The sequence below is a fragment of the Tasmannia lanceolata genome, unplaced genomic scaffold (genome assembly GCF_043159265.1).
Source record: "Tasmannia lanceolata isolate RefF3 unplaced genomic scaffold, GAP_Taslan_0.1 ptg000012l, whole genome shotgun sequence".
In the NCBI taxonomy this organism is placed as follows: domain Eukaryota; kingdom Viridiplantae; phylum Streptophyta; class Magnoliopsida; order Canellales; family Winteraceae; genus Tasmannia; species Tasmannia lanceolata.
The window spans coordinates 1752581-1824669 of NW_027518689.1; the positions used below are offsets into that span (position 1 = coordinate 1752581).

General features: G+C 39.2%; 2 protein-coding genes and 1 pseudogene across 2 annotated transcripts; 1 reads left to right on the forward strand and 2 right to left on the reverse strand.

The window, feature by feature from the left end:
• Positions 1 to 16429: 16429 nt before the first annotated feature.
• On the reverse strand, positions 16430 to 20953 carry LOC143888125 (uncharacterized; annotated as a pseudogene).
• Positions 20954 to 25371: 4418 nt separating this feature from the next.
• Positions 25372 to 34899, forward strand: LOC143887528 (maltase-glucoamylase, intestinal protein). Its single transcript, XM_077391611.1, has 4 exons — positions 25372 to 25578; positions 31726 to 31951; positions 32062 to 32111; positions 34522 to 34899. The coding sequence occupies exons 1-4, from the start codon at positions 25522 to 25524 to the stop codon at positions 34666 to 34668; spliced, it is 480 nt and encodes a 159-aa protein (XP_077247726.1). The 5' UTR covers positions 25372 to 25521; the 3' UTR covers positions 34669 to 34899.
• Positions 34900 to 37133: 2234 nt separating this feature from the next.
• Positions 37134 to 54729, reverse strand: CAT2 (cationic amino acid transporter 2). Its single transcript, XM_077391612.1, has 14 exons — positions 54122 to 54729; positions 50563 to 50764; positions 50191 to 50275; positions 46832 to 46972; positions 46632 to 46750; positions 46412 to 46508; positions 45544 to 45716; positions 45318 to 45384; positions 39569 to 39727; positions 39126 to 39375; positions 38829 to 38937; positions 37918 to 38030; positions 37745 to 37820; positions 37134 to 37567 (listed from the first exon to the last, which is right to left on the reverse strand). Exons 1-14 carry the CDS (start codon positions 54267 to 54269, stop codon positions 37411 to 37413), a joined length of 1896 nt encoding a protein of 631 aa, XP_077247727.1. The 5' UTR covers positions 54270 to 54729; the 3' UTR covers positions 37134 to 37410.
• Between the last annotated feature and the right edge of the window lie 17360 nt (positions 54730 to 72089).

Here is a 72089-nt window from a genome sequence, read left to right on the forward strand (position 1 = left end):
GACAGCATCCTATCATCATAAGGGTAGAACAGACTCCTGATATCCCGCAAAGGTTGGACAGCATCCTATGCTTTGCGGGGAAAATGGAAAGAAACACAACTCTGCAAGGCTTGGACAACATCCTATACCTTGCAGGAGCGGATAAAATGACTTGATGAGAGGTTGAAAAGAATCCTAACCCCTACGATGATAGGACTGACTCCTGAAAGAAAGATTGATTCTCTAGCTAAGGACAGACTCCTAGTGCACAACCCTAAGAGGGGAATGCTGATGAGACTATGTTAGTCTCCTAAAAGAAGAAGAGATAAAAAAGGGTGCTAGTGAGACTGGGCAAGTCTCCTAAACATCGAGGTGGGCTTCATTGCCCTTGCAATGATGCAAGGAGAGGCAACTAGTAGACCGAGTTGGTCTTCTAGTGAGGGCACAACTGCTTGTGAGACTCGGGCAGTCTCCTAATATGTGACTCATTAATGAGACAGAGCTTATCTCTAAAGGGTTTGATTTTCTACCGAGACATAGTTTGTCTCCTAAAAGAGGGGCTCTAGATATCTCTTTCATTGCCCTTGCAATGATAGAGGGAAACCTAATGTCTAGGAGATACGATACACATATAAAAGACTGGTCTAGTCTTTTGAAAAGAATAGGGGAGTATTACTTGGACTGAGCAAGTCCCCTAATGATGGGCTTGGGCTAACGCCTTCATCGCCCCGGCAATGAAAAGGCAAATTTTAAGGGTTTCTAAAGACTAGGCAAGTCTATAGAGAAAGAAGAAGAAAGAAGGGGGACTGAGCAAACAAGACAAATTTATGCATTTACAAAATCGTCGTAACAACCATACAAAAGAGTATTATTTGAAGTTCACTTTGTTTCCCCAAGTTTGATTAAAGTACAGACCCTTCAAAACCTATGATAAGGCAAGCAAAACATATGACAATGATAAGGCATCTCAAATATGGAATTACATTCTTGTATTATCACACTTGCAACTAACAGATACTTATCATATGTGGCAAACTACTTAGAAAATCTGAGAAAGCATATGCGATAATGAGCAACAATCATGTGTAACTGTAGACAGCAGTTATGTGCTTTTGAACTGAACCAATGGGCAGCAATTATATGAAATAATGGACAGCAAGCAGTGGACAACCGCGGATAGCAGTTATGTGTTTGCGAACAAAACCAATGGGCAACAGTTGTATGAAATAATGGACAGCAAAAAGTGGACAGCAGTTATGTGTAATAATGGACAGTAAACAGTGGACAATATTGGACAGCAGTTATGTGTTTGTGAACAGAAACAATGGGCAGCAGTTGTACGAAATAAGGGTCAGCAAGCAGTGGACAGCAGTTATGTGCAATAATGGACAACAAGCAGTGAACAATAATGGACAGCAATTATGTGCTTGTGAACAGAACCAATGGGCAGCAGTTGTATGAAATAATCTAAATGATTATTTTAATATAAAAACTAAACCATGCTGTGTACATATCATTATAGAATGTCCAATGAAGATCAAAAGAAATCATCATTTCCACCACCATTAATAAATAACGAAGATATATAGGACAATTCATTTCTATGCATATGACAAACTATGACAGGCTTTGCTGAACACATAGCATTTTTTTTTTAATGAATTCATGGTCACAGAACATGAAGAAAAATTAAAATCACTAGATATGCTAGAGCATCATCAATTATTTTGCGCACATGAATTACCACCCACACACGATGCTAACATTTCATATTGAGGATATAAAGTTACATCACCTAAAGCTGATTCTCACTTGTCTTTTTATTTCAAACAGTAAGCTATGACAAACACACATGGTGAGCATATAGTGAGATATTCTTCATAGAAACATAATTACCTTGATGAACTATACAGGCCTAAAAATATAACGCCTCGCTTTCATTCTTTAATAGAAATAATATTCTAAGGAGTTATCACACATGATGATGATGTGAATCAATGAGAAAACCTGAGACATAAATTCAAAGAAGAATACAAGGCAAAACCTTTAAACAAATAAATTATTTATATAGACAGAGATCAAGGAATCACTATAGTTTTGAAATCAAAAAGACAAAACATCTTGTATGTAAATCTCCTTCTCGTGGCCAAACATTCCACTAGTTGATAATCCACATAGTATACATCAATAAAACATGACTGATCAAAATAGTACTTTGAAAGAGAGTAAACAAATAATCATGCATATAGTTCCAAGTTTCTTTAGCAACAGTTGATGGCTGATGGTCATACTCTGGGCTGGAAATGGGGTTACTGGCTTGGTTGGAGAAGATTCGGATAGAAAATAAGGCATGAGGGTTATAATAGAGGGTAAGGTCAAATTTGATGAAGGAAAATGGTAATAAGATAAGAAATTGGGACTGCTAGGATGGTGATGATTTATAAAGGAGGTAACAAACCCTCTCATTCTCCAATTAATGCAAACATAAACTCCACCAACTTATTTACAAATTTCAAAAACGAACTGGGTTAACACATTATACAAGGCAATTATCTTTGAAACATTACTCCAAATCATATACACTTATGAATTCCTTAACCAATTTATTGTTCTGACTTGATGGGAATAATAAATTCAAAGTTAAACATAATAAGGATGTCATTTCTGAGAGTAACTGTCTACTCCTGCAATCAACTTTGAGTGGGACCCAAAACATTTTAGAAGCTATAATCAGGGTTGTTAAATAAAACAAATAATAACTAGACTTCAGGACAAGTAGATAATATCTTTTCCTAGCAAATGAGAAATATTTTTATGTAGCCAAGTAGAAACTAAAATGAAGATGATTTTATTATTCAGGTTATCAGCAATGAAAATTTCAGTGGTTTTGATAAAGGTCCCAAACAATTTGAGTTCTTACAGGATATCTTAAGGTTACACATCTGAACATTTAGGTGAGAATGACCTAGCAATTTTCTATAAGCATATGAAGCAACTTGAATTCATACTTGCTATGAAAAGGAAAATCTTACAATCTTATAAGTATATACTAGTGAATTAGATTTCCAAGATGTACGATATAAAATAATCTAAAGTGTCGTTATGGTTTCCAAATGAATTTTACATGACAAATAAGAGAAAAAGAATTGCAAAATTTGATCATGTATTTGAGACTATGAAATACAAACAGTTAGGACTCCCATTCTCAGACCAAAACAGGGAGGGGTATGGGTCTGAGAATTTTGAAAAATATCCACAATACACTCTAGGTGAAACTGTTCTGGAACATCTTAAACAATCACACAGTTCAACCAAAATACCAAAAGAAGCTTAATATTTGAATAATCAATCTCTCAACGAAAATTTAAATCTAAAAAAAAAAAAATCTTTCTACAGCTGGTTAACTCTCGATGTAAAGATTTAAAGAATTCCTTTACAGTTGAACTTCTCTTCTTTAAATTTGGGCATGGGCAAATATGTAAGAGCAATATTAAATTCCAATTGTACAAATTTTACAATGGACAACGGCAAGTTAAACTTATTCACAAGAATGAATAAAAATGAATTTTGTCTGTGTGAAATTCTTATCACATAGCAAGCAGAGTAACCTAGTATATAATCATAAAATTCCTTATAATAGCTAACAATACACATGAAAATAATATCTGCTACTGAAATAAAAATGATTCATACCTTGTTAGTGGAGGATCAGCTTCTGACTTGAATAAAGTTGTTCAATACCTTTCCTTTGTACTAAAATTACCAGATCTTCAATCTATTTGCTAGTAATTAGGTCTGATTTCTCAAATTCCAGTGAACTTGAAAAGTTTCAATTCAAACAAATCTTCTCTTTCTTTGAATTAAGCTTGAACTAATAGAATGAGGCAGTGAGATGCTAACTGAAGGGATAATAGCCAATATCAAAGATAATCGAAGCTAAACTTCATAGCAAATGGATAGATTTGAGCTCAGATCTATCAACTAAAGAAGAAAGATCGGAAAAAATGCCAGAGAATGATCGGAGAAGGCTGAAATCTACTAGAGAAGATGAACGGCTTAAGGTTTGGGTTTATATATGCTTTCTCTCTCTAAAAATTAGGGAAAATCTTAGATCTAAAAGTGAGATGCTTAGATTTGAGTATTAGAACTTCAAACACAAGGTTTCTTAAGCTAAATCTAGGGTTTCTAAAAAAAAAAATACACAGATCGGTGGTTTAGGGCCTTAGATCTAGGTTTTTAAGAGGTACGGCTGAACAAGAAGAGGACGAAGATAGCACAAGGTAGAAAGCTTGACCGGAGGACGATCGGAATACAAGAGGAGCTTGGCCGGAGATCAGCAGGAGAAGGTGATCGGAAAATATGGGTTAGGGAAAAACGAGATCTGTTTTCTCTCTCAAGCTTTCTCGCTCTCTCTCTCTCTCTGAAAATCTCTTCCTTTTTTTTTTAAGAAAATGAGAGAAAATCAATATTTATAGGTATTTTTTAGAATTGATAATGGCACCCAGATTGATAAGGGGCGCGAAAATTTGATATCAACTTTTGTCCTATTCGGCCTAGGTTCGAACCCATCCAGGATAATCCACCCCCCTGTATGGTTTACACTACGGGCACTTTCCTATCTCGTTTGCTAGGCAAACGCGCTTTGAATTCGACGAAATTTTACAGGGACCTTGGTGGGACCCTAAGCTAGCTTGGGGTGAACTTTGGGACCTTAATTGATTGATTTGGTTGGGTTTTGCTCAAACAAGAGAGATTTAGGGCACGGTCAAAATGGGGTGTCTACAGCACCTGAAGAGGCATAAGGATGGAGGTTGGATTTACATCAGCCAACGCCCTGAGGTGAAAATGATTACCGGCATTCCATCCTCCATACACCTATGGAAGAACAGGTTCTTCTATGTCGAGGACGGCGAGCCCACTGAGCCTTGGTCGTTTCCTTTGAAATGGGACACCCCGGATACACTTGCGCTGAGCCGCAAGCCGCTCTTTGAGGGCGAGGATATGAGAAAGTTTACTCTAGTCTGTGAGGAGTTGCATCAGGAGGGCCTGATTCATTGTGAGGACTTTTCTAGGGAAGAGATCCTGGTCAGGCTCGGCATTATTACTGCGACCCCGGCACCTATGTTGCTAGTCTTGCTTTTGAGCTCCTCTTTTCTTTCTTTGTCTCTGACCGGTTTTTATTTGTCATGTTGAATTTCAGAAATACAGACGCAGTCAAAGCTGGAGAAGGTGAGGCAGGGGGCCTTTGGTAGGGGCCAGGGCCAGAAGAGAAAAGCCCATGAGATTTCAAGTCCTGCGCCGACTAAGGACGCACCGCACCCCAATGGCAAGCCCACAGTAAAGTTGGTCGGCTCCTACGGCCGGGGAGCTGGGACCTGTAAGTCAAGGGACGCAGCTACCAGAGCCCGCCCCACCCCAGCGAGGTCCGGGGACAACGTCTTTCTGCCTAACTGGGCCGTTCAGAAGAGCGACACCGGCCTAGGTGACAGCCGGGTGGCTATGGAGATCATCACCAAAGGCCTACTGAACCAGGACCAGCTCCGGGTTTTGAATGAGCCTCTAGATGCGGCCGATGAGGCCATTTTCTCCTCGCTTTATCAGATCGAATTGTATTATCACGACTTCCGCGAGAAGAGTCGGAAGTTCTCTGTCGCGATCACTCACTCTGAGGAGGAGAACGGCATGTTGATGCAGGAGGCTACCGAGCTCCATAGGTCCATCCGGGAGAGGGACGAGGAGATAAAGAGGCTCAAGGTAGAGATTGCCGCCCAGAAGCAGAAGGCCACCGAAGCCCTCAATGCACAGAGGGAGAGAGCCCGGGAGAGGCAGATAGGGGCCGTGGTAGAGGCCGAGCAGAAGAAAGAGGACGAACTCATCAGTTTGTCCACCAAATCTTACAAACTGGGATTCATGGATTGCCTTGAGCAGGTAAAGGGATCTAACCCGAATGTCGCTCTGACGGGCATCATCCTTCCCGATCCGCCGGTGGCTAGGGATGATAACGAGCAGGACACCCCTGCAGCAGCTGACACCCCAAGGGATGGGGGTTACGGGGTTTCTTGAGCTTACCACTTTTCCCTTGGCATCGTTTCAAAATTCTCTTTGTAATGGTCCTTGGAGGCCCCACTTTTTGTAATGGTCCTTGGAGACCCAACTTTTTGTAATGGCCCTTGAGGCCCAACTTTTTATGAATAGAAGTTACATTTTGCTGTCTACTGTTTCCGCTTGTGTGCCTTTGACTAGTATTGATTAACTCAACACTGTGTGCCTTTGCCCGGGCCCGTTCCTGACCAGGAGTGCGCTCCCGGTCTTTGTGGAGATGAGCCGGGGCGAACCAAGCAGCGAGTACCCAAGTTTTAGTGAACTGGGTTTCTGAGACGATTTGGTTTTTCTGTCCGGGCCCGTTCCTGACCAGGAGTGCGCTCCCGGTCTTTGTGGAGATGAGCCGGGGCGAACCAAGCAGCGAGTACCTAAGTTTTAGTGAATTGGGTTTCTGAGACGGTTTGTTTTTTCTGCCCGGGTCCGTTCCTGACCAGGAGTGCGCTCCCGGTCTTTGTGGAGACGAGCCGGGGTGAACCAAGCAGCGAGTACCCAAGTTTTAGTGAACTGGGTTTCTGAGACGGTTTGGTTTTTCTGCCCGGGCCCGTTCCTGACCAGGAGTGTGCTTCCGGTCTTTGTGGAGACGAGCCGGGGCGAACCAAGCAGCGAGTACCCAAGTTTTAGTGAACTGGGTTTCTAAGACGGAGTGCTCGGAGATTTACAAAGAAACAGTATCCTCTTTATCATTCACATTCGAGCGTACTCACAACGGCATTGGCTTTTGCGCCAAGTGGCCAGCTATTGATAGTATTTTCAGAGGTTCTTTGAATTCCAGGCGTGGGGTAGTAGGTGATCCCCAAGTGTCTCCAGCTTGTAACTCCCCAGGCGAATTATCTCTTTCACTCGGTACGGCCCCTCCCAGGTCGGGGAGAGTTTGCCTACTTTCTTCGGTTGGGAGATAGCAGCCTTTCTCAGGACTAGGTCCTCTACTCGAAATTCTCTTGGGCGTATCTTCAGGTCGTGATAGTTGGACACTTTCTGTTTGTAGGCCGCGACCCTGATTCGGGATTCTTCTCGGGCTTCCTCTAGCAAGTCGAGGTTTGAGCGGAGCCCATCTCCATTGATCTGCTCATTGAAGTTGGTGACACTGGGAGATGGGATGCCAACATCGAAGGGTATTACGGCCTCAGTTCCAAAAGACAAGTTGAATGGCGATTCCCCCGTAGCGGTGCGTGGGGTGGTACGATACGCCCAGAGGACGTGATAAAGTTCGTCTGCTCATCGGTCTGCCTTCTCGTCCAGCCTCTTTTTTATTTCCTGGAGTAGGATTTTGTTCGTTACTTCGGTCTGCCCATTCGTCTGAGGGTGTGCTACTGAAGTGAATCTTTGTTCGATCTTCAAGTCAGAGCAGAATTTTTGAAAGTTTAGGCAGTCGAACTGTCTGCCATTGTCCGTTATCAAGACGCGGGGTATCCCGAATCTACAAATGACTGACTTCGAGAAGAAGGTATGCACGTTTTGCTCCGTGATCTGGGCCAAAGGTTCAGCCTCCACCCACTTGGTAAAATAGTCAATGGCTACCACGATGAACTCACGTCTTCCGGAGGCTGGCAGAAAGGGGCCCAAGATGTCCATCCCCCATACTGCGAAAGGGAGCGGGCTAATGATCGGGCCATGGACACAGGAGGTTGATGGATGGTGGGAGAGAACGTTTGGCATCTCTCGTACCTTTTGACCAGGTCCAGAGCGTCTTGCCTCAAGGTTGGCCAGTACAGGCCTCTCAGCAGTACTTTGATGGCCAGGGCCTTGCCCCCCAGGTGTTCCCCGCAAATTCCTTCGTACGTCTCTTGCAGAGCGTATGCGGCGTTGCTTGGTCGGAGGCATTTTAGGTATGAAATGGTGTACGACCTTTTGTACAGGTTCTTACCATCGAGGGAAAACCGGGCTGCTCTCTGTATCACTTTGCGGGCTTCCTTCTTGGCTTTGGGAAGCTTCCCGCTACGTAGGTACTCAACGATTTCGTCCATCCAGCACGGGTCGTGCGCGACCTGCATTACTTCGACGGCCTCATTTTCGATACTGGATTTCTTCATAAATTCCTTACATATACTCCCGAGAGTGGTGTAACCAGATGCAGCCAGCTTAGACAGCACATCCGCTTTTGCATTTTCCGTTCTAGGGATTCTGATAACCTCGAAGTTTTTGAACTTGCTGGCCAACTGACGGACCTTGGAGAGGTACTTGATCATGCGCTCGTCGCGGGCCTCATAGACCCCTTGGATCTAGTTTGCGACTTGCTAGGAGTCGCAATACGCCTTCAGGCTTTGGGCGCTGGTCTGGACTGCTATGTTCATTCCGGCGATGAGAGCCTCATATTCTGCCTCATTGTAGACGCACGGAATCCGAACCTTAGCGCATAATCCAGAACAAAGTTATCGGGCCCAGTGAGAATCAAACCGGCTCCACAACCAACCTTGTTTGAAGATCCGTCCACATATACTTTCAGAGCGGTTCGTTGGACGATGGGTTATGTTCTTCCGGTGCAGGGATGTCTTCTGTTCTTCCTGGTTCAGTCTCAGCTTCCGTTCGCTTCCCAGCTGTAGTTGCATTCTCTGCAACCGGGGTTTGGGTGACTTCGGACTCGATGCTTTGCTGGTGGATGGTGCACTCGACCACGAAGTCTGCCAGCACTTGGGCTTTTATCGCCGGCCTAGGCAGGTACTGGATATCAAATTCGCTCAGCTCCACGGCCCATTTCACAAGTCGCCCTGAGGTGTCTAGTCTGTGGAGAACCTGTCTGAGCGGCTGATCAGTCAGAACCTTTATTGTGTGAGCTTGAAAATACGGCCTCAGTTTTCTGGCCGCCATGATCAGGGCGTATGCCAATTTCTCAACCCGCTGGTACCTGATTTCAGCGTCGTGTAGGACTTTGCTGACATAGTAGATCGGTTTCTGCTGGTTGTGGTCTTCTCGGATTAGCACAGCTGCCAGTGCTTGGGGGCTTACGGATGAGTACAAAAGCAGCTCCTCCCCCGGCTCTAGCTTTGTCAACAGCGGTGGAGATGACAAATATTGTTTTAACTCTTCGAATGCGACTTGGCACTCCTCTGTCCATGGTGCCATTTTAATTCCTTTGACAGCGTTGAAGAAAGGCAGGCATCTCTCTGTGGACTTTGAGATGAAGCGCCCCAGTGCGGCTACCATTCCGGTTAGCCGTTGTACTTCTCTAATGGTCCTCGGTGGAGTGAGCTCCACTACGGCTTTGATCTTTTTTGGATTGGCATCTATCCCTCTTCGGCTGACCATGAATCCTAAGAATTTTCCCGAACTGACACCGAAGGTCCACTTCGTGGGGTTGAGCTTCATGTTATGCTCCCTTAGGACTTGGAATGTCTCTTTCAAGTCGGAGACATGATCTTGTGCACTTTGGCTTTTGACCAGCATATCATCTACATAGACTTCCATGTTACGGCCGATCTGTTTCTCGAAGAGCTTGTTCACGAGCCTCTGATATGTAGCCCCGGCATTTTTTAAGCCGAAAGGCATGACGCGGTAAAAATACCTCCCCTGATCTGTTATGAAGGAGGTCTTTGGTATATCTGATTCATACATTCTGATTTGATTGTACCCGGAGAAGGTGTCCATGAAGCTTAGCAGTTCGTGACCTGCGGTGGCAACTATCAGCTAGTCGATTTTTTAGAGCGGATAGCTGTCCTTGGGACAAGCTTTGTTCAGGTCGGTGAAGTCGACGCAGGTCCTCCACTTCCCATTGGCTTTCTTCACTAGGACCACGTTCGCCAGCCAGTCCGAATATTGAATTTCTCGAATGAAGTCAGCCCTCAAGAGCCTCTCCACTTCTTCCTTGATCGCCTGCCGCCTTTCCAGGGCAAAATGTCTCCTTTTTTGTTTCACCGGTCTGCAAGTGAGATCAACACAGAGTCTGTGCGTGCTGACCTCCGGATCTATGCCGGGCATGTCTGCGGGAGCCCAAGCAAAGACGTCTGCATTGTCTTGAAGAAACTGGGTGAGGTTCTGTCGGGTGCTACTGTCCAGAGAGGAGCCGATTTGGATGACCTTCTCACTATCGCCTTCGCACAGAGGGATGGAGATGAGGTCTTCGGCGGGCTGATTCACCTGGGCTTAATCTCTCAGATCAAGTAGCTCAATCGGCAGCGACTCTGAGGCATTTTCGCCTTTGAGTGCCATGGCATAGCACTCCCTGGACTATGGTTGATCTCCTCTGACTTCACCCACGCCGTTTGGTATTATAAACTTTATTTTCTGGTGATACGCTGAGGCGACGGCGCGGATGAGGTTCTGGTCGGGTCGTCCCAAGATAGCGTTGTAGACAGAGGTGGCCCTCACTACCAGGAAGTTGACCATCGCGAAGGCTTGACAGGGCGGCTCCCCGACGAGGACTGGGAGTTCAATCTATCCTTCGACTTTCACGATCTCTCCTGAGAAACCGAACAGGTCGGAGTTTGCTGGCCTCAAGCGGTCGTCTCCTATCATCATTTGCTTAAAAGCATGATAATACAGGATATCGGCCGAACTCCCATTGTCGACAAGGATTTTCTTCAACTCCCAGTTCGCGACGAGCATGGTTAGGACTAGTGCGTCGTCGTGAGGTAGTATCAAGTTGTCGAGATCCGCATCTGAGAAGGAAATCTCATTCTCTGTCTTCATCCTTTTACTGCACGTGTGCACGGCATTGACCCTTTGTGCATAGGCTTTTCGAGCGGCAGATGATGTACCCCCGGTGGCAGGTCCGCCCATAATTGTGTTGATGACCCCCTTGGGCTGGGATCGGCGCATCTCCAGCTGTGGACTCGATGGTGGGGGAGATGGATTCCGCGCAGGGGGCGGCTGCAACCGTCGAGGGCTCTGGCCCTGGAGACTCTTCTCCCTGCGCTCTCTTCTGTGGCCTTCATCTTTGACATATTTTTTCAAGTATCCCCGACCGATCAGCAGCTCGATTTCCTCCTTGAGCTGCCAGCACTCGTCTGTGTCGTGGCCGTGGTCCCTGTGGAACCAACAGTACTTTGACTTGTCTCTCTTGTTTCCTTTGGAGATTATCCTGGTCGGCCATCTTACGAATTCTTCTCCTCTGATCGCAGCCAGTATGTGTCTCCGGGAGGTGTTGAGAGGGATAAAGTTCTCTTTCCTCCTCTGGGGGGACTTTTCTCTTCTGAGGGCCTTATCATCCCTACGCTGCTTGGTAGGGTTCTTTTCTTCAGAGGTTCTCCTCCGGTTTTAGTCTAAGGCCGCCAGAGTCTCCTCCACGGCTATATATTCCTCGGCTCTGGCCATCAGATCCGTCAGTGAGTACGGGTTCTGGCGAGCAACTGATCGGCAAAAATTGTTGGATTTGGCGCCTGCGAGGAGTGCATTCATGGCGGATGAGGGATCCAAATTCGGCACTTGGAGAGTCTCCCTGTTGAAACGGCTGACGAATGTTTTCAGAGGTTCATTATCCTCCTACCGCAAGGCCATCAGGGATGCTGTTGTTTTCCTTGGCCTCCGGCTGCTCATAAAATGGCGGACCAGATCGTCCCCAAAGTCCTCAAAGTTGCTAATGGAGTTCGGCTTAATCCTCGAGTACAAGTCCCGGGCTGCACCGGTCAGCGTAGTTGGGAATGCTCTGTAGAGGAATCCGTCAGAGGCGCTGTGGAGGAGCATCATAGTCCTGAACGTCTCCAGGTGGTCTACAGGGTCGGTGGTTTCGTCATATTGCGGAACCGTCGGTATTTGAACCCTCTCGGTGCTGGCGCGTTCATAACATTATCGGTGAACGGATGTCTACTCGAGTACGTCTTCGCAGTGGGCCGGCCTTAATCCTTTGCCAGCTCTTCTATGCGGTGGTCTATATCTTCTATCCTCCGTAGCATCGGATCAGCCCTCTGGTTTGCTCGGCCCAATGATTTATTTTTCTCTACTGAGGGGCTCGCAGCAGAGCCGGAATGACTTTCCGGACTCCTTCGATGATGCCGAGATCTTTCCCGCGGCGCACATTCTTCCTTGGCTTGGTGCTTTTGCGCGGAGCGAGATTACGACCTCCGGTGGTGGTGAGGCTCTGTATGGGCATGTCTGGTTCTGGAATGATTGACTCGCCTCGTGGAGTGGTGGGTCCGGTCTCCACTAGGGTGCGTTGGCCCTCCCCTGTGGGCACTTGACCTTTCCTGTACAGGTCGTGGGGCCTCTGGGGGATGCTGGGGAGGCGCTTGGATCAGATGTTGGTATTGATCGACAAGGGCAGTCATCTGTTGAAAGAGAGCTTGAACTTGATCCGGAGTGGGAGTGGGATTGAGGTGTTCCGAATGAGCCGGGCTCTGCTCTGCTGTTGCGGAGGGAGCTACCACCTGCGAGGTGATTCGGTCACTTCGAACCCCACGAGGTACCACAGCGCGGGTAGCTCGGGCAGTTGGTACTCGAGCACTCTTCCCCCCTGCCATTTTGTATAAGGGATTTGAACAGCTTTTAGTTCAGGGTCCCATGGATGGCGCCAATCTGTTATGCCTAAAATTGATAACAGATACGACAGTGACGAAAGAGCTGATCTGGGGGGCCCAAGGGACTGAGCTGAAGGAATGAAGCCCTGTACAAGAGCGCACGAGGTAAGAAGACCAACCCGGAGTCGCACTTCGGACGGGCCCTTCGACACTCAAGTCAGTATGAGCAGAAGTGCAGAGCCAAAACATTAAGAGTGGTGGTCCAGAAGTTATTACCCCTTGCTTTGAGCCTTGACAGGCCTTTTATAGAGGGAAACCTGGGGTGGTTGGATTACCTACCCCAGGACAGGTGTCGGCCCTTTTGTGGGTTTAGATTTACCTACTCTTAGGTAATTACCGGATTACCACTGGGCAGATGTTGGATTTGTGGTGGGCCCTTCTGGGGCCACGTGTCGACAACCAATTGGTCGTTGCTTTTCATACCCCATCACTTATAATATTTAACCTGTAGGGATTTGCTAGGGAATTTTGTGGAAAGGCATTTCGCGGCTGACTTTTGCATCAGAGAACAGCCACACATGTTCACTTTTTAGCAGATTTTGTCTTATTCATTTAATTCATCTAAGGTGGCTGTTCTCATGCAAAAGTCAGCCGGAAATGGCTTTCTGCGACATTCCCTAGCAAATCCCTTTCTCATGAATAACCATTTTCTGGTGTTAGCAACTCAAACTATCGATTCGAGTGTCTATCACAGTTATAATTGCAAGAATGGAACCATATGTGCATGCTTTTTGTTTTGCCTAAATAGATGTCTAGTGATGATAACCTGAAGTAATTATATTCGATCCAGTGTTTTAAGATAGAGATCTTCAATTGAAGTCTTGAAATAGTTCTCAAACTTCTTTCTATTGAACCAAATTATACCATTGTTTTCATCTTGGTGCATTTGGATTGCTAGAATCGAGTGCTGGAATCGACATCTTATTCCAATTCCAGATTTTGGTCCATAAAATGAATTGTATCAGGGAGGTGGAAATGAAACTGGAGCAAAATAAGAAGAGAAAAATGCCAGAATCTGTTTCCCGCTCCAAAGAGTACATAGTGCCAATGTTGTCTCACCACAAGATCATTGGAGCATCTAGCAGAGTTTTTCTTAGAACTCCATGACACAAGATTTGGATTAGTGAATGGGATTTGCTAGGGACCATCGCAGAGAAGGCATTTTGCAGATCGGCTGTTGCATGAGAGAGCAGCCACATAGACTCACTTTTCAACAGATTTTGTCTTATTCTTTAAATTCATCCTATGTGGCTGCTCTCATGCAACAACCAGTACGCGAAATGCCTTCTGAGATGGTCCCTAGCAAATCCCTGTCCACTTGAGAGAGAGAGAGAGAGAGAGAGAGAGAGAGAGAGAGAGAGAGAGAGAGAGAGAGAGAGGGGGGGCGGGGGGGGGGGGGGGGGCTGGGCTGGAGGCTGGAGGGAATTTTAGGCATTCAAAAACACTTAGGCCCTGTCTACCTATAAATGAATATAGAACCATTAGGGATAGTTTTCCTTTTGAAGAACAACTTTAGAGGTTTCAAAGACTGTTTAAAGTAGTATTTCATTAACAGTATTAACACTTGCTTCAATGACTAATCCACATATATGGAATGAATGTGTGGGGGCATCACTCACTTTAATATGCTACTTAGTGTGATACTTCAAAAAGAGAGAGGCTTTAGAGGCTTCACTGGATTCTAAAATAGGAGTTTGACCCAGTCATCACAGATATAGCAGGATTTAGGTGCCAATGGAAAATATCCCCACATGAAAGAGAAGATTTGCCAATCTTTTGTCAGAGATTAGAACTCTCATTATGGGATTTAAACCCCATGAGAAGAGAAACTAAATTCTCACTGTACTATTTAGCAGTTTATAACAGTTTTATATATAGCAGTTTAAAAGCAGGTTATACAGCTAGACTACATAATTTTGTCTGCGCACTTTGATATGATGTATATTCAGTTTTATTTTTACTTAACCTGTTGCCAATTTTTCTTTTTCTATCAACTTGATTTTACATTTTCATGGGATAGGTTTCATCTCTAGTTTTTTCTTGATTATTGGATGACATGGATCTACTTTTGAAGTAACCTATTCTTCACTCAAGTTAGGTGAAGTCCATGGAGTTTTCCCTTTATTCCACACCTTGCTTTCATTTTCACCACCTTTACGTGGCTCAATAAGAAAGTATTCTTTCCAGGTAGATATATGTTCTGATTATCCATTAAGTTAACAAAATTCTAAGTAATGTGATTTTCTCAAATGGAAACATTGAACATGCAGATTAGCTTATACATGTGTTTCATAGATACGAATTGAATCTGATTGGTAAAAAGGGTAGTGATACCTCCCCAACCACCACCAACGTTATTTGTTAAGTTTTAAAGCTAACGAATAACATTAAAGGGGAGTGATTTTCCTAAAGCAGTTTAACTATTCTCACGGAAATTTCTGCCCGCCCCCCCCCCCAACGATCTCCAATGTGTGTGTGTGTGTGGGGTGCGGGGGGGGGGGGGGGGGGGTTTAAAATTTTGAAGCTGATTCTCATCCCAATGATCTAAAAAATGGGTCAATCACCAGCTCCCATATTCATTCTCGAGACGACTCTTCACATCGTAGATAAAATCGTGTCACTTATCTTGTAAGACAATGAAGCTTACTTTATTTTTATCGGTATAATGCTGATGTCAAGAAGAAGATTGTGGCCATACCTGTATGCGCTAATTTTGTAGTTGTAGCTCATTACTACCAAACCAAAATAGTGAAAAAGGCCTTCATCATGAATCATCATTCTACGGTTTGACGGAAGCAGATGAGATAATAAATGGTCCATGCCCTGTTTGCCATGATCAAATATGCACAAATAAAGAAGCTTCTTCCATTTGCATGAACTTCAACAAGAAAAAGAAAGACGCCATACGACTAGGGTTACTATAGAGTAGTTGGTAATATTTTTGCACACCATAGATCACCATGTTACTACTCGAGTCAATAACCAAGAGAGATGTATTTAGATTTAGGACATAAAGGAAGACAAGATAAAGGAGAGAAGCCAGTTTTGGCTTTAGGCTTTGGTGAAGGTGAACATGAAAAGGGGTTTTCTCTTATTTCTGGTTAAAATAATTCATTACTGTTACAGTTCAAAAAAATAAAATAAAATAACACTAACGTAACAGCTCTCCTCTTCAAGCCTCTGTACCGGATTTAAGTTTATATATTTTTATACTTATGTGTGTGTATGCGTGAGTCCACGGTCGCGTGACTGTGCACATGCATGCATATTAATTATTCAACTTTGTTACCTTTCATGTTCATAATCGAATGCTGTTTCATTTTCAGTTACCAGCAGAATCCATCTTGAATAAGAGGGCATTAGCAGTACACAGACAATCAGGACTCGAAGAGGCATTTTCTGCAACCAAACACAGATGACTAACGGATAACAACTCCAGATCCTGTTTGATCAAAGATTTAAAAATCAACTGAATGACAAGCCTATGAAACAGAGAAATTATATGGTGCCCACGCGTGAAGTCCAGTGTAGACGATACGATAAAAGTAATTCCCTTGATATTTAATTCAACAGCAGCCTGCGCTCTTGGGCACCAAATAAAATCTATATAAAACAAACTCCAATCAGCAAATATGTAACTTTTCATAACACCATGGTGTAATATGATGGAAATGAAGACTAGGAGTTCTGTGGGCCAAATGAAAGAAACTGCTCCTTCAAATAAGCATTTGCCTAAATTCAGATTCACTGACATAAACAACAGAGTCAAGCATAAAAAGTAAACTGACCCCCTCCATCAGTACATCAATTGAATTTGATTTTCAGAAACTGAACGGAGGCTCTACCAAGGGCTGGAAGGTTTTCAAGTCATATGACAGAATTGAATGATTCATAGGTACAGTTTAATGGTTCTCCCAATCCTTCAGCTTCTTGCTTCCTTTTTGCTTTGGCTATTAATGCATTCATGCCAGCCATTTTAGCATTGTATTTTGCTCGAAGAGGATCGTTATAAGTCCACCTGAAATAGAAATAGATATGCTAACATCATCAAGAGATGCGCCATACATAATGGTAGAACAGCCAAATTACTGTTAAAAAGGTGTACTTTTTCCTTTTCATTTTATTCTTCAGGTGGTTGATTAATACTTATTTTGCTCAAAATCTTACAAGTCTACTTAAAGAAATTGATGTGACTATTCTAAATGAAGAAGTCAATGATCTCAAAGAATGGTAAAGATATACTTACGGGTTGTTCCATTCTGTTGTATCTTCATTGACAAGATGTGTCCATTTGGTCCTTCCACTACGCCCAAAGCGCTTGACTTGCATGACCTTGGGCAATATAGTTTTGTCCATCTTATCATCGCCAGTTGGAGCCGAGAAATCACGCCCGTAGATATCAGCTGTGCCCATTGTGGTAGCATGATCATCCATCTCTGATTGGAAAAAAGTACCCTTGTGGTAATATTTCTGCATGAACCTCCACTTTTGCTTTGGTGGAGGAAGGGGATTCAGATTCTTCCTCTTTCACTCCCTGCACTCTTCCTCTGTCATAGTCCTTACCTTTTCAATCTCTTCCTTCTCCATCAACATAGCCTCTAGGTCGTCCCTATACCTCTTTATCCGTGCAATTTATCTGGCCTTCTGATGCGGGTGCTTAAGAGGGAAGAAGAAGAGAAATAAGAACGCAAGATCACATCCAAGAGAAGAAGAAGAAAATGGGAGAAATGCTCAACCCAATTGATATTCCATCAATTACATAAGTTAATCTAAATCCAAAATCCCCTCTAAAGATGGTTTCTAACCCTTTAAATAAAAGACAACCAAAGAAAATTCATTTAAGCTCCTCCACTAGCTATCTTAGGGACTAATATAACATTGATTACATTGGAACTCACTAACTTTGACTGGTTTGGGAACCCACAGACACAGCCCACTAAAACTACCGTAACTTTCTAACCACTTGTCCAATTTTCGAGTTCAAATACTTGTTGGAAAGATCTCAAAAAGACCTACAACTATATAGTTTACCACTTTCCATAATTATGCCATTTAGAAGTCCAAAAATCAGGTTTAAAAACGGGCAGCAACCTTATTGCTGGAATGCAACTTCAAACTCCACCAAACCACCTAAGGCATGACATGCCTGCCATGTTGGCACTGCATCATCATCTCCGGGTGAGAAAGAACTCGCCTACGAGTTCTCATCAAGCTCTCTATGATAAGTTGTCAAGTCTTTAATATTGAAAGTTGGGTGAGTATTGATATTTGGAGGGAGTTCAATCTTGCATGGATTATCCCCAATTTTCTTAAGCACTCGAAAAAGGGCCATTCGCACGATCTTGAAATTTACCAAATTATGCTGGTTCAAGAAAACTCGCCCTCAAGTTTTGAAGTATTGAAGAATGTTCATCAATTGAAACTTCCGAAGATCAAACTCCACTTCATAATCTCCATGACGAAGTGATAATTTGTCTAGATTAACATATTTGAATACGTAAATATCTACTGTAAACTTCAATGTAGGATCGAATAAAAATGTATCAATGTAATTGGATGAAAAAATCGATGTAATTCTTTTCCATTCACTCATCTCTTCAATATCCATTGATTCACCTAATATGCAATCAGATCTAATTTTCATTGGTGATGAATTCATTGAATTGCCGTTGAAGTTCTCCGTGTTCTTCATCAGCTTCAAGAACAAGTAGAGCATCAGATATAACATTATCCTTGGTCTCTTGATCAAATTCTTTCTTGAAAAGAAAGAAGTTAATCTCCTTCCCTTTCTTGAACCATGCAATCCGATAGGGCTTTGGACTTAGTTTGGTTTTAAGCTTGAGCTTGTTCACCATTTTATAAGATACGATGTTCTCATAACTCACACCATTGATCATAATGGTGCAAACCTTGTTATGAGATTTGCATCGAGTCTTGAAAATATTGGAATGGAGCCAATCATCATCGGATTCAACCTTTGATGTAGCAAGTGCTCTTTGGATTACTAAACTTTCTCCTTCTTCAGGTTCGATTTCTTCATGTTGTATGTCATCTTCCTAGTCATATATAGGCTAATTTGATTCATCAACAAGATCCTCATCATTTTCTTCATCATCGAAGGTCACTACTTGCCTCTTTGGACAATCTTTGGAACGATGGCCAACTTGACCACACTTGAAACAAGTATTTGGATTGTTAAGACGATTAGATTGATTTCCAACTTGATTGGTAGGGGCTGATTTTATTAAATTTTTGTTGAAATGTTCGGGGCCTTGACTTTGCACCTCCACCATGTGAAGATTCACCTTTAGAAGAAGGATAGAGACTACGAACATCCACATACTTCTTAGCACCACGACGAGCAAGCTTAACCTCCACCTTCAGGGCTAGTTGATAAGCATTGTTGACGCTCAATAATCGGTGCATTTCCACATCATCACGAATAGAAAACTTCAAAACATTAATATATCTTGCCACAAGTTGATCTTCACCCTCTTGAATATCATTACAAGCCATGAGTTTGTAGAATTCTTCGGTGTAGTCCAACACACTATTGGATTCTTAGCGATGGTTATTGAATTGAGAAAAGATAATTTGAAAAAAATCCAATGGAAGAAATTTCTCCTTAAGCCTTGACTTCATTTTCTCCCCAGAAGAAATCTTACGCTTTCCTTTACAGATTCTCATCTCTTGAACTTTATCCCACCATGTTGAAGTGTAGCCACGAAGCCTTCTAGCCACAAGCTTTACACGTTGGCTTTCGAGTGTCTCCTTCTAGTCAAAGGACTTCTTAATGGCACTAAGCCATTCAAGAAACTCTTCAGGTTGTAGACGAACATGGAACTCCGGCAAATCAATCTTGACGGTGTCGAAATCATGATAGAACCTTCCCAACCTAGCCTCCTCACGAGTATTAGCGAAGAGATTCACATCGGACTCGTCACTAGAACCTCCATGGCTTGATCCACCACGCTCACTACGAGCCTCTTGGCTTTCAAGTCGCATTGTAAATTGCTCAACTTGTCTTCGAAGCGCTTGAAGTTCATCATCTCTTTTATCTCTCAAATCTTCCATCATTTGGTCACCACGCCTTCCTCTACCTCTTCGTGCCGCCATGAAAATCAAATCGAAGCTAGCCCAAGAGAATAACATTGGCTCTAATACCATATGATGCGGGTGCTTAAGAGATAAGAAGAAGAAAAATAAGAACACAAGATCACAACCAAGAGAAGAAGAAGAAAATGAGAGCAATGATCAACCCAGTTGATATTCCATCAATTACATAAGTTAATCTAAATCCAAAATCCCCTCTAAAGATGAATGCTAACCCTTTAAATAAAAGAACACTAAAGAAAATTCATTCAAGCTCCTCCGCTAGCTAACTTAGGGACTAACATAATATTAATTGCATTGGAAGTCACTAACTTTGACTGGTTTAGGAACCCACAGACACAGTCCACTAAAACTATCATAACTTTCTAACCACTTGTCCAATTTTCGAGCAAAAATACTTGTTGGAAAGATCTCAAAACGACCTAAAACTTTGTAGTTTACCACTTTCCATAATTCTGCCATTTAGAAGTCCAACAATCAGGTTCAAAAATGGGCAGCAACATTATTGCGGGAATGCAACTTCGAACTCTGCCAATACTACCTAGGCATGACATGGCTACCATGTTGGCACTGCATCACCTTCCAAGCCTCATATTCCTCTGCTTCGTTAACCTCATCGTCTTTATCAACATCTCAATGTTGGCCTCCACATCCAAATTCTTCTGAATCTGTTCATCCTTTCTAATCTCTTCAACGACAATCTGTTTTGTTTCCACCTTCCTGTCTTCCGTCATCCTCTTCACCAACTCCTTAAGCACCCTTTCTTCTGCCTCAACCCGCTTGCATTCCGCTATAGTGTCTCACTCCGACTTAGGGACAAACACAGGCTTAACCATTGCAATACCCGATTGGTTTTCTTCTGAATCGGTTTCATACTCGGATTCCTCCTCTTCGTCTTCCTCTTCCTCCAACTCCTCCTCTTCTTCTAGAAGAAGGGCAGCTTCTTCCTGCTGCCTTTGAAGCAATTTTAAATTACGTTGGATCTGTTCATGTGAATGCCAAATCCCTTCTCTACAGTCAGTTTGGAGGAAGTTACGGTTTGAAATTAGTAGATATCTGCCTCTGAATCATTCATCCACTTAATTGATCTCCGAACTCATTTTTGATAAATGGGCTGAAGAAATTAAGTGATGAAATTCTGACTTGTTGCTCTGTATTCCAAATGTTTGATAAATCCTCTGTTCTGCTGTCTTACCTTTCATGTCAGGAATTAGGGGACAATGGAAATCAAATTCTCTTGGGCTAGCTTCGATTTGATTCTCTTGGGCTAGCTTCGATTTGAGACATAGGCGATGAACACAATTCCACAGCATCGCGATGCAGAGGAAACAATCTTAATCTCAAAAGCATTAGAAAGAGCAAAGGGAAAAGCTGCAAATCAATAGATTTACAGCAGATCAAACTGCAAGAAGAAGACAAATGTTAGGATTCGAGTATCAAATGAATGAAAAGCAAGTTTTAGGAAATAGAAGAAGATATTCGCAATCCCTTGTTTTAATATTGGCATTGTTCTCCTTAATTATTGATAATTGGGATTTTTGCAAATTAGTCCTTGCTTTACAAACTTATTGCTAAACTAAATGTCCCTTATAAATTTTGTATTTTCCATCCTATGGAAATGATTTTGGGAATTTGCGTTGTGGCCCAATATATGGAGGGGGTGAATTTGGTGTTTAAAAATTTTGTTGATTAATTTTCAAATAAAATTAATTTTGAACACTTAACTAAATGTACGCAATAAGAGAACTACACCAAAATAAGAAAGAGATTACCAAGCACTAGAAAGAAGAAGATAAGGAGATATGGATGAAAGTGACACATGACTTTATAGCGGTTCGGCCAATCCGGCCTATGTCCACTCTCCGAAGGAATTCTTCCTTGAGTCTTCACTAATCCACTGATTTCTTTCTGAGTAGAGATCAAACTTTTACACACTATCTCCATGCTTCCTTTACGCCAAGGGTTGATTCGGTGACCCTTTCACAAAATACAATGAAGAAGAAGAAGAAGAGAAGGATTTTCCTCTTAGTAGGCTGATACACACATAAAGAGCACCCTTACAATACTAAAAAATAGATACAAATGAATCTGGTCTAGTATTTGAAAGAAGATTACAAGTAATGGCACTTGAGAGATGACCGTAGGAGAGATTTATTCTTAGAACAGGATTCTCAGGTTCAATGATCAAAGTGCGTTAGGTAAGCACTAAAGATGTTATTAAATGGCCCCCATGGTTTTTTGTATAGAAAAAGACCCAAAAGAGCCAATATAGGCCTCATAACAGGCAAGATGGACGACTCACGGTCATCTTTCATTGCGACCTAGGAAAACAGGGAAGCTCCTGGATGGTCGGATATCTACTAAGATGGTCGGTTGTCTAGTGTTTTTGTATTTTGCTTAAAAAGCCCTTTTCGTTCACCCATGATCACTTCCATTCATCCATGTTCAGTGCCAAATAGTCCCGAACATGTTCGAACACCACCATGGCCATCTAGATTTAAGTACGCTTATCTGTAAGCCCAAGCGTTCAACCATATGTATGTTTTGATGATCAACAAGCCCAAATTGATTAATTAATGACTAATGCCTTTGCAAGATGTTGTGTATTAGACAGGTACATTTCGAAACTACAACTTGCATAAGAGCCAAAGTCAAAAGCTTGGAGATGAACCAAAGAAGGTGCCTGCTCATGCAACCCAAAGTGAAAGAATTCATCAAGGGGAGGAAATCACATGACCTATTCAAAGCCAAGTGTTCATTGAAGACAAACCAAGCTAAGAAGACCTTGAAGCCAATGCAGTCCAAAGATCAATAGTACATTTACTAGATTGTATTGGACATCAATTCAAATGATTTTGCGATTTCAAAGTGTTTTTAAAGCAATTTTCAAAACCACCCATTCACCCTTTTTAAGGGGTCCAAAACATCTTCAAAATATGCAAACAAGATTAAAAACCTTCCCCAAAAACTCCTTTTGAAGCATATTAAATTTGGAAGAAAATTGAAATAAAAAACAGAATATGATGAAATGTAGATGGAGTTGTAAACGTCTACTGCATCATCTACCGGCGATCAGAATTGATTTTCAGCTTCTAGAATTTCGTAGACAGAATCGTAGACGTCTACATTCATCTACGACAACGAAAATATAGTCGTTGGCTCTAACGCCTAGTTGAAAATTTTGACCAATATTTACCATCATATCACCAAACGGTCATATCTTTTTTTGGCTATAAATACTACATTAAATGGTCATTTAACAACTTCTAACACCCTTGAAAAAATAAATTTTGAGCTTCAAATTTCAAATCTACAAGTGTTCTTCAATACTCTTTAAAAGGCTTTGAAATTTCACATCCCTGAAGAGATCTCCATAGTGCTTTACTATACTTTTATTTTGGAGGATTTGTGAGTTTTACAAGTTGTATCAAGGCTTCAAGAGCCTAAGAAAGTTTCTTCTTACTCTTCATCAAGCTATTGTAAAGAGGGTCTTCAATTCCTTCGATTCGGCCCGCAAAGAAAGGTGAATCAAGTTTTTAAGAGGGTTATTTGATCTGGCATGCTAAGAAAGGGGGATCTAATAGTGGAAGTCCCCAAGGAACCTAACTTGGCAAAAGTGGACATAGGTCTTGGTATTGAAACCAAGATCCGAATCACTTAAAAATCTCTTGTGTTCTTTGGATCTTTCTCCTTCCCTCCTTCCCTCCTTCACACTTGATTGTTAACATCTATCACTTTGCTTATTTTGATTTTAATTTTCAACAAAAGTTAGTTACACTTTAATTTCTAGGTAATCACACTTAACAAGTTTTAAATTTTTAATTAGACCTAATTCACCCTCCCCCCCTCTCGGGTTGCCTATTGGGATTTCATTATCCTTTTAAGTTTGTTCAATTCACTTTACCCATCTTAAAGTGCCATGGCTTGTAATTTCAAAAAGAAACTAGTTACGCTTTTAAAAATATAAAAACCTTTATAATAATCTTCAATTTGCTTCGGGCTTGGTCTAACTTCAATCTTGCCCCGGCTCTCCATGGATTTTCCATGTGTGGTTCCGCCTATTGTTAGTGTATTTTCTATATTAAGTTGTTTTGAAAAGAGTTTTCAAAGAAAAGTCTTTTGGTTTGTAAAATGGGTGCTTTTGAGTAGAGAGTGGAAAAGAGCTTCGGAAACATAGTCCCACATTGGTTAGGCAAAAAGTTGGAAGTGGGTTTATATAGCTTTTCCCATTTTCTTCTATTACTTTAATGCACAATGAGTTTTAGCCATTGGGTGGAACCGTGGGACGTGCAACGCACCATTTGCACGCGCGGAGTAAGCAATGGGCGCCCAGCATGCGCGGCGTGAGCAATGGGCTATATGGTGCCAGTGATGTTTTATTGGGGCTTTTCTAGGGCGCACTTTGCTTCAGGATTGTTCTGGACCGTAGAATCATGAATGGGGGCGATCTAACGGCCAAAATCAAACCCGCATTGAATAGATGCTCTATAGGGGTGCATTTTAAAGAGAAAAGGCGCCAGAAGCTATAAAAAAAAGCAGAAATGGTCCATTGTAATTATTCGGAATTCACAAGCGGGAACCAAATTTCCAAAGCAAGAAAAGCCTTCTAGTATGCTGTTTTTTTGCAGAAACAGTAACTAAATATCTTGCATACTTGTTCTTCTAAAGGTGATTCTTGATTTGTCTCCGTTTAGTGCAAAAAGTCGACAAACATTTTGGTGTTGGAAACACCGTGCTTCATTGTATCTTGGAAGCAAATTCGTGGTACCCCTTGCACACTTACTGGTGAGGGCAAATATTGTTTTAAGGAAAGCGACATCGCGCTCACGCCTTGTAGCATCTCTTTTCTTATTCTATTTCCCACCATCTTCCACAACAAAGTCTCTAACACCTTTGTCTTTGATCATTGGTTCTAAGTGGTGACTTCAGCTCTTGACTTAGTAAAATTCACTTATATGACAAATCATTATTCCATATTAACCTGATAATAAATTTCAATTTGTTAATCATCAAAACATTAATTTAAGAAGTGATTGTTGAACCCTTTAGACTAATATGAACCATCTTACAGAGTAACATCTTAGAGTGGGCCGTATGGTACTTTTTGAAAAACACTGGACTATACGGACACATCATATAAAAAACTCAAGTTTCTATATCTAAATAACATGATGCATTTCATCTCTAAGAACACACTTGCCCTAGACACAAGCCAGATCGATTGATCATTTTTCTAATCCTCCTAAATCACTGAGTAAAAATAGGAGCTTCAAAAATATAAAATATCTTATATACTTTTACATGAATATGGGAATACATAGTATTCCGAATCTGTGAAAAAACTGAATGGATTGGTAGGAAAAAGATTGAAATAATGCTTACATCTGAACTGAGGATATGTTAGTAGTATGTTACCAGTAGTCTTCACAAATATTCCATGGAATACTTTTTCATGGTGGTCAAACACGGCCTAAGGATCTATCTTTTGGGAGGACCATGTACGGCATGGGCCCACTGTGATATGTACCACAATCGATCGATCTCGTCCACGAATATTGATAAGTCCTGCCTGTTGCCCTTGATTTTTGTACTAAAGACCGGTTTGTTTTGGATTTTGAGCATCGATTTTGAATCCAAAACTGATTATTGGACTCAAACTTAGTCTAATAATCAGTTTAGGAGTCACAATCGGTTCTCAAAATCCAAAACAAACAGGGCCCAGTTCAATAATTCCAATTAAACTTTTCTCATCTGAATGAAACTTGAGGGCTTCTAGTCAGTAGTTTCTCATCTGGGTTTCTCTGGGGATCTACTGTTTTACCCATTTTTGAGCTTTTATTGGAAACTTTTCTCAATTGGAAAAAGCCCAGAACACTTCAAGATGACTGCAGATAAAGCTGAAAAGAAGGAACTTCCAGAACCCTCTCAATCCCCCAGTGTAATCTCTCTCTCTCTCTCTCTTTCTCTCTCTCTCTCTCTCTCTCTCTCTCTCTCTCTCAAACACACACATCATACTATGTTCATATTATGTTTCTTTATATTGTTGCGTGTATTGATTGAGTTTTTCTTTAATCTCATAATTGGTTGTAGTTTCATGCTTTCATGTAATTTAATTGGGTTTCTGATTTCTTCTGATTTCATCTCTTCTTGGGGCTTTCTTCTTCTTCTGTAGATTACATGTTTTAATAATGCGTTTGAATTAGATTTTGGTTCTGTTTCATATATACATGGTTTGAATTGGGTTCTGTTCCAATTTTTTCTTTTTTAATGGATTTGAATTAGAATTTTCAATGGTTTGAATTGTGCCAAAATTTTGAGTAGTTTCTCTGGATTTCAGGGTTAATGGGTTTGAACTAGATTTATCAACTTTCTCGTGTATTTTAGTTGGGGTTGTGATTTCATCTTGTTGAGAAAATCCGCCGGGCAAATCAATCCGATCATGCACAAATTAAACGGAAAAGTAATAGTAATAAATCAAGCCTCAAGATTAACACCAAGGATTTATGTGGTTCGGCCAAGCCTACTCCACGAGCGAGAAACACGATCTTCCACTATGAAAAACAATATACAAGGATTACAATTAAAACCCAAACCCACAAACCCGCATCCCTTTCCTTGCTTCTCAAATCAAGACCGTACACAAGAGATAACTCGAGAAGAAAACCCGAGGAAAAACCCCAAGAAATAAACCCGAAGAGGAACCCGAGAAGAAAACTTGAAGAAGAAACCCTTTCCTCTTCCTCCTCCTCTCTCTCTTCCCTTCTCTCTCTCTCTCTCTCTCTCTCTCTCTCTCTCTCTCTCTCTCTCTCTCTCTCTACCCCAAGAGGCAGTCGACACACCTCTTGCCAAGAGAAAGACCTCTTATCTTTGCCATTCACACAATAATCATGTGATTAGTAAGGGCTTTATATTTAGGTTTTGCCAAAACATAAACAATCGACTTTCCATTTTAGTTTCCACCGAATTGGAAGCAAGACATATTTCCCAACAATCTCCACCTTGGCTTGTTTCCTAGCCACCTGAAGATTTTCCGTTGATGTCGCCATCGATTCATTGTCACAACAAACCACCATTGGCCTTCTAAAGTACCAGCTACACACCCTCGATTTGGTCAACAAGGTCAATGCACATGTGTAACTGCCAACCCCGTTGACTCACCTAGTCAACCTTGGAGAGGGATCTCGATTCATCCTCCCCAACGCAGCTACTGTCATCCTCTCACCATCGTCTGCAGCCTGAAAACCTGTCTCTACACCAACTGCGAAAGAGACCCTACGCGTGCACGTGCTACCACTACGTTTCTAACTAGCCATCGAGATCTTAGGAACAGTGATTACCGTGTCTCTAATCAGACGATACAATCCGCCACACTTCTCTCGTTTCATCAGAACCATACAGCCACGTTTAATTTTCATGTCTCCACGTGCAGCTGAAAATCTGCAACCCCTGGAGTCCAACCGGCCAAGAGATACTAGATTTTTTCGCATCTTTGGGACTTACGCCACACAACCCAAAGTACGAACCACTCCATCGAACATCTTGATCTTCACCGTCCCAACACCCGTGACGTCACAAGTAAAACCGTCAGCCAAGGACATTACACCTGCCCTTGTCTCCTGGAACATATCAAAATATTCCCTCCTGGAGCATACATAAACAGAGCACTCTGAATCTAAAATCCACTCATCATGAGGATAAGTGCAATTACCTGTGGAGACTGTGAGAACGTCTTCAAACTCTTCACCCTGCTCATCCGTTACCGCCACCACAGCATTCGTAGAACCATTGTCCGCCCAGTCAGCTCGCTTTAGACAATCCCGCTTGATGTGGCCATATTCCTTGCAATGGTAACATTGCACACCCTTTCCGCCGACCTTGGATCTTGACCTTAGAAGCAGGAACCTTCTCTCGGAGTACCGCTCCCACCTCGGAACCTCGATTCGGCGCTCCTTAGGAAGGAGCTTCCAAGGAGCGCGACCCTAGAGAGACGGGAATTGCTCTAATGACGCTCCCAGCCTGCTTCTATTAGTCTATAAGTCCCACCATCACCAACTTCCTTACATCAAACTCTTCCAACTCTTCAAAGTACTTCATTGGAGCAAACACAAAAGCTTGTGCATCTTCAGAAGGCACGAGGAACGAGTGCATACAAATGAAGATGGTGAAGATGGTTAGAAATTAGCTTTTAGATGTTCTTAAATTTTGAAAGATACATATGAAAATGGTTAGAAACTATTATTTTTTGTTGTACTTGAATTTTGAAAGATATATAAGGAAAAAATTACATACACGCTCCCATGACGCTCCCAAACTTAGAACTCTTCTAGACCCCCCGCTTCCCCACTCCCGCTCCCGCCCTCGTACCCGCTTCGTGCTTCTAAGATCTTGACCTGCCTTTTCCTAATCCTCTGTCATTCGATAAGACCGACACTGTGACTTTCTCCAACTTTATCGTATCTTTGCCATACAATAAAGTCGTCATTAAGTTGTCATACGAATCAGGAAGTGAAGTAAGAAGCAAAAGGCCTTGTCTTCTTCCCTCTACTTGTCGTCAACCTTGTGGAGTTGATCCACAAGCTCGTTGAACACCGTAATGTGTTCCAGAAGATTCCCGCCTTCCTGCATCTTTAGCCCGTACAATTGCCGCTTCAGATACAACCAGCTGGCCAAGCTTTTTGACATGTAAAGCTTTTCCAACTTCTCCCATAATTTAGGCGCATCTTCCTCTTCCATAACGTTAAACATAACGCTATCTGCCAGACATAGTTGAATCATGCTGACCGCGTTCGACTCTATGTCTTCCCACTCGACATCCGTCTTCTTCTCCAGATTTCCATCATTTCCCGTCAACACCTTAGCTAATCCATGTTGAACTAGGATGTCCTTCACCCTCATCTACCATAGGGTGAAACTGCCTTTTCCGTCAAATTTGTCGATGTTGAATTGAGTAAAACTTGATTTTACCGTCATCTTAGATTACTCCGCTCTTCACGGTGTAGCGCTCCATCTCGAACGAGAATCTTTCTTGGACAATCTTTCTACTCCCAAAGATCGCTTAAGCCGCGATCCAACCACAACACCTACGATTACTCCACCCGGCCTCGACGATCGCTCCACCCAGGGCTCTGATACCAGTTGTTGAGAAAATACGCCGGGCAAATCAATCTGATCATGCACAAATTTAACGAAAAAGTAAAAGTAATAAATCAAGCCACGAGATTAACACCAAGAATTTACGTGGTTCGGCCAAGCCTACTCCACGGGCGAGAAACATGATCTTCCACTATGAAAAACAATATACAAGGATTATAATGGATTAAAACCGAACCCACAAACCCGAAACCCTTTCCTTGCTTCTCAAACCAAGACCGTATACAGAGATAACTTGAGAAGAAAACCCGAGAAAAAACCACAAGAGAAAACCCCAAGAGATAAACCCGAAGAGGAACCCGAGAAGAAAACCCAAAGAAGAAACCCACTTTCCTCTTCCTCCTCCTCCTCTCTCTCTCTCTCTCTCTCTCTCTCTCTCTCTCTTCTAACTTCCTCCTCATCTCTTATCGGGGTTTCTTTTTAATGTAGACTACATGTTTTAATCGGTTTGAATCAGATGTATACATGGTTTGAATTGGGTTTCTTGCCATTTTTTTTCTTTTAGTAGTTTCTCTAGATTTCAGGGTTAATGGGTGTGAACTAGATTTATTAACTGTCTCTCATGTACATTAATTGGGTTTGTGATTTCATCTCTTCTTGGGTTTCTTTTTTAATGTAGATTACTTGTTTTTATTGGTTTCAGTTAGATTTTGGTTCTGTTTCATGTATACATGTTTTTTTTTAATGTAGATTACATGTTTTAAAGGGTTGAATTAGATTTTGGTTCTGTTTCATGTATACATGGTTTCAATTGGGTTTTGTGCCAATTTTTTCTTTGAGTAGTTTCTCTAGATTTCAGGTTTAAAGGGTTTGAACTAGATTTATCAACTGTTTATGGTTTGGTAATTTTCTGTGAAGTTCATGATTCTATCATGGTTTCCATATTTTCAATTTGATGCCATCTTTTCGTAGATTTTTTTCCTTCTTCCTTTTGGTGTGGTTTGTATTGGATTTTAATTTCATTAGTCTATTAGAAAGTGTCAATTTATGTATGGGTATAGAGCATCTCTTTATTCTTCATATTGACCACATTTCTGATCTCTAATTCATTTCACTGGGAAGTTATTGGATCCTCTTCTAGTGTTCTCACGAAAGTGTGGATCTATACAAATTCTCATGATAACATGTTATATTTTAGGAATCATCATCTAGGTCATCCGTCTAGTAATGGAATTTAGTACTTGATTGTGGATACTTTGATCTCAGGTATTTCCTTTCAATAAAACTCGTTCTGCTTTGCTTACCCATGGTAAAGAAAAATAGATTGTCCTTCAATTTAGGCAAACCAAAAACCTTTTTTTATTATCTTTTGATTTAGTGCATTGTGAACTATGTTGCATGGGTACAAGTATGTGTGTTGGAATCCTACATGGGTACTGAGTGTTGAATTGCTAAACTTCAAGGAAATTCATGCGTAAGAAGATTCAATTTGGAAACTTATGAATTTTTTTTTGTATCATTTTAGTGACAAATTTACTAGAAATCATATACAGTATTATCTACAAGAAACTAGCATTATTCTACTAATCTTTTGTATTGCACCCTGCTACATATGGAGTTGCTACAAAGAAACAACATCTACTCGAGGAAACGTTACCCTATTATTTTAAATCAACACGTGTAAAAGGTTTTGAGTGGAATCCATCATGACGGAAACTTATTTAGTCAATATACTTCCTAATGGGAAGTCTTTGCGTGATTCTCTATTTGGATGACCACTAAAATACATCTGGTCACATAGTTGAATCTTCAGATATATTAGGTTCCCTCATTTCCCACCATGCTAATTGTGATAAGTTTTGGTGGATGTTCCATGCATCAGCACTGGATGCTCCAATGCCAAAAATGATATAATTGTCACAATTTGAATTCAAACTCAGTTTCGTCGGACTTGGGAAAAAATGGCAGGGATTGAATCCGGGCGTGATGGATTCACAATCCACTGCCTTGCTTACTTGGCTACATCTGGAATGCATTTTTTTTTCATCCAGACAAATAAGGTATTGGGATCTTTCTACAATGTGTAACTACCTCTGGAGAGGAATTTGTTGGTTGGGATATTCTTTTTTTGGTTAGAGTAAACTTGTTATCATTCAAAAGCTAGATAGTAGCTTGAAACACCATTGCTTGAAACACAGGGAGAGACATCAAGATGGGTCAGTGTATTTTCTGTTGGTTTCCCTTTTCCTTTATTTTCTGAAGGCCAACTGTCGACCTCCTATTGAGAATACTCCTGCCAACAAGCACTGTGATGAAATTATTGCTCTTGAAAACAATCACACTTGAAACAAAGTTACTCTACCTCCAAGAAAGAAAATTGTTTTGTCATTAAGTTTACAGAGTAAAATTCATGCTTCTGGAAGTGTAGAGTGCAAGGCATGGTCTTAAAAGTTAAAACAGTCTCTGAGCTGGTTTGAGAAATTCTTTAATGTCGTTCTTATTGTCAATTTGAAGTCGTCCATGGGTGATTATTGAATTTTCATCAAGGCATGACCCTAAAACAGCCTCAGCAGGGAGTTGATGTTAGAAATCCTTTAATGTTATTCTTGTTGTCAATTTTTTAAACTGTCCATTGGTGAGTACTTTTTTTTTTTTTTTTTGAACTGCAACTCTATGCATTTGGTGTCTATCATGCCATTTTTATCATATAGACTAATTTCTCTTGGAATACTATTTGTTTTCTCGTTTTTAGAGGCATTGGTCTTAACACACACCCTCTCTCTCTCTCTCTCTCTCTCTCTCTCTCTCTATTTTCCTTTTCTTTTTATTTACAAATTTTCGTTATGTTTGTCTGACAATTCTACTGTTTTGTTTCTAGCACAATTTCCGATATAAATAGAATAATACTAGTGTATGAAGTGGGTCTGGGTGGGTTTGATGTTTGAGTGGTTTTGAATTTGAATTTTGAACTTACACCATTTCATTTTTGGAGTAGTTTCTGGAGGTTTTCTGCAAAAGCTCTGGTAAAATTAGGCGTTTTGCTTCCGGTACAGAGGCCGGATTTGCATTGTATCTGATCAACCTAAAGCGGGGTTGTGGGACCCCACATGCTTTGCATATTGAGGCTGCTAAAGAGGGGGAGGAGTCCATTAGTTTTGGCCCTAATGCAGTTCTTGTTGATTATGGTGAGGGTTGGAAGTTGCAGACGGTTCCAGAAGAAGGTCGATTTTGATGGTTTTTTTTAGATTGAATGGCTTGCTTTTCAACTATCTGAAATTCTGAATGGTTTGAACTAGTGTTTAATGTGAATTTCATTATTTCTTTTAACCAGGTTATGAAGAACCAAGAAGAGAAAAAGTGATGGCAAATAAATTCGCAGAGGTATGCATTCCCTGTCTCTTTCCCTTAAATTTTCAATTTTTTAGAAGATTTTGTGAGACCCAGATCTCCATGTAGATATCTGCATAACGAGCTATGGAATGAATGCATTGAATCAAATGTGATCTACCAAGCATGATAATTTCATCAAGTATGCTATCAAAGTCCAAAATGAGTAGAGAATCACATGATGGAGAATAAAAAGATATAGTGGTGCTGTTTTTAATGTGAAACACAGTAGATTTTAACTTCAAAAACAAACTCATTAAAATCCAAATAAACTCTCGTAATTAAAATCCAACTATTCCAGATTTATTCTACTAATAAAATGGGCAGCCCAATGCATGAGGCTCCTGCGGTCCTGCCATTGCAGGGTCTGGGGAGGGCTAGATGTACGCAGCCTTACCCCTGCTTTGCAGAGAGGCTGTTTCCGTGACTCGAACCTGTGACTGCCAGGTCACAATGGAGCGACCTTACCGTTGTGCCAAGGCTCGCCCTCTACTAATAAAAATCTAAAAATCAAATTTCCTAAATTACTTCCCAAGCCTCATAATGAAAATAACAGTTTTTGCTTGTAACCGTCACAAACAGTTTTCAAAGAAGGAACTTTCAAAATCTAATTAAAACCATCCTTAAAATTAAATAAAATCTCGAAAACATTATGAGAAATTACAGTGGCAGCTCAAGTCGAAGCTAGTCCAGTGGGCCCCAATGCTGATGGCAGAATGATGATATCATCACATCAGCATCCTAAGTTTCATTGTCGATCCTCTTTCTTCTTCTTCTTGGCTGTTGGAGATGATTTGGCTTCAACATATGAGGTTCAATATATCCTTAACAGATGGCTTCGTCAAGCTTTTGCAACTCTTCATTGGCCCACATGTTCTCTGTTTGTGATTTGTTCTTCCACAAGGATTTGAGTGTAGGTCTCTAATTTTCATGTTCTGGTGGTTCGTATGTCAAGAATATACTCAATCTCCTTATCTTTGTTTGGAAGATGATATAATTCCCCTTCATCTCTCCATTTGATCTTCTTCATGTCACACACAAAATTGGATGATTGTAGCCCCATTATGCATCAAACCTCTTTTAATTTCCACCAATAAACCTAAACCACTCTGTTAGGCATAGGGCCAGGACCATGTGAGTCGCCTCATGATGATCTACGAGATCAATGATCTCGACCGGGCATTCATGTGACCTAAAAAATTGCTTGTCAATATATTTAAGAGTACGATTTCTCAATTTGTTTTAAGGGACTCGCCTGGCTCAGTTAAGTGAGCATTGGGTCAAGCCAAGCTGACTCGGATTTGTCGTGGCCGAGCTTTGGCCCACATACACCTTTTGAAATTTTAGTTTTAAATCAGTGATCACTTTCCTAATAATTACTCTTGATGTATTTGTGCGTCTTTTGGTGAATATGAACAAAAGGAATTGAAGATGGATATTTTAGAACTGCCCGATATTTAAGAATGCATTCACAAACCATCTTGGTTCATTTCACTAGCAACTTTTAAACTCAAAAGCTCATAGATGAAAACCTTCTTAAAAAATAGGAAAAAATACAGTTACACTCCCTCAATTTTCTGACACATGCAATGATAACCTTGTAGTTTCAAACTCATCAACTACACCCCCTGACTTTTCAATGTGTATAAGATAGAGAGACCCCCTCAGTTGACGGTCCGTCCACAAATCGAAGGGTTAGGATGATTCTATGGAGCTGATTTTTTGGGCACACCCTGTCTATGTCAGGGCCCATCAAATGAATGCTTTGGATCATCCAAACAATGTGGGCCCACTGTGTTTTTGGTTGAGAAGGTTCTCTAGTCAACCGTCAACCGACTAGAGACGAGATCTTAATTAGTATTGATAGTGTTTCTAAAGAGGGGGGTCTACCTTATACACATTGAAAAGTCAAGGGGTGTAGTTGATGAGTTTGAAACTACAGGGTTATCGTTGAATGTGTCAGAAAGTTGAGAGGGTGTAACTGTATTTTTCCCTAAAAAAATATTAGGTGAAATTTCACCTTCAACTTTTAAACTCAAAAGGTTCAAATGTCCCAGAATTTTAGCAGCCAAATCAGATCTAAATACCACATGAGATCACAGTGAGTAGATCAACTGCAAGATTAATATTGAAATATTTAAGATACTAGCTTTAAAATACAGTGATGGTGGCATAGAAAATCCAGTCTTTTTCCTATGTTTTATTTGTTGGGTTCTTTTAGGATGTACTGATGCTTCAAATTCCATCTCTGTAACATGAAGAATCTCTAAAGAATCCTCTAATGTGATTCTAACTCCCATTGGCCTTTTTACTGTATGAATCAGCTGATTGGTATCAAATTTCTGATTGAATTCTGCTATACCATTGAGAGGTGTAATGTGTTTCTCTTTGTTTATGGTTGCAGACATATGATTCTGAAGGAAAACTCATGTTCAAGTACATTGGGAAAGTATTACTTGCATTTGGTTTCATCTTTCTTCTTGGTGGATCACTCACCTTGCTTCTAGAAAATCTCCCCAAGTTTATCTTGTTTATAACCTCATCTATGTAATATATAATTTCTGTATAGAAGAAACCTGTTTTTTTTGGGTAGGTACCCTGGATTGAACCCGATATCTCAAGGTGAGATTCAAAGCTATAGGCCTAATCCACGTATTAACCACGCATTGGAGGACTTTAACCTGTTGAATACAGACTGTTGGTCCATTTATTCTTCAATTTCCCACTTGCAGTTCCCAAAAATGCATTTAAATCAGGCAAGATCATTTGGTTGCTTAGTCTTTATGTGCTTGTATGGAGAATTTATTATTTATTCAAACATAGAGTCATAGGTTGCTTTGTTAGACATGTTTCTACCACTCTATTCAGCAATTGAACTGTGGCTTAAGGTTTTGATACCACTTAAATTTTGGTCATTGCAAATAAGGCTATCTACCCCCTTGTCTTCCCGGGGCCAACCCTCTCTATTGTATTTATGACTACTCTTTTTACAGTTCAAGAGTGGAGTGAGGAAGAAAAAGGGGGTGAATATTTCATTTTCCTTATCTGTTTTTGTAAATGAGATATTAAAGCCACTGTTTGGCAACTGCTTTGTGGGAAAAAGTGTAAAACAAGATGAGTCATCCCATTATCAAAACACCGTCTAGCGGATATCAGCCCGTTATGATAAATGTGATAGGATTTTACGAGGGACAGCTAGTCAAAAATAAAAGACAAAGTGATTTAGTGCAATTATAGAGAAGGCGAGATGGCTTAGTGCAATTATCAAAACATGGTAGTGCTAATATCAGTTTCCTTTTATAATGGTGTACATTTTAGAGACGACTTACCTAAAATTGATTTCCTAGTCACAATACAAGGAAATGATTTTTCATGGGCAGCAGCAGAAGCCCAAAAATTTAAAGAAAACGAAACATTTCCTGGAACAAAATAAGAAATTAATATTTTTTTTCCCTCCATATCTATTACCTCTATATCAATGATGATGTGGCATTCTCCCCTTCTCCCAAATCTTATGTGGCAATAACCCTTTTTTCAATTAAAGAGGGAAATGATTTATGCGCTCCAATGTTTTGATAAACATGCGCTCTATTTTTCGTCGTGTAGTATTTAAAGGGCTGTCAGAAGAATATTACAGTTACGACAAACATGTGGAGCACATGTTTATCAAAACATTGGAGCGCAGAAATCTCTCCACTTTCCAAACTGCTCTCCTTTTCTAAAGCTCTCTTAACAATTCTCTTCTTATCTAATAGGATTTTTTTTACCTCTCCCTCTGTAACTCTAAAACGATTTAAGTATCTCTCTCTCTCTCTCAACCATTCTCAAGTTACCTGAAGACCTGTTATAAATGACAACTTATCTCTCTCTTTTCCTCTCTTATTAAATCTCTTTCTCTCACTGCAAACCTATCTTATCTTACCTTATGCTATCATCTTTTCAGCAAAACTTAAAAAAACGTAAACTCTGGCAATGCCATTTTTACTCAAAATAGCCGTCTCCTTTCTTGACTTGGGAACACTATTTTGAAAAATTATAAATGGGTCAAAAACGGAATTTGGGTAAAACCTGACCAAAATGCCCCTAGGGGTTATCAAGTCTAAAAAGGGGTTATAAACTAGTTAACCTAAACATGGTTATCAAATCTCACCTGGGGATATCAAGTTCTCAACAAGGTTTTGAGTCTCACAAGGGGTTATCAAGTCTTTATGAGCTTGATAATCCCAGTTTACGTACTTGATAATAGACTTGATAACCCTTAGGGGCACTTTGGTCAAGTTTTCACTGTTTATGTACTCGATAACCCCTATTTGGGATTTGCTAGCGTCCACTGCAGAAGACATTTCACAGACGGTCTGTTGCAAGTCAGAGCAGCCACCTCATGAATGAAGACAAAATCTGCTGAAGAGGAGCAGCCACCTCATGAATGAAGACAAAATCTGCTGAAAAATGAGCCTCTATGGGACGCTAGCAAATCCCTAATAATTTTTCAAAAGAGTCCCTCATTGGCAATTCTCATATTTTGGTGTCCCCCATTGGCAATTTTTCCATTTATTTATTTATTAGCAGGTAAGCCATGATCGAATGGGGAAGGTAAGGTTCAATCTCTTATTTTATTTGTTCTTTTTTGAATGGCAAAGATGGAGAATATTTTATCTAGTACACTTGATAGAACAATATAGGATGAATACGAGACTATTGGGGCACAAGTTATTTATGTTTTAGCCCAACAAATGGACAATTTAGATCACTAGTGGGCCTCATGGTACTTTTTGGAAACTCTGGCAATGTCCTTTTTACTCAAAACAGCCGCCATCATACCCGTTTCTGAAGTACAAAAGTTTAAAGCAATGTTGGGTCCGATACCAAAAAACATTTTCAAGTTTGTTTATTTACGCAGAGAACAGAAAAGGATACCAAATCCTACTGCATGCCTGAATTTTTCTCCTTTGTTTCCTTGATTTATATGCAAAATTGATACAAAGATTGTGAAATACCATCCAAGCTACAAAGATATTAGTAATCCATTTTTATTCCTTGAAGACAAGAAAAGAACCTCCTTACAATTGTTCTACCTTTAAAGCTACAATTACAACAATCTATTCACAATTCACATTAATTTTACAGAGGATAACCAAATCCAATGTTTTCACTGTACAAAGCAAGACTGATTCAATTCCCATGCAAATTCGTGTATTATATAATAGTCCTGAAGGGAAAAATATTGCAAGATTCATGCAACAAATGCTACAAGCCTAGGGTTCACACCTTCACTGAGGTGGTTAGTATTCTTCTAAGCGAGAAGTTCCGAAGAGCTTCTAAAGATTTCGTCTGCGTGGGCTGTGGGAACGTAAACAGCATCCGTCAGCGAGCTATGGGTTCGCCCGTAGAATAAATATAGAAACACTCCAATTAACAGCCATACCGAGACCCGGATCCATGTACCAGTGCTGAGAAGTTAAAAAGAAATATTAGTCCATAACTAGGATAGGCCTTCTGCATGGTACTTTAAGGTCATGGAATTGATCCAAAACAAAAAACCAGCACTCGAAAAATAAAGAAGCCAATGATGAGCAATAAGTAGACGGGGAATGGAAGCAACAACACTAAGGTGTTTGGGTACTCACCCGAGATTTATTAGTAAGTAAACGTTTATAAGAATGCAAGAGATGGGTAGCAGTGGAACGAACGGGCAAATGAAACCTGCATAAGTTACATTTTTCAACATGCATCATAAGTTCGAACCTAGTAGAATGGGCAACAAAGTGTAAAACTCAAAACATGAGAACATTATATGAACCTCCTGTGTGTCCAAAGCTGTGTCGGCCATCATCTTGGTCAATCCAAGAGAGAACAATCAGACCACATGAAAGAAGTAGGCCACCAACTAAGCACACCGGGTACCGTACTAGGCTGTAAGAAAATTACAAATCAGAACTAAAAAGAACCACAACCACCCAAGTCGGTCACTACAGCATCACTATTAGACTTGCACTGGTCCAACCCGTATTCAATGTTCTGATAATTGAATTAGAATTTTTTTTTTGAATGGCTTGAATCAGAAATTATTGTTTGAGGATAGCAGTTGAATAGGTAAATCTTAGGAAGAGCAGATCAATGGAGTTGAAAAAACAAATAAAAGTATGTAGTGTATAATTTGGCTAAACGAACCATATTCTAACATTGCATGACAGTTCCATGCAGCAATAAACTATTAGAACATCCAGACTGATCACACGTCAGAAAGACAACAGCTATATAATGTTATTTGCAATTAGACTTCATTTCCTATGAATCCATAAGTTAGTTTTAACTTAAAGCCACTAAGATTCATATGGTATTTTTGTCAAATTGGATTCAAATTGAATCAAAAACCCTTTTTCTTCAGACAAAATCTTATATCTGAATGGTAAAATGTAGGATTTTAAAATTTGGGTTCATAGAAGAAATAATGTTCCGTCTGTGGGGTACGCTGTGGTAGGCCAACTTGGAGATACTTGAAGCAATAATGTGAGATATACAACAGCACTCTAAGCATTCAAGCTTAAAACATTTGGTCAAACATTCGCCCCTATTTTAGTATAGCACAGTATGAGTGTATAATTTGGTTATAGATTGTGAACTAACCCTTGAATTAAGCACTCATTATTTTGACAAAATTGGTAATAGATCACAAAAGTTGAATAGAAAGGGCTTCAATATATAACTTGCCTCGGCAAGAATTCAGCTGAAGCTGCAGAAGTGAGTAGGAGCACTCCAACACACACAAATGAAATGTTGAAAGCCGCTATTCTTCTCCTCTCCTGTTCCTTTATTTTGTCTGCATCATCCAATGTAACAAACACAATCACTTAACCAAAAAAAAAACACACACCATAAAACCAATCCACAAAGATAAGACCAGCAGAAAACTTATCTATAAGTACGTGGGAATGTCTAATAGGTACAAATAAGGATGACATGCAGAAAAACCAGATGTGAAGCTATTAGCATCTAACTTTCTAGTACCTTTAGCACCTTCCTTCACAATGAGAGGCGGATAAAGCACACTGTCTTGTGAATGTTGATTATCATCCTTACTCGATACAACAAGATCTTTCGATCCGTCCTCATTTTCCTGAGTACTATACCGTAGCGACACAGAATCAATTGATTCCTGAAGTGATGGAGGTAGAGGTACCTCATCCGGCGGGACATATCTCAGTATCAAAATTGAAACTGCAACAATTGTGAATGCAAGTAGCGTCCCCACACTTACCTGCATTAAAAGAGCACCCACACAACTTAAGCAAATCCAATTTTCAAGCTTCACAAGAGAATTGACGCAGAATTTGATACCAATATGTTGCTTCTCCCACTATCATTTCATTTTTAACACTTACAAAAGCATAGTACAACCATTCCAAAGTCTCGTTCCACAATAAATCTGTACAGTAAAACTTAGTTCTTACCATTCCAGCTAACTGAGAGACATCCATACAAGCAGCCAAGATTGCAGCGCAGATCCCACTCACTATGGTGCTCTTTACAGGAACTTGGGTGCGCTTGTTAACATCTGAGAAAAATGGTGGTAGTAATCCATCTCTAGCCATAGCCATGAGTATTCTCGGCTGAGTAAACACAAACAGTGCAGGAAATCTGTATCAGTGAGTGCTATGCACGAGAATTAAGCTTCCATATCACATTGCACAACAGAACTCAGATGCTATGCTAAAAGGGCGAAAATGTGACCCTAATGGGGTTGTTTGGCAAGGGGATAATTTTTTTTTAATTCGGTGGGTAAGCTGGGATTGAACCTGCAACCTCAAGGTTGAGGTACAAAGCCTCAACCAATAAAGCTACAAGTCCAACCCTCACAGGGATAAATTTGCCCTGGATTGTTTGCTGAAAAGGGAAGAAGATTGAAGTGTTTGGGAGAGATAAAAGAGAGATTGCATGAAGTGGGGTGTTTTTCTTAGAGAGATGGAGGGTTGGGCTTCCAGAACAAACTAATCACTGAAACTCTACATATTTAAATCTCAGGGCTGAGCTGAGAAATCAATATCTACAAACTGTCCCTACCCTTTCCTCACCACCGAAACCCAAAAACTTCTCTCCCGTTATCACCTCTTCCCCCATGTGGAGACCTCATCATTGTCATTGTTCTGGCAGTGGACGCAGAGAACATGGTGGCAATCGACTGCACCTCTATCCTTGCCAGTGGTGATCGGCAATGGGTGTACGGGAATGGCTTATCCGGTATGCATGGAGTATCAGGATCTTATGTCCAGGTGATTAAAACTGGCCACATAATGGGATGTTTAATAGGACATGTTGATCTAATATTTTTATTTTCGGTATAAAAGTTTCATAATTGCAGTCAAATCCATGGAGTGTCAGGATCTTATGTCCATGTGGGATATAATTTGCTTCTTTAGAAATATCCATGCAACATAGAATTAACAGTCATATAGTCTGAACTAGTCCCTTCTTGTAGATTGATCCATAACTCAGTGATTTGATAACAGAACAATGAAATGATATTCCTAATCCCAGTGGTAATCTACTAACTTTAAAAGCGCTGATTAAACAAGAAGACGCTTCAAGTTTCTCGCTGGAATCATATCCTCCATAGTATTCCAATATTCCTTGGGGGAGACAAATTAATTTCACACTAGATCGAATGATAAAACATGTAAAGCGAGCATCATTAAGTGAGACCGACTGCATCTGTCAACTGCTAAATGATAAAAGACTAAAAACCATGGCATCTCAGTTCTGTCACTATACATAAATCTGGTGAGTTCACAACATATGAATTGAATTGCACTTTTCTAAAATCCTGCTTTAAGGAAAGCATACAGATCAGTCCAATGCTTCCACACACAAATGTCTGTAAATTGAAACTAAGAGCCCGTTTGGATGCCGAGAAGATTTTGATTCCTCACATTTGCAGCCCATTTTGCATTGTGATTTGGATCCGGATCAAATCCTTGGAATTCCAAATCAGCGACTGACGGTGAAAAAAAACAGATTTCCAAATATGCTGTGGAAATAAGTAACTGGAAATTGACAGATCTAGCAGTTTCCATCACCCTCTTTGCTCCTCAACCTCTCCCCTCCAGTAGAAAGTACCCCCTTCCCTCTCTCTCTCCCTCAACATGAGCTGGCGGATCTATTCATTTTGTATTCAAAACTCAATTCCAAATCCAAATACAAACTATGAGGTATCCAAACGGGCCCTTAATGAATGACACCCGTTTGGATACCTCATATTTTGTATTTGGATTTGGAATTGAGTTTTGAATACAAAATGAATAGATCCGCCAGCTCATGTTGAGGGAGACAGAGAAGGAAAGGGGTACTTCCTACTGGAGGGGAGAGGTTGAGGAGCATAGTGGGTAAAGGAAACTGCCAGATCTGTGGATTTCCAATTACTTATTTCCACAGCATATTTGGAAATCTGATTTTTTCACTATCAGTCGCTGATTTGGAAATTCAAAGATTTAATCCAGATCCAAATCACAAAGCAAAATGGGCTGCAAGTGTGAGAAATCCAAATCAAAATCTTCTCGGCATCCAAACGGAGGCCTAAAGTTATTTTAGAAATTTAACAAAAGAAAGGGAAATACTTGAAAGAATGTGGGAAGATAAATCTCTGTAAATTGAAACTAACTTTAAATTCATTAAGGCCGCGTTTGGATAGCCACAAGATTTAGATTTGGATTTCTCACATTGGCAGTTGAGATTTGGAACTGGATCAGATCCATAGATTTCCAAATCAGCTACAATAGTAAAAAAAATCCGATTTTCAAATCTATTCTACTCAACTCCACTCAACTCAACTAAGACTTTGTCCCAAACTAGTTGGGGTCGGCTAATGAATCCTTTAGAAAATTTTCATGAAGAAAGTGAACGGATCTACGAGGTTCAAATTCAAATTGACTAAGTCTAATCCTGACACTAGTTGGGTTCGTCTATGGGTCATTTTCTTCCATGCTATCCTACCCAAGGTCATGTTCTCTGTTATGTTCCTAGCCCTCAAGTCTTTCCTCACTGTTTCTACCCAAATTGTTTTCGGTCTACGCCTACCTCTTTTTACTCCAACTTGGCACGAGTCACTTCTTCTCACTGGAGCATCCAAAGGCCTACGTTGGATATGCCCAAACCATCTTAAGCGATGCTCTCTCATCTTCTCCTCAATTGGTGCCACCCCCACCTTTTTACAGATGTCTTAATTTTTAATTCAATTTTCAAATCTGTTCAGCAAGACATTATTTGGAAATCAATATTTGTGGCAATTACCTTCACCCTCGCTGCTCCTTGACCTTGCTGCCGCAGCAGCGAGACATCCCTCCCTCCCTCTCTCGTACAACATGAGCATGAGGATGATTGATGTATTTTGTATCCAAAACTCAAATCTAAATCCAAATACAAAAAACACAAGGTATCCAAACGTGGCCTAAAGTTTTTTTTGAAACTAAATTATCGGACCAAACGTCTGTTGACCTCCTCAGCAGTGACCCAGATTATCTGTCCTAAGGATCCCCACTAGGGATGTGCTTTCGGGCATATCATACACACTGAAGAATAGAAATAAACTGGTAATCACATTCAGCAAGGTAGGTCGATCGCATACATAGATTATCTCATCTGTGAGACTTGTTTTGAAGTTTTTTTTTTTTTTTTTTTTGTACTTGTTTTTTTCTTGGATAAGATCTCATGTTATTTCTCAAAAGAAAATAAAAATGTCTTTGCTATGTGAGCCTCCACGGTGGAGCCCACCCGATGGAAGGTCCACATCATCATTCAAATTTCCCTCTCTTCAGAATACATGAAATTAATTTTTAGGCATTTATATAGTAATGAACCATATAACGAACTATAAAAAGTACTCAAAATGCCACACATCTTTGGAAAGAGAAGTCTTAGAATGCGAGTCCAGATCTACGATACTACCAGAGTGAAACAAGGGATCTAAGGAAGAATAGAGGCTAGACTGTATTAGTAACAAGTAAATCCTTTGTATGTAAGAAGACTCGAGAGATTGTGGGGATAAACACCAATCTCGCTAGCTCCTAGTACAAAAGTTGATGAACCATAGCCAACTCCTGACCGGGTGCACACGTAGGATCAATATTTCTAACAAAAATAGCTCGTGCCCCTAGTGGTCTGACCCATCTCATTTAAATCTTCCCTCATGAGACCACCCGGGAACTTGAATAGATTGCATGATGGCCACCTACTAAATTCAATCTTTTATGCCGGCAGAACACTTATGAGTAAGAAAGCGATACACACTCGGATGGACCAGCATGAAAAACTGCAGCATCAGTCAATCAGCCCTTCCCCGACATTCAATTAAGAGCGGAACATCAAGCCATAGAAGTGAGACTCCCTGGGAGTACCAGTCGAAGGTGTGACCTAGAATCAGATCTTCATTATCTAAACGAACCAGGAACATAACATTGGGAAGTGATTCAGTAATTGAACCCAATGTTTTGAAAATCGGAATCGAATCGTAAATCGTAATAGGGGTCAAATCGTATCAGATCGTAAATTGTAAGATTCATTAAAAAATATAAAAAATATGTATAATAAAAAATTATAAATAAATTAAAGAATAAAAATAGCCAATTATTCATTTTTCATCCAAATTCATTAATTCAAACAGAAACTACTATGATTAGCATTCAATATTGTAATATGAATGGTTTGCTGACAAACTTGACACATACTAATCATCTAATTCTCATCCAAACCCATGCATCTTAGTTAATAATCTTTAAAAAAAGACACAAGATCATATCAATTCTCAAAGTCTCAAACATCAAATGACAAATATCAATCATAAAAGATGGGAATCAATGTTGTCCTTATGATGGTAGTCTCCCACCTCGACTCCCACCTCGATGTGATTAATGCCCTCAACAAATGCTTTGCGCTCTACTGGTTTGATTCGTTCGAAGTCCTACTCCTCCTCTGTCTTCTTCCTTCTAAGGAGAGGGATTTCAGAGGCTTCTTGTAATATAAAAAGGAAATGAGGTCTTTTGAAAGAAAGACATATTTTCTTTTATACAGAAACTTTTTTTTTTTTGAATGGTAACAGAAAGAACTTAATTTGGATAAATCGCATTAATCGTACGATTTACGATCTAATCGCAAGATTCAATAAAAAATTGTAAGATTCATACAAATTAAGATTCAATCATGGGATTCAAATCGTTTTGCCTAAGAATCGTAAATCGAATCGTAAATCGAACCGTAAATCGTAAGATTTTCAAAACAATGATTGAACCTTCATGAATCAATTTTTGTTCTTTCATTTCAGACCAACAGTTCTCTTTCATATTTATAAATCCATAAACTAATCTTGAAATCAATCAAGATGATCAAACTGCATGCATTCCATTTTCAGTATTGTACGATTCATGAATAATCTTTGTCAAATATGTTTCAAGTTGACTTGTGGGTCAGTACTTAGTTCTATAAGATTTGAGTTGGATCATAGGATTTCAATTATAAAATACGGATTTTCAAAAGTGATTGAAACACACACAACCATAGTTATCAATTCCGTTCCGTTCCAGCCGGAACGCACCGGAATTCCGGTTCCGGTCCGGATTCCGGAACGGAATGCCTATATTTTCCGTTCCGGTCATTCCGGCCGGAATGGGCGAAACCCCCTATTCCGGCCGGAATGGGGTTGGAAAGTTGGAAAAAATTAAAAAAATTCAAAACAAATCCAAAAAATTACAGAAATGCCCGTACGGCTGTTGGGGAGTGTATTTTACATATTTACCCTCGTTTTATGACCGTCGGGGTGCTGTTTGGAGGGCTATTTTCGTCTTTTTGCAAAAAATTCGAAAAGATTCAAAAAATTCCCAAAAATTCCCCTCGTCGGAGTGGAACAAAAATTCCAAAAAATTCACCATACCCACTGATTTTTTTTCATATTTTTAACTTTTTTTTTTTTAATTCCCCTCGCCGGAGCGGAACGGAAAGTTTCGAACGGAACGCCGAACGAAACGGCCGAAACACCGAAACGTTCCGTTCTAGTAGCCAAAACGGAACGGCGACCGGAACAGAATTTATAACTATGCACACAACTAAGTCGGGAGTATACCATGGAATTGCATAATGAATTGGAAAATCAAGATATATCTAAGACAAGACAGTAATGAATGCCTTCGATATCCATCCTGGTAGGTGATTGTTTACCTGCGGAAGAATTGAACCCATCAAGGTTGAGCAAAGGGCAGTAACTGCACCAGCCGTGATGACGTACCTACAGTTAAATAAATTACAAAAATCAATGCTGGAACAAAGAAATAAATTACTAAAATTAAAGCCAAAACAAAGAACTTCACCAAGAGAGCAGAAAATTTATACTGTGAAGTGGATCTGAATTGAAATCATCAAATTTTGCAAGTAAATTATTCCTTACACAGCCCACTGCATCCCATGGCTGGCAAATGCAGACGAAATTGGGGTGTCTGGATCCATTGCATAATAAGGTACCAGGCCAACAATAACAACAGATACCAGCATGTATAAGAGGCAACATATAGACAGTGCAATTCCTATACCCAGTGGCAGATCACGCTGAGGATTCTTCACCTGCGATGGATATATAATTTCAGAACAAGAGATCATGGTAATTTTCACATGCAAGTCCTACTTGACCATACTGAATTTCTACAAGAATCCGTTCTCAATAGAAAGGTTCGAGGGTACCAATAGCCCATGTTAAAATGATACGATTCACAATTGAAGGAAGAATCGTACGATTCAAATTGGAAGGAAGAATCGTTTTTCGTAAAAAACGTATGATTCAAGCACGATTCGATTATGAATCTTGCAATTTTTACAATTCTTTTTTGTTCGCTTTTTTTTTTTTTTTTTTTTTTTTGTGGTGGGCCCTTTATGGTTAGAAACTAAGAAATAAATCGTATATAAACTCTCTGCCCCAACTAATATCCTAAAAACAAATAAAGAAAACCCTAACTCTAATCTTCTCCTCCTTTTTTCTCTTCTTTCCATCTTCTCCTCCCCATCCTTCCTACTTCTACCAATAACGGCTGCAAGTTTGGATTACAAATCATGGAATTTTATATTTAATTTAATAGTTTTGATTGAAAAATAAATAATTATTCATTTTATTCTTATTTTTTACTTTTTTATATTTATATTTTTCTCAGTTTTATATATAATATGAAAAAATCTTACGATTTACGATTTGATAAGATTCGAACCCGGTTACGATTTACGATTCGATTTCAATTTTCAGAACCTTGCTAGTAGCAATGTAATACCTCCTCAGCTGTGCTGGCAACTGAATCAAAACCTATATATGCAAAGAAAACAGTTGCAGACCCAGCAAGCATGCCATTTACTCCAAAAGGGAAGTATCTGAAGATTCAAAGAGAACAAAATTAAGGTTTTGACCAACTGTAAAGTGTAAAAATAAATTAAAAAAAACCTATGAAGCACAAACTGCCATATATAATGAAAGAATATCAAGAATTCAATTACCCGCTAGGAAGAGCATATCCAGCCCATCCAGTCTGAAAACCAAGGTACCCACCAGCTATGATGACAAAAACCATGACACAAACATTTGCCGTTGTGACGACTGCTTGTGCAGCAGAACTCTGTAGGAAATCAAGCATCGAATTTGATGGCAGTAGAAGGCATTTTAAAATTCCGAAAAAAGAAGTTTATTAAATGGGTACCTCCTTGATTCCCACACATAAGAGGCCGGTGACAATGAGAACAAGAATCACCGCACAAGGGTCAAACACAATATCAAGGCCAGGGACGTATACACGGGCTAAGAAAACAGGCAGACTATCTTGACCTCCAAAAAACAAGGCCTAAACATATAAAACATGGATTATCATAAACTGCCCATGAAAGTTTGAAAATCACTTCTAAATGAGTTTACACATGAAAGCTTGTGATACATGAAACCTACAAAGTTATTAAACTCAAAAGAATCCATTGTAATAGCTTACTTTTAAAATAACCAAGTGCCTTTTGCAGAATGAAACATACAACCAAACGACCAATACCAACCACAATATAGAACAGTTAAGGTACTACAATGTTCAAAACTATTATTACTGATAACCTTGCTGCTGTATCACAACAACATAAACTAGAAGAATATTTTATTAATAAAAAGATGGGGACAAGGAAGTGTTTACATGTCGACAAATATAACGTCTTAACTACTACAATCCAGCCATGTCTAATATCTAATTTTTCAGGTTGTTGTATCCAAGTCACTGTATCAACATTGCTCCTGAAGAAAGACTGGACTGGAGAAACAGATATCCTAACTTCAAATATTCAAAAGTGTGGGCTGTCTTGCATGTGTTAGGTCAGCCGATCCAAAGGGATAATGGGAATTCATTGGCTATGATCAAAATAGCATAGCATAGAGGTTTCTACTCTTACAAAAGGTAACTTTATAAATCTAGAGATGACATGCTCTTTGAGAATGCCTCAGTGACTTAAAAATGCAAACACTAGACAAATGCACATCGTTAAGAGGCTGATAGTTCAAACATACAAGAAACAAAATCAAGACAAAGCCCAAGATCTCAAAAAGAAAAAACTGACGGTCCTGATTTCTTTCACGTATTTGATTTAGAATGATCCATTGATCTTTAAGGATGATATGTCTTCCACTGGCTAGCTTTTTGGACGGAAGTAGTTATTGAGAAAATACATACAATTATGGGAAATAGATGGAAATTGGTTGACTGATCACTGGGTTTGAAGTATATATGCTGCAAATGGGTGTTTAGATAGATACTTAGGAGTTAGGAATGATTAAACAAATGACGAATTCACGGCTAAGATTAGTAGCAAAGTGATTTAAACAAGGAGTATATATGCATTTACTAGCCTGTATAACTAACTTCCATAGGGATTCTTATTGCAGAAGCATCTAGTCATCATATTCATCATATATTCATATGCATATACGTAAAATGGATGTAGCTGCATTCTTGGCGGTCTGTGAATAGTGACATGGATCACTTAGCTCGCTCTAGTTGTTTAAACCTGATATGGAGCTATTCGACTTTCTTCCTCTTTAATTCCCTCAATTTTTGTCCTTTTTGTTTTTGGTTTGTGTTAAAGTATTGAAGATTAAATAACGCCATCTCCAACATAAGCTTTTGAAGTAATTGGTTGTTTGACATGGTATCAGAGCAATTGGCCTTGGTTCAAGCTCCTTAATATTAAAAAAATCCACATGTAATGGCCAACTCAAAAAGAGGGACCACATGTGCTACGTGTAGGACAACCCTAAAAACAGAGGCCACACGAGGGGGAGTGTTAAATAACGCCATCTCCAACAACTTAAGCTTTTGGATTAATTGGTTGTTTGACAGTTTGGATTATATCGATCACCTCAGTCCTTGGGTGTTTGCTCCTATTTCTTTAATAAATTGTTGCCATTCAAAAAAATTGAATAATAATTTTAAAATAACATCTCTAAGACATGCTAAAAATTATAATTGCACATATGCAACATTAGCAAGCAAAGCATGATAGTTAATTTGAAATAAGTGACACATTAAATAGGTGAGACCATCAATCAATTGCTCTGGAGGTGGGCTAGTCCTCGACGAGCTCTTTAGGTTTGGGGAGAGGAGAGCTGCCCTAGCAGAGGTAAGCAGGAGTTGAGAATTAGAAATCCAACGCAGTGCAGTAATGAACCCAATGATTCACAAGAGAGGAGTATCCATCATAGCAGAGTGTAAGATACAACTGTTGCTCATGAAGGAACATCTACCTTCCACACTTATAGTTGCAACATTTGTGTCAATGCTACATAGGAGACCTAAGATAAGAGATTAAAAGATAAGTAAATTTACTAAGACAATGCTCCAATTGGGAAGGAATCGTACTAATGGCGGTCCATAACTCCATCACCATCATAGACAAATCGCCAACTGGTTCAACTATTGTGTGTTGTCAACCCCACCCACCGCTCTGTTGTGGACAATGCCGCTGCCTCCTCAACTCAATGTTTGCCCTTACCGTCGATCGCAACCTCTGTCTCGTCCATGTCATTCCCCATCCCTCACACATATGCACGTTTTGCTGCATTCATATGCTCTATTGCCACACCCCACTTGCCTCCAGATGGCTCTGCTTGTAGGAACCACTCATCCATGCAATGCGCTGATGCTGGTGACTTGTCCTCGGGATCATCGATCAATTTTCCTCTAAATGCTTGTAGGTCTCTATATATTCAGATTCCTTCCACCCATCCAAACAGTGTAAATCAGCACCCCCTAAATTGACTTCCCCTTAAAATCAAATTCAGTGCAGCCAAGTGAACCCTAAATTTGTGCAGAGAAATCAAGTTGTGGATTTATGGTCGGAGTTTCAAAATCCACTAGGTAAAACAACCAGTAAGAGCATATAATGAGTATCTTCGATAGATTGATGGTGGGATGAGTAGGTAGCATATTTTCCAATGATTTTCAGTTGGATATTGCTAAACCGGTGTTAAATCATATGGTCGGACCTTCAAAGTCACTAGGTAAAATAAATAGTAAGAGCATATAATGAGTATCTTGGATAGATTGATAATTTGATAGTGGGACGAGCAGGTAACATATTTTTCAACAATTTTCAGTTGGATATTGCTAAACCGGCGTTAAATCATGGTCCAATTGCACTGGACTCTAAAATGGGCCTTGAGGCCCTTCCTTTTCTTTTCATTTTTGATTTTTTTGAATGGTGTCAAAAAGAAACATCAAAAGTGTACACTGATCCACAACCAAGGCAGTCATGGACATAAAATTATAGATAGAAGAACATAAAGGCCTGCTGCCTATAAAACTTATTAGAAAACAGGACGATTGAAAGAAATGTATTTCCGATGACAAATAATCAGTAACTTCTACCGGAAATATAATTGAGTTTTAATGGAACAATGCCACAGGAATTTGTCAATGAATGCATGAAAAAACAGTAAATTACACTCTACCATGGAACAATCATCATTATTCATAATTTACTCTAATTTGAGAGAAGGAAGCTTTGAGCTAATGAAAATCTACTGTACCAAATTCGGGGATATGCCACGTGCAACAGCTGCTCCACCAATTGTATATTCCAATATGAGAGCCCAACCGATCAGCCAAGCAATACTGGAAACAATCACAACATGGAAGGGAATCACTATAAAAAAGATAATAGTAAGACAACAGTGCAAAAATTTCTTCTAAGAGTGCAAAGTTTCCAAGTCTATCTGCGAAACATTTTAATCACTGTAGCTCGTACATGCTTATATACAGCTTTCTCCGTTTTTTGAAAAATGATATACAGCTATCTCCTTACTAACAAATATTAGACCAACTTGGGTGAAAAAGTGCAAATCTGGAAATATGTAGCACTAGAACTAAGCAATGTTGAAAATGAAAAATGTTTACATTACCCTTCTCCAACACATATGTATGAATAATGATAGGCACTTCCCGCAGATGGGCAACGGCTCGCCAGCTCTGCATAGCAAAATGCTGAAAGGGCAGCTGCTATTCCAGCTATCAGAAAGGAAATGGTTAGAGCTGGTCCCGAATGCTCTCGAGCAACTGTTCCAACAAGAACATAAACCCCAGCTCCGATGGTTGATCCAACACCTGATCAGAGAACTATGGTTCAATGGTACCACTAGATATATGTAAACAAAACCGAATGTTTAATCCTGGAGTACTCATGAGGTCGTCTATAGAAAGACCAGCGAAATGAAAATCACAACAGTTATAACTAGGAGCTCAGAAGAAGACAGAATTACAGTCCAATTCATCATGAAAACACAGCCTAAAGTGCTTCCGGAGCCATTCATTATAAAAATATATATATAATTAAATGAACAAAAAAAAGAAAAAAAAAAACACATCAGTCTATGAAAGCAGAAACGGTCAGATCTGAAGTTCTGCCAATACATCGGGAAAGCAAGTTAGAGTTTTATTACATATTCAAAACATAAGGACGTCAATTTTATACATGTAGCACATATCTCTTTTAATTTGTATTATGGAATACATGCAATCCAAAATACAGAACTAACATGCTCAAAGATTGTAATGATTTCCAAATTCAGAAACAAAAAAAAAACCTGTCTTCAACAAGATTTCAACAATCCAACAGAAGCTCTGAACAAACACAACACACAAAACCTAAATTACAATTAAAGCAATTGAATATGAATAATATCAATTCAAATTCTAAACACAAACCAGCAGGCTGCAACAACTCATTTTTACATATAGAGGAAAAGATATAATGAAAATTCAGCAAAAAACAGAAATTTAACATCAAATCAAAGGTGGCCTAAACTTTCACAAACTGGTAAAGGCTTAAAGCAACAAGATGCAAGAAACACAGACCAAAAAACATACCAACTCAAATACAACGAGCAAAAAATGAGCAATTGGTCGGCATAAATACATCAATTAAGACTTAGTCTCAGTGTTGAATTACTACAAACAGCAAACCCCAAAATAACATATAAAAACAAAGCCTAGTCCAACAGAAGCTCTGAACAAACACAACACACAAAACCTAAATTACAATTAAAGCAATTGAATATGAATAATATCAATTCAAATTCTAAACACAAACCAGCAGGCTGCAACAACTCATTTTTACATATAGAGGAAAAGATATAATGAAAATTCAGCAAAAAACAGAAATTTAACATCAAATCAAAGGTGGCCTAAACTTTCACAAACTGGTAAAGGCTTAAAGCAACAAGATGCAAGAAACACAGACCAAAAAACATACCAACTCAAATACAACGAGCAAAAAATGAGCAATTGGTCGGCATAAATACATCAATTAAGACTTAGTCTCAGTGTTGAATTACTACAAACAGCAAACCCCAAAATAACATATAAAAACAAAGCCTAGTTAAGGCAGTTTTGGCAAATCTTCCTGTTCACTTCCTATCGCTATTTAAATGCCCTGTAAGTGTGGGGTTGAGGATAGAGAAGATACAACGAAGGTTTCTTTTTTTTTCTATTTTTCTTTTTTTTTTTGTGTCGGGGGGGGGGGGGGGGGGGTCGAATGAAAAGAAGGGTTTCCCATTGGTTAAATGGGAGAAGGTTTGTGCTCTGATTAGAAAAGGTGGATTGGGAATTAGGAAAATTAAGGATTTCAACTCTGCATTGTTGTGCAAGTGGTTATGGCAGTTTGGGGAGGAGGATCAGGTCCTGTGGGTTAGAGTAATTGGGAGTAAGTACGAGGTGCTTTCTGGTAACTGGGAATCGGATGATGCTATCGAGAGAAGAGGGGTTACGATTTGGAGGGATGTCCTACGCATTAGAAATGTGTTTAGAACGGGTTGCAAGTTCAGAGTGTATTCTAGAAGGTGTATCAGGTTCTGGCATGATGTTTGGTGTGCAAATGAGCCCTTGGGTTCGCTATTTCCAAATTTACTGAGAGTGGCTGCAGACAAGAATGCTTTTGTGTGCGACTATTTTGAAAGAGTGGATCAGAAAATGATCTGGTATCCACGGTTTAGAAGAATTTTTTTTGAACGAGAATTAGAGGATCTATCATCTTCCTTGTTTGAGGTGATCGAGAAATGCTATATTAAGAAATCCGGTGAGGATAAAAGAATCTGGATTTGGAATTCCTCCGGAATCTTCTCTGTGAAATCTGTATATGCTAAGATTGTTCCGGGTGGTGATGATTCTTTTGTGGCTAAGGTTTGGTCCTTTCAATGCCCCCCTAGAGTGTCATTTTTTGGTTGGTCTGTTAGTAGTGGGCGTATCCAAACCATTGAGTTTTTGAGAAGAAGGGTTTTATGGTTGATTGATCACTGTCCGTTATGTCTGGAGGATGGAGAATCTATTGATCATTTGTTTATGCATTGTAAAGTAGTAAGGGTGATATGGGGTTTAGTCTTGGTAAGATTTGGTATCCAATGGGTTTTCCCTAAATCAATCCCTATTCTTTTGGAATGTTGGGATTTTGTCTCTTGGAAAAAGAAAGGGAAGGTGCTGTGGAGAATTTGCCTTTTAGCTCTATGGTGGTCGGTATGGAAAAAAAGAAATGGTAGGATTTTTTATGGAAAAGCCTTCAGATTCGTGTCGGCTTATGATTTGTGGGAAAGATGGGATTTCATCTGTATGGAAGGATTAAAAAAGCCAAAGGCAATTCAAAAGTGGGTTCCACCACCCGTAGGTTTCTGCAAGCTAAATGTGGATGGAGCATCCTTTGAAAATCCGAGTTCTTTAGGTTTTGGTGGCCTGATGAGGGATCATGTAGGTGTTGTGGAGTGGGCGTTCTCCGGTCCGAATGGGATTTCTTTTTTCGTCAGAGGCTGAAGTAAAAGCAACGTATTATGGTATCCTTCACATTGAAAGACATGTCTTGGATAAGGTGATTGTGGAAGGGGATTCATCCAATGTTATCAGATGGCTTGCTGGTAAAGCTCCTCCTCCATGGAGATTTCTCAGCTTTATTGAGGAGATAACGGATTGGGTGTCAGGATCGGAGATTTCTTTTGCCCTTGTTAGAAGATCAGCTACTGAAGAAGCTGATGGTCTAGCTAAATCTGGGGTCATTAGGCAGGGTCTAGAGTGGTTCGATTATTTACCGCCTTAATTGTATTTTGCATGTTGTTTTTGTTTTTCCTTTCCCTTTGTATTCTTAGGACAATCTTGGTTCTGTTTTATCAATATATTTTGCCATTTCAAAAAAAAAAAAAAAAACATATAAAAACAAAGCCAACCCACAAATAGACATTCAGATACCTCAAGCAAACGTAAACCATAAAAGAAGAAAAACAAAATTAGAACTGCAAGATGAAAATACCAACAACAATAGAAAATCCCAAAATCCTTGAATTTAAAAAAAAAGTAAGAAAAGAAAAGATAACAGCAAAATGAGCTGAGAAACAAAACAAACCCATCAACAAAAATACCCCTACCATCATAAATAAAAAGCAAAAAATTGAAAGAAGGAAGAAAAGAAAAGAAAATCTATACCAATTGCAATAAGCTGAAGAATAGATAATTCCTTTGCTAATTGCTGACCAGACTGCCTCACATGAGCCGAATCAACCTGTTTTCTCCTTATCAAACTTCGAAATCCCCACGAAGTCCCCCCACCCCTCTGAAAATCATCAACTCCCATCGAAAACCCTAATCCCCCTATGACCTTTGCTTCAAAATATCAAAAGCCCAGAAAAGGAGGGTATTTTCAAGAAATCGAGCAATTGAAGCAAAACCCAGAAAAATTAGGGCATAAACAGGCAAACCCAGAAAAGGGTTATTTTCAAGAAGGCAATTGGAGCAAAACCCAGAAAAATTAGGGCACAAAAGGCCCCTCCCCTATATCTCTCAAAAAATCAAGCAATTGAAGCAAAACCCAGAAAAAGGAGGGCACAACGAGGCAATTTAAGCAAAACCTAGAAAAATTAGGGCACAAAAGGCCCCTCCCTCCTCTGGTTTCAAACAAGATATTGGTCTCCTTTTCTGCCTTGTGAAGGTATGTTACTGAGAGGGAGGGGAGAGGAGGGGCTGAAAATATCCCTGGCCAAACCCACTGTTTTATAGAGATTGCTGAAAATTTTACTCTGGGTTGAATGATTTTTCCTTGTTTTGACCGACTGGTTAAACAGATAGATTCATAGAATCCAATTATTGCGGCAGTGTCTGCTTTCAAGGTGAGAAAGATGGCCAAAAAGCTAGGGAGAATGAATGAAGGATGGGCCCATGCGTGACTTGATTGATATCCTATCCATACGCTATACGTGGCACAATCTTAGTGGTGAAAGTCACAGTTTTTTAATGAATTAAACAAAATGCAAGATTTCATGGATTATGTAATCTTGGCCGTCCGATGAATAATTCATTGATTAAAATGAACGGTCTAGATAGGTTCAGCTTCGTTAACTATAGTAAAATTTGGCAACCACTTGAGGCCAGGATTTGTTATTGAAAACATTAGGAATGCTTCAGTAGTGTGGCCGACCTTATTGTGATCTGAGCCATCCATTTGGTAGTCTTTCTCTTTGAAAATCGTGTGGCTCAAAAGTCATGACATGCATACAATCCTAACAATATTACACCGTGTATTTTTTGTCCTTGAATGTGAGCCATGCTCATATGTGATATGTCAATGTTCAACGATATTAAAAAAAAAAAAAGGGAAATGATATCAGCACAACCATATTTTGAAATTTTCACAAACCATCTTGCTTTTAGTATTTAAAGAGTGTTCAAAAGACTCAAAACTCGAAGGTCATTACATTTGCCCAAATATCCCTCACCAGCCAATTAATGAATAAAAGACAATGGGTTAGTGCAAATATCAACATTCGGTTGAGCTGATATATAATAATTCCCGAAAAAATTGACATTATTAGATGCTAGTGTTAGTGTTGGAGGATTGGTGTGATTTTGAGGCGATGGGAAGTCCAAAACAAGACCTATCAAATGGAAAAAAAACTTGGCTACGCAACGTTGCACAGAAAACTGGAAATTTATTTTATACGAAAGGTAAGTCTCTTCCATTTTCTTATCATATGTTTTTTTGAGAAGTGTCTCTTCATGTTTGTCTCTTTAAAATCACTCTTCAATTCCTATAAATAGATATAAAGGTATTCATACGAAGTGGACTTTTCTTTCTTCCAATTTCTTCCTCTCCTTCCCACTAGACAAGGTTGCATAAAGCGTGTTCGCTAGGCATCCGGGTATCGTGAGTGCACACCTCCTGGAGCAGAGTTGTTGTATCCTGGAGACATACGCCGGAGTTCCCATATTGCACCACGATTCATCATATGTGGGAGCGATACTTGTCTCAAGGGCAGCGGATTTAGATCCGTACCTCGACTCAAAAGATAAGTTCCTTCTTCATTTCTTTTTACAGGTTGATTCCCTTTGCAGATTGGATTCCATTTACTTGTGGCAGTTCTAACTGGTATGATCTGTTTGCTTGCAATTTCTATATTCACTACTATTATTTTATACTCCGAAATCACTTGAATCATTTTATTCAAACAATCTTGAGACAAGTAATTTCAATTGATTTCGGATTATAATTTGAAGACCCAACCAAATAGCAAGATACCAGTGTAGGAGACAAAACTTAACTAGTGGGATAGTACAATGAGTTTTGGTTGGATTGAGAAAGAATAACTTTTTTCCAGTACATTGATTCTGATGGTGATTTGTTCGGCCTGTATCACTCCCTGGCCCGGTCGAACGTCTGCTATTATAAGCCAAAAATAAAAAATAAAAAACTATGGCGTCTTTGTGTGGAGGCCTTCTTCGTTGGTGCTGGAACATCTTCTAGCAAGAACAAGATATCTTATCACTATTTTCTGGGTGTAGTGGAGGCTTCAGTGGAAAGTAATTGGTTCATACTAAATCCATCAAGAAAAAAAAAAAAAAATTCTAGAAAGAAATAAGCCTTCTTTCCAAAATGGAAAAGGTCATTGGAGACATAAGCCTTGGATCAAGGGTCTCATGGAATGGTGGCATCATCTTCCATGGTAATCCAAACTTGACCCCATATGAAGAGACGCAACTTTATTTTCTTTACGGGTTAAGATGAAACAGTTGTGTATCATTAAAAGAAGAAAAAAAATGTGAAACGGTCTTGATAAAACCTACTTACTCGTTGAATGAACCGGTATGGAATTACTTTGGGGACAGGGGTTATATCAGGTCAAAATACTATCAGTGTTTTTTGACACACCATATTTCCAAATATTTAAACCACACCACTTTATTAAGGAAAGCCACCTAACATAAAATGGCTAAAATATCTTGAATATTTTATGGTCTCCTATTAAGATAATTAACTTTGCAAATCCAGTAACGGCTATTGAAATATGGGTTTTTGAAGCATGAAAGTTAATGCTACATTTACACCCCATTGATTATCATTTTACAAACCCATTATCATTGACATGTTGAGTGTCTCGTTGGGATAGTACGTTTTGCTAAATCTAAATCTTGTTGGGTATATAATATAACCCCTGTATGTTCTAATATAAGCCTAATAAGATAATGGACCGGTGTAGTGGACCTATTTGGGCTAGAGCCCACTAACCTATTAAAACCCTAGTGTATCTAATATATATAGGGGCTGGAGGCAACAAACTTGGTATTCCAAATTAGATACCTTGGGTGTAATGCTTCAAGCAACCTCTTGCTTGACCTAATTCTTCTAACAATGTTGAAGCATTATCTCTTTCTCTTGGAAAAGATACGAAACTCTAATTGATTTTTGGTTTCTCTTTGTTGGCTCTTGGTTTCGTTTTGCCTCGTCTCTCTCCTAAAAAGAGGACGTATGTCTCTATCTCTCGTGAGATAGTTTTGGGCGTGGAATTATTATCTCTCCAATCCATTTGGGTTTAACGTCTGGATTGTTTCAATTGGGCGTGGGTTTTATCCCTTTCAGAATAAGCAGACCCTCTTGCCCAACCGTATCTCGTGCCTGTTTCAGAAGCCGTTGGGATGAGAAAAACAGAAGAACAAGAACTCGAGTTGGAAGTTCATTCCATCTGATTCTTTCTTCTTCATCCCTTCAGATACGTTGCTGGAATTTTCAACGGTGGAGAAATACATAAGATATTTTTCCTTTCTCCACAGAGACATGTCGTCTCTCTCTCTCTTGCAAAACGATTTTTTTTTGCTTTGACTCTTCTCAAAGAAGAACGGGCAAATTTTTTTTTTTTTAAGGTTCTTGTCTGTTCTTGTGAAATAGCTCTCTCGAAATTGGCCCTTAGTTGGAGTCTTTCACATTGAGAGTTGTGTGGTCGAGTACTTCACACACAGACTTTGATTGGATCGTTTCTTCTCCACTCGGCATTTCGATAGTGGAGTGAATCACTTATTGCTTTGGCTGCAAATCATGGTGGCTGAGAGCTTGTGGTTGGATTACAACTTAACTTTGGGTCCGGTTCTTAGATTCTCGATTTTTTGAGGATTTTCTCGAGGCAGTAGATCACTCGGAATTTGGGGGTTTAACTCACAGCAGTAGATCAATCGGAATTTGGGGGTTTAAATCACGGCCGTAGATCACTCGGAATTTGGGGGTTTTCTCACGGCTCGGATTGTTGCTCATATTGGGGGTTTACTCACGGCAGTTGGTGTTTTTGCCGCAGGGTTATTTCTAGCGAGAAATCTGGACAAGATTTGCAAGAAAACAACTTTGTAAATTGCGAGTTATACAGAAGACCAATATGTTTTGGGATTTGCAATTGGTTTTAGACCAGTTCTTGCCAACTAGTTTTGCCGACAGTTGGATAGTCTGAACAACCCTCGCCTCGGGTTTTGCCTTGGCTGGTTCTTTGTTCTTGGTTCACCCCCTGTAAATCCCAATAGGTTGGGTTTGGGTTTTTTCCTTGGCGGTAATCTCTTGCTGTTGGGTTTCATCTTGGATTCGAGTTTGGATTTGGTTTGCGACTTAGTTATTCTTATTTGGTTATCGCGTTTCGCAAATCAGGTGTACTCTTTCCATATTTTATTTTGGTAAATTAGACTAAAATGGACAAGGCTGCAATTCCCTTTGAGATGATCAAACGTTAATCGTTTGGACACACCATATAAGGAAGCTACTATGTTGGTAGATAAGGCTGAGCCTAAATGTTTCACTGCCATGTTGGGGAAAAAAAATAAGGCCAGTACTTCTTCAAATTGGTGGTCGGATACAGAAGCCATTTGTCATGCTTACAACTCAAAGAAAATTTTCACTGGTGTTATCGAAGTAAATGAGATTGGTACAGTGGCTAGTGGAGCAGACATGGAGGTCACTCACACTGGTAATATGAACTTGGCCCTTTCTTCAGGTAAACAACTAACTTTATAAGATGTTAAAGTAGTTACTATTATTTTGGTATATGCACTTCATTTATATGTGGTAGAGTACCCAAGAATTTTGGTGAGGACTTCGTGACCTACCCTTTGGAGAATGATCTATCATCCTATCAGGAAGTGATGAGATCTAGGGACTCTTTGTTATGGGCAGAAGCCATTCATGATGAAATGAGCTCTCTGTTAGAAAATCTAACTTGACAGCTAGTCAATTTGCCAAAAGGGCTAAGACTATGGGCTGTAAGTAGATATTTGTATGTGCTTATACAAAATTTTGTTATGGTCTTAATCAAACACCTAAATTGTGACATCAAAAATTTGACAAAGTAGTAAAGAGCTTTGGGTTTTCTGATCAATTACTCTGATAAATGCTTTTACTATCATTTTGTGTCAAATAAGGTCATGATTATTTTCTTGTATGTAGATGTTGATTCTTGTTTCCAATCTCTCTCTGTGGTGAGTAATGTGAAACTAACCTTGGGTAAAGAATTCGACATGAAAAGACCTCGATGTTGTTAACACCATTCTTGGTACGAAAGTAAGTTTTTGAAAGGCAAGGAATCACCCTTGGCCTAGCCCATTATATGAAAAAAATACTTTCCTTATGGGGATGCAGTGAGTGCAAACCGATTGAGACACCATTTTGATTATACCAAGAAGCTGATCTCTAAGGCAGAGACAGTGTGTGGATCAGTTAGATCATTCTAAACTGATTGGTAGTATCATGTTTGTTATGTGTTGCACTGGACCAGACATAACCTTTATAGTTGGCATGCTGAGTCATTTGACTAGCACTCCTGGCCATGAGCATAGAAATGCCCTTATGAGGCTGATGAGATACCTTTCGTGTACTCAAGAGTGTGCTCTGAACTATGGTGGCCATCCACTTATTGTGGAAGTTTATTCTGATGTATCGTGGGGCTCAGAATCAGATGACAACAAATTTATTGTTGTTGTGTGGAAGTCGAATTGGAACTTTATGCTCTAACTTCAGTTATAGATGAAAGCTAAGGGATAAAAAATCTGATTATGGTTATGGCCTTCCACTAACCCGATTAAAGATTAGTTCTTTAGTGGGTTAAGGATTAGTTCCTTATGTGTGTTATGTGATAATCAAGCTACAACAATGGTTGTGAAGAACTCACTCTTTAATGGTAAGAGGAGACATCTTAGGCTGCAACAGGCCATATGCTGAATTATCTCAAGAACACGGGATTATCACTTTGATTGATACGAAATCGAAGGATAATAGGCCGAAGCTCTCACAACAGGGACTGACCAAAGATCGAATATTCAAAATTGTGGGGGAGATGAGGTTAAAGACCGTATAGACATGTCTTAACCTACATCCATGTTATTTTGAATTTTTCGAATCTCCCTATGTTTTGGCCAAGATAGGCACTTGATATGTTTCAATGATGTTTACAGTTATTGTATGTCATTCCACATTTGATGACATGTCCTTTTTTGGGAAATGTTGTACATTCCAAACGTGATGATACAGCTTAACTCAAATATGGATAAGATGACTGTAACATTCCAAAAAAGAAACATGAAATGGTTCTTTGCAAAGGAAACTATTTGGTTTTGTTCTTTAATGAAACTTGACAATTAGGAATGGTTATTTGCAAAAGAAGCTGTTTAGGTCTTGTTCTTTATTGAAACTTGACAATGATGCTTATGGTGAGAGTGATACTGATACTTTTTCAGTCATTTTGGAATTGTACTAAGTTCTTCTTCAGGTAGAACTAGATACTTTCGTGAATTATGGAATTATACAAAGTTCTTCTTCAGGTAGAACTAGATACTTTAGTGTTTTACACAAATGATTGGATTCATTTTTATGAAATCCATATTTGATAATTCACAGGGATTGGCAAAAAGGAGGAGCTTGTCTTGATTTGGACTTTGATGAAGATGACTTACTTAAATCTTCTAAAGTCATAAAGACTATACTTTTATTTCAGTATGTATAGAGTTCACTTTTTTGTGGAACTTTATTTTGGATCTCGATGAGAATCATACATCATGAATGAATTCCTCTAAGATCAGTGGGGTTCACTTATATGTGAAACTACCTTTTGGTTGAGTTTAGTTTGTTGTATATCTAAAACTCTTGGTTTGTCATAAAAGAATTCGTGTTTTCAGTTGGATTATAGATCTTTTATGATATAAACCATATGGTGATGTGGATGATTCAATATTTTATTTTGAACATTACACTATCTACCTATTGGATTGTGCTATATGTAGAACATAGGAGGAGATTGTTGGGTATATAATATAACCCATGTATGTTCTAATATAAGCCCAATAAGATAATGGACTGGTGTAGTGGGCCTATTTGGGCTAGAGCCCACTAACCTATTAAAACCCTAGTGTATCTAATATATATAGGGGCTGGAGGCAACAAACTTGGTATTCCAAATTAGATACCTTGGGTGTAATGCTTCAAGCAACCTCTTGCTTGACCTAATTCCTCTAACAAATCTCACCAGGTAAGCTTTCTATGAAAGTAAACACAAAGGGGTATGTGCAATCAAGACCCTCTATATTCGTGTATATCATGAGGCAACTTGTGTGGTCTTGGTTCCATTTAAACAAAGATCATTTACATAAAGATAAAGCGCTATAAAAGTCTACCATTTACCTTTGTTAGTGGAACCCAAAAATTGGGTTTGTTGGATCAGCGGTCTAGGATGACTCAATTAAGGTTTTCTCAACAAAGCTTACTGAGACCTGTGATCGTCGGTCATTGGATCCAATCACATGGACACGTCACAAGCAGAGCCAGAGAATAGACATTGAGAACAAGCTAGTCAGCCAACACTTACATATAGATACAATTTAATTCATCCATTTAATGTAGTTGAACCTTATCATCAGATTGAGGCCGTAATTGGTAATGCTTGTGCATTTAGATATGATCATTAGATCATATCTTGGAGTAATGGGTTTCTCCTAAAAGTGGTTTTAAGGTGAAGTGTTTACTAAAGTTCGAGTCAAATATTTATCTTTGATATAATATGGTAAACAATGTTATAGTTCACTCTTATGTTATGTGAGTCATCAGCATCATAGAAAAAAAAATTATAAGTTTGTGTTGTGTGATAGGAAATGCTACCCATATTTCATGATTTGTGTGGGGGTGTAATTTTCACATAAAATTATAAGATTTCATGTTGGGGTATTTGATGAGGCCTAAGAACATTAGGTGAATTACAACATAATTAGAGAAATATGGTTTGCGCTTGATATATGAAACAAAGTAAACAAATACTTAGATACATGTTGGAAAATGAGAATATCTTTACTTAAGATCGAGGTTGGGATTCAGATAATTCCAACGTAACCAAAGTAACTCATTATAAAGCCAGAGAAACAAAAAATCATCAAGAAAAGTTTTGTGTTTAATTAAGAAATGGTGGGGGTACCATGTCTAGTCTAACACAAATAATGTGCGTACAAATCCATTAGGATTGATGACCTAGGTACCTACGTTCAAAACCAAATAAAAGAATTGAAATGAAAAATTAGAACCTTGATGAAATATAAACTTTAGGTCTGATACAGAAGACATTTTGTCTGTGAAAAGCAACTTTGTTTGATGTTGTTTTTGGAAAGAAGTAATCAATGATGAGATTAATACTATAGTTTCAAGTTAAATTTGAAAACAAGTGAATTTACTCCCATGTTACTAAAGCATTGAATGCAAATGACATATGGACCCACTGGATGATTTTATCATAAAGTATGTTCCAAATAAATAGCATTAGAAATTATATATTGCTATTATGTTGAATATACACATGCATGTTGAATGTGATAAATGCATGTTTATAGTGACTTTCTTTATGCCATCTTTTACTTGTATGGGAATTATCTTTGATTTTTGGTTGCTAAGGCAAAATGTTTATGTAAAAGATCATGGATAAGTAAATGTAATTATTGAAAATGAAATTGGTTCATCTCTGGGAATCTCATTACATGTATAGTTACTTTGATTAACAATCATGTACTAATTTCTTTTGTTATCAGTAATGGATTGAATGATGATGATTGTGTTAGTCAAAAGAGTTTGCTAACATAACAAATAGTTTGAGATATGCTATGTGTGTATTGCGTATGCAATGAAATTTGATAACAATATGCTAGATGTCCTAGTACATATCAGTAAAAGACTATAAGTAGTATCATGAGATATCCCAAACGCAAAATGTTTTGAGATTCACTATCTGAGATGTCTCGCTATTCTATGGTGAATAAGCGATGTTAAATTAGAATCAAATGATTCTTGTGTCACTAGCAGTTATGCATAGTACTAGAAGTGGGAGTGTGATCTCTTGGAGGTCAAAGAAAATAATTATAGTTGCTCAATTCGCCGAGGAATTAGAGCTTGTCATAATAAATTTGCTTATAAAGAGATAAGCTGGTTGAAAAAGAGTATTTTCAATTGCTATGCTCAATTCAATTGAAGAGATGGTGTAAATAAACTTAGAGAATCTGATTTTATTATGAACTGTATCAGATAAGATGTAGCCTACATAGTTAGGAAGCTAAATAGTTATACCGGTAATCCTAGACATAATAACTGGGAACACAGTTTTGAAATACTTTGAAGGTATTATTATTATGGTAGTAATGGTTTACACTCTCAAGTTATATTAGAAAAAGAAAAAACATAGTGATTGTAATTGGATGTCATGATTAAATCTAGAAGTGAACATGTATTCACTCTAGGCAGAGATAAAGTCTCTGGAATGTAAACCAGACAAATTGAAATATCCAAATGCACTATATGGGATTAGAATTTTATTGCTTTAGAAAAAGCAAGTGAAATCCACGAAATGGACGAGTTATGGAAAGGACTACCTTGAAAATTCTAGAGTGAAAACTACCATAGAATAAACCGTAGAGGATGACAGACTCTCATTTTTATTCTACTTTTTGGGATAAACTGGTTTCCAGTGTTACAATCCATTGTCAAGATGCTATAGTAAGAGCAGACAACCCCGACATGATCATCGGAAGAAACGACTCTTTGAAAATTAGAGTGGGTTTGTGAGATTGGTAGCCAATTGTCATAATAAATGACTAATTAGGTAATTAGTCATGTGTACATCGATGTAAATGAGTATGACACCCATTGATTGAGTCTCACAAATGGACTAGGTAAAAGCTTAGTCAAAAGCACATCGAAGGGGATGGGTCTGAAGCCTATGTCTTGAATCATCTGTAATGGTAACCCAACCTAACTGACTGGAGATCCCAAGAAGAAGGTTCAATGAGAACAAGTTACTTGAGTGGTTCATTTTGCACCATGATGATAGTGAATTAAATTCACTTACCTTCCCTATAGTGTGTGTGGGTGCAACCTGTAACGAAAAGAGGATGAGTAATTAAACTCTTAATGTTATCTATAGCTGAGTTTTCAATGGAGTGCGTAGTTACAGGGCACTCTTGATAGATACACCTATGTGAGTGTGAAAGTGTGGCCGCTTCCTATGAGAATTGGGCTGATTCTCTAGAGGGCTCATGAAACAGGATCGAGCACAAGGCCAAAAAGTGCTACACCGTAGAGCACGCTTATGTTTGAATTTGTTATATGTGTGATATGTTGTCTCAGTTTATCACCCAAAGTTCTTGCTTCAAGACTTTAGTGCACCAAGTACTTGGTAAACTCGATATATCTACACTAAGTCTAGGTTCAAGTCCAAAAGACACCTATACTGATGCATGACTTATTCTCTTGCCTTGATAAGAAATTCCTTGCGTAATTCATTGTTATCTTCCAATTTTGAATTTGTGGGGGATTGTTGACTTTTTCTTTAATTTAAAAATAAAAGTCATTTAGAAATTCAAAACTGTAAATTTATTTTATACAAAAGGTCACATTTATTTTAAAAGGGAAGATAAGTGTCTCTTCCATTTTCTTCTCATATGTTTTTTGAAAAGGAAGAGAAGTGTCTCTTTATGTTTGTCTCTTTAAAATCACCCTTCAATTCCTATAAATAGATATAAAGGTATTCATACGAAGTGGACTTTTCTTTCTTCCAATTTCTTCCTCTCCTTCCCACTGGTCAAGGTTGCATAAAGCATGTTCGCTAGGCATCCGGGTATCGTGAGTGCACACCTCCTGGAGTAGAGTTGTTGTATCCTGGAGACATACGCCGGAGTTCCCATATTGCATCACGATTCGTGGTATGTGGGGGCGATACTTGTCTCAAGGACAACGGATTTAGATCCGTTCCTCTACTCAAAAGATAAGTTCCTTCTTCATTTCTTTTTACAGGTTGATTCCCTTTGCAGATTGGATTTCATTTACTTGTGGCAGTTCTAATTGGTATGATCTGTTTGCTTTGAATCATTTTATTCAAACAATTACTGTGAAACGCATTAAAATATACTAAAAGCAAGGGGCGCGGCAATATCAATTACATGGTCTGATATTTTCATACCCCATGTTTGATATTTCCACACCCCCGGTTTCCTCTATATTTTAGGTCATTGCGCAGGAACCTCCTAGACAACATTGCGCAGCCAGGTTTTGTTCTATCAAATGGGATGGTTCACTCAATCATGGGTGGGACTCACTATGCCATAGTGGTGCTTCACATTGTATAGAAATTCACAATGCGTATGATATTGGGCATAAAGGCTCGTTTATAAATGCTATGTTTGGCACCAGGTCTTGAGAATCCAGGATAACCATCCTTGGAGCAGTTGGTCAACAGTGACAAATGGGCCGAGTAGGGGTGCAACTTGGGTCGGATAGGGTGTTCTTTGCTAAACAATGAACCGGAATCAACCAAAATCCCGACCCAAGTTTATAGTAAAAGCTCAACCCGAATTCTCAAAATTTGAAGATTTTCATTCCCATTTTTTTTTTCTTTTTTTTATATCTGGCGAAACCAGTAGAGAGAAAGATGTATGGAAAGAGAACAACAAATAATTATTTTTATTTTTTTAATTAATTTCAAAAGCTATCAATAGAATAAAATTAATTAATGACTAAAATAGTTTTGAAGTTTTATTGTTAATCTTTGGAACAGTAGTTGATATTTTAGATTTGTATGCCCATTTTAGACTCTAAATATTATGGAAACTGATGGGGTACGAAGAACAGCGATTAATGAGTGTGGACCCCGATCCGAGAGGACAGGTGCCGAGGGACGCGAGATCCCCCTGCAATCCTCAAAGATCTCCACAATGTGAAGGAGAGCTCTACCAAAGAACTCTCAAAATATGTGCCACTCTCACAGCATAGCATGAGTGGCGATACAAAACGAATGAGATACATCTTGATCCGGAGCCAAGGCTCGAAACCAAGATATACCTAAAAATAACTCAGAGTCGCCATCCATGGATACGCCATGGAACCAAAACAAATGCTCTGTCTGCAACGGATAACTAAAGATACAAAGGTCCGTGCCTGATTACGAATGGAGAAGGTCCGAAGAGCACCCCCAATTCGTCCGAGTGCAAGCACTTGTTCTCTTATGTCATTTTCATTAACTCCAAAGAATTTTGGGTAAAATCATGTGAAATAGGAACAAAATATCCCCAGGAAGACGTCTACCTAATCATGCATGACCAGGAGATGAAATAATAAGCACATACAAAACAAAATAAAAAATGTGTCGCCTAATCACAACTAGGTTATGAGTGACATACCTAACTGGTGTCTAAGTTCTGGTGGACAAACACATGCATGCTACAGCTACAGGTATAGGGTCTGCACAAGAAAGTAAGAAAACACAACAAAATATACAATATAACAACACAACAAATCCTAAGACTCTACACGATTTAGCCCGAATCTTGGATGGTCTGATATTCATCCAAAGAAGCCTACGTATCCCCGCCTCCATGAGAATCAAGGCAATGTAGTTCTTCGCACCTATTCTAAGCTATGATACCTAAGACATCTAGACCTCTATCCTAGACTCGACTTAAAAGATCAGACTAGTTATTAAAGCTTCTTGTTCGATTATTTAAATTCCAGTGAATTGTAGATTTTAGGACACCCTATATGCCCTAACTAAATGCAAGTTAGCCTTAAGCTAATGCAGGTGATTCCTACAACCTACGTGTAACTAGGTTGTATGCCCTGAGGAAAACAAAGGGTGGACTAACGCATCATATTCTAGTAATCAGTCGGCGATGTGGATCGCCAGCTGACCGGACAAAGGCGCTCCTATAACTCTAGGGCAAACCCCTAATTCTAACACAAGCGCACAACAACCACAGCAAATCAAGGACAAACCCCCTAACTCTAAAAGAAACTCTCTATCTAGGAGAAATTCCTAACTCTAACGGAAGAGCTTTTCGAAATCAATGTGTTGTTTATTTAAAAAAAATAAAATAATTTAAAACGCTATTTACAAAAAGTTTGGCTGGACTTGGGATACAGATCCCAAGCTGCACTACGTACCTCGTGGAAGAGGATCAAGCCAACGTAGTTCGAAACGAACTCTCCCAACTACCACTAAAAGCAAACACTCCAAATGATTTAATGGTTTAAATGTTTTTCAAATATTTTTGATATTTTTAAAATTTTCAAAAGTTTTTGAAGTAAAGAGTTTTCACCCTTTTGGTCAAAGACCTAAGGGAATACACAAAGCAAAAACCTGGGGCCAAACCCTAGGGCTAACGGGGGAAACCCCTAAACCAGGTCAGCTAACTATTAAGGACAACAAAATGATCTAAGATCCCAAAAGGCAAAGCTCTAATGAGACTGGGCTAGTCTCCAAAGAAGAAGAAATGACAACAAGACTAAGGAGAAACTCCTTACTAACAGTACTAAAGAATGAGCCAAAGACTCCCTAATATTGCTAGCAAAGGATGAATGAGTCAAAGACTCTCTAATAACACCATAGAAAGAACCAACTAGTCGAAGACTCCCTAATAATACCACAAAAGAACGAATGAGTCAAAGACTCCCTAATAAAACCGCTAAAAGGATAAATGAGTCAAAGACTCTCTAATAATACCACCTAAAAGACAAATGAGTCAAAGACTCTCTAATAATATCGTTAAAGGACGAATGAGTCAAAGACTCCCTAATAAAGACAAATGAGTCAAAGACTCTTTAATAACACTGCTTAGTAGAACAACCGAGTCAAAGACTCCCTACAAGGACAAATGAGTCAAAGACTCTCTAATAATACTAACTAAGAGACGAGTGAGCCAAAGACTCTCTAATAATACCAACTAAGAAAACGAGTGAGTCAAAGACTCTTTAATAATTCCAACTAAGAGACGAAAGCGTCAAAGACGAATGAATCAAAGACTCTCTAATAATACTGCTAAAAGACAAATGACTCAAAGACTCTCTAATGAAACTACTAAAAGGATGAACGAGTCAAAGACTCGCTCCAAAAGAAGGGGGATCTTTAACGTGAGGCTGAATAAGCCTTCTAAAAGAGAAACTCACTATCGAGACAAAGCCTGTCCCCCTAAGAAGGTACGACTTTCCAGCGAGACAGAGCTCGTTTCCTCAAAGATGCAACTAAATTCTAATGAGACAGTGTGTGTCTCCTATGGGTTAATTTTCTATAAAACTAAAAAAGAGCTCCCTAAGGGATAGATTCTAAAATGACAAGGCATGTCTCCGAAGGAGAATCACCTTAATGAGACCGAGGGTGTCTCCTAATGGGGGGCCAGATAACTCTATATTGCCCTTGCAATGAGAAAGAGATGAACTACCATCTACTGGTGTCTAAAAGACTAAGTAAGTTTACTAAACTAAGAGGGGAGAGCTACTCGGACTAAGCTAGTCCCCCAAGGATGGGCTAGGGCTAGCACCTTCATCGCCTTTGCAATGAAGAAGGGAACTACTATCTATGGTTCAATGTCTAAAAGACTATGAGAGTCTTCTAAAGGAAAAAATACTACACCAAAATTTATGAAAATTGAAAACCATACTGATAAGAAATTTGTATTCTTCAACAGACCAAACTTAAAACTTAATCAAACCAGGTTAGTAATGCAACACAAATAACAAAAACCTATCGTCACAACATATGACCACTATTTTACTTAAAGATAATAGGTAAAGATTATGTTGAAAAAAATCATATACTTCATTCATTGACCTTTACTTGTACATTCAACTAACCAAGGAATTCTGCAATTCAGATAACATAAACCTCATTTGAATAGTCTATGTAGCTTATGACAAAGTAAACAATCGAACAGATAATGCCTTGTGTGTGCTTGAACAAAACAATGTCAGGCTGCTATCATCAAAAATGAAGTGAGGGCTGCTAATACTTAAATAAAGAGAGCTGCTATACATCTATATATTAAAAAAATAAAAAAAATAAAAAATAACACAATTATGAAGTGTGGAAACATATGAGACAGCAGCCTTGCACCTGTAGATAGTTTACAAAACATAAATATGAGGTGTGAAACACATGGGACAGCAGTTATACACCTATAACTGATTTACAGAAAATAAATGTGATGTGTGAAACATATGGGATAGCAGTTATACACCTATGACCGATTTACAAAATATAAATGCGAGGTGTGAAACATATGGGATAGCAGTTATACACCGCTGAATAGCCGCTACCTGCCTCTGGTGGAAATGAGATTTGGAATGAAAGGTAGCCATTTCGAGAGCTCACAAACAAATAACCACTTATCTAAGAGAAACAAATAGCCATTTTGGATTTTTCAACAGAATATGAAATGAATTGATCAGCCCCATATCAATAGAACTGAGATTCCAAGACATAAAGCAAAACAGATTTTAAAGACACGATCGAAGATCTTGAACATCAGTCATGCAAATAGAAAAACCAATTATAAGGGCATAATATGAGCTCTAGACCAATGTTATGCGATTAATTAAGAAATTTAGAACTGAGCAAAAGATTCATAAAGGTAAAGAGGTCCACCATGATATGATTTAGGAGCACAATAATTAGAGATATCAGCTCTAATGTCCAACTTTTTGTATGAAAGGTATCATTTTGCTCATATAAACGCATTGGTTCTTCTTTGAATATATAGATTGTTCGAGAACACAACAGTGAGCCAGTGCTATTTCTCAACCCGTCAGTACTAGACCCATCAAAGCTCAGTCAATTCATGCATCTTTCACTATGTCCAGCAAAGTAGAAGGTAGACAAGCTATAAATACATTCAAAGCATTACATACAACTCACCAGGCCTTAGCAGAGCAGGCTTCAATATAGAGTGCGATTTGGACGTACTATCTTATCAAAATTTAATAGTATTGAAGTGAGCTACAATACAAGCAGATTTGGACTAAAATGAATAGGTGCCAATACATGATCAGAACACACTCATGGAACACACTCATGTTCAAGTGGCATGCATCCAGATCTATTAAAAGGTTCTCATCAAATCATCTAAAGCATGAGAATACCAAGACAAGATGTAGTCATAACTCGCACTCTAGTTTTCAACAAGGCTATAATAGAGACAATTATGCATACATCCCCATATCATATTCTCAGACAGCCATTTCAATTACATTGAATTCATCCCAATCTTAGCAAATTAACAATGACATTATTGAAATCAAACTACTGATTTACCAAGGCAATCGAATCACATGATAAAATAAATAAAATAATCAAAAGAATAAAAAAGGGTATTCAATGGAATTAAAAGAATTATAACTATTCAACTGATCATGTCAAACCAACAAATAATGCATTTGCCCTATCTGGTCTTCTTTAACAGATCATGAATATTCTCAACATAGGCCAGAAAAATTATTTTTCATAGCGAAGAGAGAAAAAAGAAAGAAAATGATAAAACTAGCATTCACATCTACTAACACTTTATTCTAATAATTCCAATACATATATAACCAAACTACATGAACCCAAACAGACATTTGGATAAAACAATAGAAGCAGATTTTATTCTAAGAGGTCAACTAACATGCCACAACTGATTTCACGCAATTTGCATGGGTATATCTACATTAATATCAGAGAAGGATAGAATATTACCTATATAGTGTGAAATTGCAATTATCCAATGCTCGCTGGAGCTTCAGTATTAGCACCGGGAATGACAGAAAAGAAATTGACGGTAGAACTCTGATCGAAGGCGACAAATTGGAGACAGAAGTTGAGATCCCCAACCTATGATAGCTATAGAGAATGGCCGGAATCAATGTCTGAGCATTCTCTTCTCTTTCTGCCCAACTTTTATTCCTCCTCTCTGAATTAAGGTGTATACAACCCTCAAAATTAGAAAATATCTCTCTCTACCCTTCTCTAGATCTTTCTCTGCAATGCATAAGCCTTAACCCCCTTTTTCTCTTTGAATAAAGAGAAACCTCTCTAAGCTTTGAAACCTGTAATTCTCTTCTTCTCTGATTTCTTTAAGGCTTAGATAATGGTAGAGTTAAGCTGGCACTCAAATCCAAAATGTCTCCTCCTCCTTCTTCTTAAACTTTAAAACCCCAAAATGCAACCCTACTCTTTCTTTCTGAAGCCCTCTCTAAAATTCCCTTTATCCCTTTTGCTTCTTCTTCTAAATTCGGATTCCGATGGGCCACCGGAGAAGATGGAGGTTGCTGTAGATTTATGGGTCTGGATCGGATGGAGGTGGGGTTAAGAAAATGGGTTTGATAAAAATGGAGGAGGTACGGCCTGGTTTAATGGTGGCTGGCCGGAATCCGGTGGGTTTGAAGGAGAAAAAAAAATGAAATGGGGTTTGTGTGTGGGTTTGCAGAGAAAGGGGAGAGGGTTTGGTGGAGATAAATGGTGGACTGGATTGGAAGGATGGTGGTCGGATTCCGGCAAGATTGCCGAAATCAATGGAGGCAGGTTTGGATGAAATGGGTTTTATAAAAACTAGGTCAAGAGCTCAAGGAAGGGGATATTGAGCGGGGATAATGAGCTGATGGTGGGTGAGCTTAGGAGGTGGTGGAAGAAGGAGGTAGTGATGGTGGTCCTTGGCCAGTGGGAAGGTGGTCGGATTCCGTTGCGGTTTGACCGGAGATGGAGATAGAAATGGAGGTTGCAGATGATGCTTATGAAGATGGAATTGGGTTTGTGATTTGGATTTAAGGAGAAAATGGGAATGGGTTTAAGATTGACCTAGAAATGGGTTGAAATAACACAGGGGAGGT

What these genes read in the sequence shown, in the direction of transcription:
- LOC143887528 (XM_077391611.1), top strand. Translation starts at nt 25,522, where the DNA reads ATGACTGCAGATAAAGCTGAAAAGAAGGAACTTCCAGAACCCTCTCAA. An exon ending in AACCCTCTCAATCCCCCAGT is followed by an intron (nt 25,579 to 31,725) that starts GTAATCTCTCTC and finishes TTTTTGGAGTAG; the next exon opens with TTTCTGGAGGTTTTCTGCAA. An exon ending in TGGCAAATAAATTCGCAGAG is followed by an intron (nt 32,112 to 34,521) that starts GTATGCATTCCC and finishes TTATGGTTGCAG; the next exon opens with ACATATGATTCTGAAGGAAA.
- CAT2 (XM_077391612.1), bottom strand. Translation starts at nt 54,269, where the DNA reads ATGGGAGTTGATGATTTTCAGAGGGGTGGGGGGACTTCGTGGGGATTT. An exon ending in TATGTGTGGGAATCAAGGAG is followed by an intron (nt 46,751 to 46,831) that starts GTACCCATTTAA and finishes GATTTCCTACAG; the next exon opens with AGTTCTGCTGCACAAGCAGT. An exon ending in GGATATGCTCTTCCTAGCGG is followed by an intron (nt 46,509 to 46,631) that starts GTAATTGAATTC and finishes TTGAATCTTCAG; the next exon opens with ATACTTCCCTTTTGGAGTAA.